Consider the following 72,089-nt stretch of genomic DNA (forward strand, 5'->3'; position numbering starts at 1 on the left):
ATATCAGCTGATGAAAATACAGCTTGTTTGGCATTTTTGCTCTGAAAGACCTGGGGAAATTTGGTCCTATCTCCTGTGCATATTCACCTGAGTTTTCAGGGAGTAGATCCATGCACTGGAGAGCAGACAAACCACATATATCTGAGCTGAGCTGTATTTTAATTAAGGAATTGAGAGCAATATTTTTGCACTGCACAGGTAGTTGGTATTCTAAATGATGTAATTAGGTGCACATACTTTGTTTGTTAAAGTGGCTCTATTAAAGTGTTATAATTAAGCAACCACCTTTTCCTGGAGCAGCTCTATTTTCTACATTGTTAAACAGCTTTCCCCCAGTACAAAACTTATCCCAGCACTCAGTTGCCCCCTGAGGCCATGTTAGAAATTGCAAATGCTCTGCTCCACCTTAACCAGGAGCTGGATGGGTCTGGCGGTGGAAACATGCCAGCTTTCAACAGAAGAGGTACCCTTTGGTGGTTATGTCTGCAGTTAATTCTTGAGACCAGAAAAAACCTTCAACCACTATTTAAATAACAGCTTTTCTCACTCTCTAGCTAAGGGCTAGGTTAAGCTGATGTTAAACACTTAAAGAGTGTATCAGGTCAAGCAGATCTCTCATGGATGTTCAAGTTTTGCTCCTCTGGTAAGCCATAGGGTAATGTGACTCAGACTTAAGGAATTTTAAAAGTCATTGGACTCTGGGAATACTTGAGCCCTTTCTCCTTCCTGTGCTTACCTGTTTGTGGAACAATGATTCAGTGTCAGTTTTAATGGGATTATAAGGGGATGAGTATACACCACATATTACTTGAAAAACAGTTTCTCTGTGTACTGTTGACTGATGTCATACATAAGATTGAAGAGTGGGAAAGAAAAACATAGCTGTGGTGGGATGACCCTAGCTAGATGCCAGGTGCCCACCAAAGCCGCTCTATCACTCCTCTTCCTCACCTGGACAGGGGAGAGAAAATATAGCAAAAGGCTCACGGGTCGAGATAAGGACAGGAAGATCACTCACCATTACCATCACGGGCAAAACAGACTCGACTTGGGGAAATTAGTTTCATTTATTACCAATCAAAATCAGATTAAGATAATGAGAAATAAAACCATATCTTAAAAACACCTTCCCCCCACCCCTCTCTTCTTCCCGGGCTCAACTTTACTCCCAACTTTCTCTACCTCCTCCCTTTGAATGACGCAGGGGGACGGGGAATGGGGGTTGTGGTCAGTTCATCACACGTTGTTTCTGCCACTCCTTCCTCCTCACACTCTTCCCCTGCTCCAGCGTGGGGTCCTTCCCACGGGAGACAGTCCTCCACGAATTTCTCCAACGTGGGTCCTTCCCACGGACTACAGTTCTTCACGATCTGCTCCAGTGTGGGTCCGTTCCACGGGGTGCAGTCCTTCAGGAACAGACTGCTCCAGTGTGGGTCCCCAAGGGGTCACAAGTGCTGCCAACAAACCTGTTTCAGCGTGGGTTCCTCTTTCCACGGGTCCAGAGGTCCTGCCAGGATCCTGCTCCAGTGTGGGCTTCCCATGGGTTCACAGCCTCCTTCAGGCATCCACCTGCTCCAGCGTGGGGTCCTCCATGGGCTGCAGGTGGATATCTGCTCCACCCTGGACCTCCATGGGCTGCAGGGACACAGCCTGCCTCACCATGGTCTTCACCAGGGGCTGCAGGGGAATCTCTGCTCCGGCGCCTGGAGCCTCTCCTCCCCCTCCTTCTTCACTGACCTTGGTGTCTGCAGAGTTGTTCCTCTCACATATTCTCACTCCTCTCTTCTCCTGCTGCTGTTATGCAGTTGTTTTTCCCCTTTCTTAAATATGTTATCCTGGAGGCGCTACCACCATCGCTGATGGGCTCGGCTTTGGCCAGCGGCGGGTCTATCTTGGAGCCGGCGGGCATTGGCTCTATCGGACATAGGTGAAGTTTCTAGCAGCTTCTCACAGAAGCCATCCCTGTAGCCTACCAACCCTACCAAAACCTTGTCACGCAAACCCAATACAATAGCTTAGAGTGACTGGACAATGGATGGCAATGGTCCATGTGCTTCCCTTCAGCTGGCTAGGCATTTTCCAGTGATGCATGTTTCTGATAAAAAAAAGGTGATTTGAACCCAGAGTGTTTCATGGACATGTCTCAGCATTGACGATCAATCAGTACCCACAGGCAGGGGTTTCGCAGCCATAGCAAGCTTGGAAGCAGGCCCCCTGCGAGGCTCTCTGGCTGTGGCTAAGGGGAAAAAAAATAAACAATACTAGCTGGTTTCATGGCTACTCAGCACTGACTAGTATAGGTGAAATGAGAATATTTTTTACAGGATGCAACAGCTGCCGGTATCCCAGCTTATGAACATTTTCCATAAAGGAAAGATATGGGAAATACCTGAACACCTGGGGCTGATAGTGGTAGGGCAGATGGACTAAGATCACCCCTACCTCATGGCTGTCAGATTATTCATATTGAAAGTTTTTCCGTTTTTCTTTTAAAATGCTTTACTTCTTTTTCATTCCAGGTACATGATTACAGCAGGGATTGCAGTCTACAATGCAAAAAGTCAGTTATTGTTGGCTCATATCTAAGACATTAGAAAACTGTACTAAGTAAAAAAGACCTTTGTAGGCATGAACACCTAATTCCTGCCTCGGCTTTTTGGGGATTCCTTCAGGATTATGTGAATAACATTTTCCAGGGTAATGTGTGTAAGAGCAGTTTGCCCTTTGACAGGCTTGGGATGAATGTAACAGCTCATGGAAAATTAGGGTTCGGCTCTGTTGTTTCCACATGTTGGGCTGAGGAGCTTGAAAGACCCACAGGGATTGTCTTTCCTCTCAGGTCTTTTTCTCTGAAAGTTGTTAACCTCACTGCTGTTAGGTTTAAGACTGATCATAGTATATGGGCTCCAGTTCAGGGGTCATTTTGTTCACCAGCGTAGGGTGGGTTGGGTGACACATCTCCCACTTTTGCTAACGCCAGGTACTGGAAAAAAGATGTAAAGCCCTACAGCTTCTGGAGCTGTCATTTGTGGTACTTCTCACAAGCAGCACATTCACTTGGAAAAATAATAATAAAAAAAAGCCAATGCCTTTCTTCTGTGCTGATGGCTCAAGCTGTTCCCTCCGAGCCTCCTGCACTGTGTTGATATGGCAACAGGCTGCCAGATTTTACATCAAGAGCAGTGCCACAGCACTTCATTGTAACAATTTATGATTGTTGATTCAAGGTATCTGGAGAACTTTCTTCAACTGCTTCCCTTACCTCTTTGGACCTTCAAGGTCAATCTATTTTTCTTCCTACAAAGCCGTCAAGTTACTTCCTTTCCTATTGTGTTCACCTCTGGAGCACTCCCTCCAGTGCAACATACACCTCTATGGAGAGGTATAGGCAATGCCTGGCTATTTTGGATATGTATTTTAGCCATGACAAGTACCTGCAATTCCTGGACCATTAAGCTGTTGGAAAGCCTAGCTCCAGTGGAAATCTGCCTGGTTTCCCACCAGCTCACAAGCTCAGGCTTCTGGTCAGTGGTCCTGAGGCAGCCCTGCCTTTCTGACAGCTTTTGAGTTTTATACTCCTATAAAATGAGACAACAGGTCTGAGGCTCCCTGGCACAGATCGGGCAAGGGGGCAGTGCAGGAGGTGCCTGTTAGCTGGGCATCTGAGCTATGTCCATGCTCGTAAGGGTCAGGGCATAGGTTTGAGCACTGTCCTGTGGTTTCCCACACCGCCTGGCTGGGTTAGCCTGGCTGCTGGCATGGTTTTGGCCAGTACTGACTACAAGTAGCAGACACTGGGTGCCGTGAGGAGAGCAACATATGCCAAGGACCCTTCCTGCCAGGCAGTCTGGATAAAGCCGCCCTGCTTTTGGGTGGAGAGGGGCTTACCACACAGGGGAGAGCTGGGCTCTGCCGTTTGGCCTCAGTGTCAGAGCACAGCCCCTGGCCTGTCCTATTTTACTAGTGCAGACAAACTAGTAGGTGACCACTAAGTGACCCAGGACAGGCTGCCCTCATGGCAGGCTGGGCTGTGCAAAGTAGTTCTGTTCAGACAGCTCAGGGCTGACTGCCTCTAGGGTGGGCTGGAGGGAGCCCCTTGGCACAGCTGGCCATCACGTGCTGCCCTCTGGCTCTGTGACTGCTGTTGTTGCTGCTATTACTATTATTGCTATTGTGACGATGATGATGATGATGACGTGTGACTTTTTGAGCTTCCAACCTCCCTAGGCTCTGATCTAACCTACCGCAGCAATGCTTTGATGGCAGGAAATTGAGGGTGCAAGCTTCATGCCCAGAGCGTGGCATCAGAGCCTGCAGGAGCGCATGAAGGTCAAGAGCAGGCTGGGGCCATGCTGGAGGGTGGCAGTGGGTGGAGAGATGCAAAGCTGGTGCAGCCACTTCCGTACTGCCTGGTGGGAGATGCTCCTGGAGCCCACTGTCGCCCGAAGCTGGGCACGGACAAACATTTATCCAGTGTGTAAGATCATCAGAGACCAGGGCTGAACTGGAGCACTGAGTTATTTGAGAGCAGAGGCACCCTCAGGATTTAAACGAGCAGTCACGAAGCCCTAGCCCTGCAACTTCTTATGTCCTCAGGGCCTTCAGTGCTGCTGCTCAGGGGTGCATTGCTGTGCTGCCTGTCCCCAGGATTTCTCCCATGTGTGCTGGTGACTTCCTTGAAGACTGACAACTGCCCTGACCTGCCTTCCAGTGGCTCCTCAGGAGTCATGGGGCTGTGAATATCAGTAACAGGGACAGCAGCAAGCAGGTATTTCTCTGTTTTCTCACTGAGACTGATGGGTGTTGCATATCTGGACCAGCATGACCTGGACAGGCTGGAGAGTTGGGCAGAGAGGAAGCTTATGAAATTCAACAAAGGCACATGTAGGGTACTGCACCTGGGGAGGAATAACCCCATGCATCAGTACAGGTTAGGGCCTGACCTGCTGGAAAGCAGCTCTGTGGAAAGGGACCTGGGAGTCCTGGTGGACAACAGGATGACCATGAGCCAGCAATGTGCCCTCGTGGCCAAGAAGGCCAATGGCATCCTGGGGTGCATCAAGAAGAGTGTGGCAAGCAGGTCGAGGGAGGTTATCCTCCCCCTCTACTCTGCCCTGCTGAGGCCGCATCTGGAGTACTGTGTCCAGTTCTGGGCTCCCCAGTTCAAGAAGGACAGGGAACTGCCAGAGAGGGTACAGCAAAGGGCTATGAAGATGGTTAGGGGACTGGCACATCTTTCTTATGAGGAAAGGCTGAGGGACTTGGGTCTTTTTAGTCTGGAGAAGAGAAGAGTGAGGGGGGATCTTCTTAATGCTTATAAATACTGAAGGGGTGGGTGCCAGGAGGATGGGGCCAGTCTTTTTTCAGTGGTGCCCAGTGACAGGGCACAAACTTGGTCATAGGAAGTTCCATCTAAACATGAGGAGGAACTTCTTTACTCTGAGGGTGGCAGAGCATGGAACAAGCTGGCCAGAGAGGTTGTGGAGTCTCCTTCTCTGGAGATATTCAAAACTCACCCGGATGCATTCCTGTGCAGTGTGGTCTAGGTGAACCTGCTCTGGTGGGGGGGTTGGACTAGATGATCTCCAGAGGTCCCTTCCAACCCCTATCATTCTGTGATTCTGTGATTCTGTGATCTGAGTACTGTGTCTTCTTGTGGGATGTCCAAAATGGCATGGCTGCACCCCTAGTCTGCAGCTCCAGTTACCAGCAGCATTTGTGAGAGTTCACAATGGGTCCTTCCTGCTCGAATGCATCCATCGTATCATGCCAATTAGCTCAGGTCAGTGTGGAAGAAATATGTGAAAAGTCACTTTTCCTAAAAGAACATAAATGTTTTCATATAATTTGAAAATTTTGAGCAATTATTTGTTTTACTTTGAGAGGTGAGGGAACAAAATTTGGGAATATAACAGGGTCATCTTGGTTCAGTGAACCGAAGCTTCAGTGATATGGTTTTTCAGGATGACTAGTTTTACAGTCCTGGTGGAATTTCTCCTTTTAATTAAAACCAAGCAATTTTCAGAACACATTACATGCATCTTGAATAAGGACTATTCCAGGAGCTTGTAAAACTTAATCTGAAATAGTTATCCTTAAGCTTAAATAAATGATCCACTGCTACAGGAAGTCAAGAGAGGGGGTAAATCTTTCCACTGTGAATCTTAAGTGCAATATCCTTGTTCCTTCTTCTAATCGATAGCAAAGACAGTTCTTGTGTTGTACACACCAGCACTTTCCAGTTGGTGCCATGCTGAATGACTAGACCTTAAAGTGGAAAAAGGAATTCAGACCTAAAAAGGCTGCACTGCTTCCTGAGATATTGTTGTCACTGTGATATTATTATCATTTAGAATAACAAAGCATGGGTAGAACAGCTGCTGTTTCCTTGCTGTTGCGATCCCCTATATATTCTCTGGTTTATACCTCTGCGAACACATCATCTTAGCATGGAAGGAGGTAGTAATTTGTACATTTATTAGTCACGCTCCTCAGCCTCATGGTTTTATTGGAGCTAAACCCATGAATTATTTCATGGTTAGCTTCATTCTCGCATTTGAAGAACTGGAGCTCATGGGAGCGTGACCCCAGAACCAATTATGAATGATAACAATGCTGCATTTCCTAGTACTATTAGTTGCTTTAGTAATATGCTTTTTCTTCAGGATTGTCTAAATAAGGATGAAAATGCATTTTTAAAAAAACATGTTGAATATGTTAGCTAAGAAGTGTTGGTATTTAGGCCAGGAAGGGATAGCTGAACCTTGTGTCATTAATTGCTTGACATGGAGTCTGGTGTTAAAAACACATCTTCAAGGAAAGGCCAGGCTCTAAGTATTGCAATGCCAATATATTTTTAAAAGATCTTAAAAGATTTTTTTAGATTTTTAAAGAGACAATATCTTCTTTTGTGATTCATGAAAGTAATATTTCTTGAAGACACCATGAAACCATCCATCCAGTCCTTAAAAGAGACATACTAGTTGCACTAGTTGCAAAACTGATATGAAGTCATGGAGCTTGCAGTCAGTTGTGCATCGAAATAGGAATAAACATACCAAGCTAACTCCTGTAACTGGTCTGCAGGGTGAAAAAGGGAAAAAGAGGTGAAATATTTTGGTTATATGCTACTCAAAGTTGACCTTTATTCCCATTACAGAAGGTAAGATCTATAGGACTCTCCTTCCCATCTTGGATCGATAGATGATGTTAAACAAGTGTGCCATCTTACACTCACTTTGAAATTCATGGGATTTCCTGAAGGAAAACTTACCCTCATTTGCTTCAAGTTGTTCCATTTTAAAGAAATGTTTTATTCTGCATTTATTTTATGGCATTCTACTGAGCAAATATAACTCAATTCCTTCTCATTGTTTTGCTGATGAGAGATTGTTACTGAAATACAAACCATCTTTTTACTGTCAGTGAATGGTTAACAGTTTTAAAAAGGACTTCTCCCAGAAACAGCTATAGTCAAAGACACAGGAATTGCTTCACTTAAGTTGAAGTAGTTGCCTCATCCACCAGAAGTACAATATAATTAGTAGACTGAATTTTTCATCTCTATCACATTGATAGTGAACTCAAAATGTATTCTTCCTGCATTTTGATTTTTTTCTATTTTGTTGTAGAAGTGAACACTCACTACTAATAAGAGGCAAGCTCTTATCATGTATATTTCTAGTTACTGAGTTTATATTTCATTACTTAAGTGTAAAGCACTTTTAAAAGATATTCTTATTTTTTAAGAATATCTGCCAGTTGCTTCTCACTCCTGTGTTAAGGATATGTATTAATCGTACCTAGGTATGATTCTGGAGAAACCTCCAGAGTTGGAAAGCCATGAGAACATCCAGACATATCATATATGGCTGTGCTTGGACACCTGAGTGGGAGTGGAGAAAGAGAAAGGATAACACACCCATCTTGTTTCATTATGTACAGATAACCACAACTCACACTTATACATATGCTTTTGCCTTTAGCTTGGTAGTCTTTTTCCCCATGCAGCTCCCTATCACTCTGCATCACATATTATGAAAGCTGCTGAAAAGCATATAGGCTGTTACAACAGCAATGTTTCCCCACCTAAGTACCATCTGCTCATAAGCACTGGAAGTTGAATCCACCAGTTGAACTGCTTGGAGAAAGCAGGAGCAAGATAAAGAAACATGATCAGAGGGGACTGCTTGATGCTTCTGCTTCTTTCTGGTCCTTTGGTGAAACCATGCAATCCTCCTGGCATAAGGAAAAGAAGAGCCTGCCTACTCTTGGCTGTTTTTGAAAAAAAATTTGGGTCTTCTTAGAAGTTACTAGAATTAAAGCAAATGCCTGAGTATCTGTTATTTCATTTTAAGAAAGAGTCTACACTGCCTGTTTACTGTGGAGAGCTTGAAGACATAAAGTGGGTATTTGATAGTGGCAGAGAGATCACTGAGACCTTCCCGTACCTGCGCATTGGCCCCATAGTTTAAGGGGAAAAAAGCAGCTCGGATGTCAACAGCAGAAGAGCTTCGCTTTGAAGAAGAGAAGAAAGCTGTCCCAGCTGGGCTGTTCACTTATGAAAGGAGGCTGCAGAAGAGAAGAGAGGGAGAAAATGAACTTGTTAGTGCAAGAGCCAGGCTTGACTCTGTGCCTTGCCATTACCTACCTCGTTTCCCTTTATCCAGTTAGCTCAGACAGAGTCAACATTTCTAACAGCAGTTGCTGCAGTGGGAGTAAGTCACTGTAAGACTGCAGCTCGTTATCTAACCTCTCCTTGTGGGAAGAATAAAATCCCTGTAGTTCAGAAGGCCACAGAGCTGAGTGTAGTACCTCGAGAGGCAATGCTGAAGTGCTCATAGGTGTGAAGACTGCAGAAGCACCATGCCTGTGCTGCGTCTGTGCTAGCTGGGCATGCTGGGAAGCTTTTATTTCAGTACTTTCAAGGCTTGTTTTGCATTATTCATCATGGCGATCTGGGAGAATGCAACCCCTTGGGAGCGATGAAGGTGTCACGTGCAGGACTCGCGTCAAGCCACTATTAGGGACAATACTCAAGGGACAAAGTATTCTTAGTGTGGTGAACTATGGATAAGAAGACTCGGTGTAAGTACAGATAGTGCTCATGAATTTAAAAAAAGCTTTGAGCTTTCACTTCAGCCAGGCAGTCTCCTGAGTGCTTATCAGCAGTAGAGTATCTCTGAAATTTAGAGAGCGAGCCTGTTCCTAGTTTCTGGACTTCAAACATGCCGAAGCAGAACATAAAATAGAACATGACCAAGCTATATGGAAAGTTAGATGTAACTGGGATTCTGCAGATAGCACAGCCACCTCATGTAAATCCTTAGAGGTCGCTCCTTTCGCAACATAGCCTGGAGAGGCTGGCCAGGGGTTTCTTTTCAGGAGCTGCTAATTAAAAGATATCCCCTATGACAGAGGAGTGGAGAAACATTTAGTCCCTCTTTCACACCCTGTTTCAGAATTGTAGCATTTTACCCTTCCACTTCACTTTCCTCATGATGTTGCTTTGGGTTTTCTTCTTGTCTGCATTCAGAGGAGGCTGTTTATTGCTTCTGTTTCTCTCTGGTCCTTTGGTGAAGTTACTCCTGCTCCAAGAAGGAGTAAAGCCTGCCATTTCTTACTCTCTGGTCACCAGTTTACAGTGCTCAGTCTTTATAAAGCTGCTAGAATCAAAGGAAACACCAGAATGTCTCTTGTTTCAGTGTAAGAAAGCGAGTTGACCGTGCCTAGCTGGTGGTAAAAGCTTGAAAACGCGAAGAACGTACATATGGTAATGGCACAAAGATCAGAAAGACTCCCCAGGCTGTTTTTTGAACCTCATTTTTTTCGTGCTAACTTCAAGATTTTGCCTGCTTGTCAGTAGCGCTATCGCCAGTATGCTAAATTTGAACGCACACCCAAACACATGCATGCATACACGGTTCTGTGGGGCTCAATTAGCCTCTTTCTTGGTGCAGGGCTGTTTAGCAATCATTCTGCTTGCTTTAAACTGCAGCTTTGCCTAATAGATGCCTGGTGATTGCTTCACAGCCAGTTAGTCCTGTCTGTGCAAAACCATGTATTTACAGGTGCTTTCTTAACTGCTTCTTTCAGTTGTCTTCTCCTTGTGAGTCCCCATCAGATTTTCCCCTGTATCAGTGCATCAGTGCGAAAAGGCTTCCTGTCACCCTCTGTGGCACCTCCAGCTCTGTGGTCTAAAACAGGCAAGGCTGTGGCTCTGGCTGTCCCAGCTTTCCCTCTCAGTGCTGTGAGCTGGATGTTTACTCTTCTGAGTAAACTGGTGATTCATATGAATGTGGGAAGAGTCACAGAGGAGTAATATGAAAATGGAGTTTTTTCCGAAGAATCTTTTGCAAGATTTTACTTTGGTTTCTTTGGAAATGTTCGATTTCCTTCTCCAAATCACAAACAGAAAGCCAGATGGGTTTAGTTTTATTTTTTTTTCCCCCAGCTAAAAATTATAGTTTCATGTGCAATTTTAGGTGAAAAGCCCCCTGCCAAGCCAAGAAAATAAAAAAATGAGCTTTTAGGCTGACCCCTCTTTCAGTATTTCTTTCCTTCACCGGCTCTCTCTTTCCCAGTGTCTCCAAGGTCTTCCTCTCCCCTCCATCTCTCTGCCCTTCCCAAGGTCCCTCACTTGCTTCCCACCTGCTTCTTCCCAGCTTTGAAAATTTCACCCCACCTTGTGGTGTTTGCCTTGTGGCAGACCTTTCTCAGTAGCTTCTCTGAGGATGTTTCTCAGCTTTCTTGAGACATCTCCAGGTCTTTCTTTAGCTTGGGTTTTGATAAACAGAACAAGAAGGTAAGTTGTCTTACATGATCATGTCTTCAAGTCACAAAGCTTGGGGACTACAGTGGACAGAGTCATTCAGGGCTGCCTTGCCCAGAAAGCTCTCATTTAGATTTCTGCTTTGCCTGTATCCTCTGCAAGACCAGAGCCTACGCCTCATGAGCAACACCCTACGCAATGAACCCCACCAGCATGCGAAGGCGGTGGACAGCAGCATGGGGACAGAGCATTGTTCTGGATACACTACCTATATACATATGTGGAGAAAGCATATGCGTGCTGGGAAAGGCTGTATTCCTCTGGGGCTGGCAGTGGCATGCTGCCCGAGCCCTCTGCCAGGGAGCCTGTGGGGGATTGCCTGCTTCTTCCTCCTCGGAGTCAGGGAGCATCTGCCACTTGCTTCAGCCCCTGGGGGCCAGGGGATGCCATCCATCTTCAGGCGGGGTGCTGAGCGCAAGTGTGCTTAGATGTGGGAGGGAGCCGCAGGGCGGTAATCGCCCATGTAGCACACGCACACAATCTGCCATCGCTTCCTCTTCTGCTCCTGTGATTTATGGCCCAGTGCACGGCTCCAGCTTCATGCCCTGAGTTTTGCAAGGCATTATTTGATTTTGCAGAGGGAAGTATATAAATTTCTTGCTGAGTTATGCACTTGGTAAGGGCTTCTCTTCTCTTTGAACAGCGTATTTATTTTGGACAGTGTTTCCTTGGGCAGTAGGCACAAGCAGAAGAGGGAACAAAACATGACTCCTGGAAATACCTTAATGGGGTGATTTTAGAAGGGCTCTCAGGGAGGAGAGGTGGAGACATGGGTGCTCCGATTGGCAATCCCTGCTGGGGTTGTGATGGGGGGGAGCTGAGCCTTGGTCTGGGAGGACAGGGAATGGGGGGACCTCTGGAGAGGAAGGGCTGGACGATGAGGGCTCTGTGTGGGAGCAAGAGAGCTTGAGCTGAGGGCAAATTCAGGCTTAGCTGCTGGTACCATGTGTGTTCCTGTTCAGGTGCACTGCATTTCCCTCTTCCTCCTGCTGAAGGTGAATGCTTCTTGCACCACTGTATTTCTATGCCAAGAAGGAGCAGCCCAGTTTGGTAAGCAGCCCAGTTTTCCCACAACAGGATGCACTTAGGCTCAAGCCATAAGCAAGTTTCTTTTTCAAAGTTAAGTATTGATAGGCATGAGCTGATATGCTTAAATTACAATAGCTCTTGTGTTATTAGTAACACGGGAAAACTGAGTCAGAAGAGTGAAATGATGCATACAAGGCATACCTCTGGTGCCTAGTGCTGGAGAGACAGAGCTCTTGTAAAATCACCTAACCACCGCCATACCATCAGAGGGCCGCTGAGCATAATGAAGGTCTATAAGTTGTCTGGATCCTGCATTTATGCATTTTAACTTCATAATAGTATTTTGGAAAGGTGTATTGCTAATGCCTCAAAGAAGCCAAGAAAGTGCACAGTTTGCCACATCGCAGGCCCAGTGCTTCGCTCGAAGTAGCACATTGTATTTTTCCTAATGTAAAGCTCTTTTTTTTGAGGAGGGGAATTTTAAACAGAGTGTAATACTGTGCCATTTACATGGGACATCAGACACGCACTGCACTGCGGCTGAAAAGGCACCCTGGTGCCTGGAGTAACACAGCCCTCGCTGCCAGTCACTGCCGGCAATTCTGCCAGGGCATTTCACTTTCAAAGAAGCCCTAAGGTAAATATAATATAATAAAAGGGGAGGCAGTGGGGACATCAGAGGAGTGCTGGGTGGGAGAGAGAGATGAAGGACTGAAATCTTCAGTGAGACACACGGACGGCAGCTCTGATTGCTCAGCCGCTGCGTGCCGCCATCCCTTGTCCCACACATACATGCAACCTTTAGCACTTGAAAAAGCACTAAAAAAATAGATACAATCCTAGTGAATTTTATCAAATGCTCGTTGTTACAGTCAGACAGGCAATTATTGTATAGGCTTAATTGTGCCTATCCAGAATGAATGGTGTGCAGCTAACGAGCCCTGCGGGTGGTGGAAGAGCCCTGTCTGCCCCTGCTGGTGGGGAGAGGAGGGGAGGGAGGGATGCAGGGGTGCAGGGGGTGCAGGGGCGCAGGGGTGCTGTGCACCCCTGGAGCCCAGTCCTCCTCCCAGGGACTTTCCCAGCAGATGTCACTGTTCACCCACCAAATAAAACCACTCCCAAGCAGTAAAGGGCGCTTGGAAAAAGCCACCGCAGGCTATTACTTAAAAATGACATACGCCGCCTCAGAAGAACATTTCCATTTGGGAATAAGACTGTGAGCAGTTTATTTTTATAAAGGTGGCAGGGGACAGAAATTTGCTGTAAACCTGGAGGAGAGCATTACTGCAGGAGCTGTGCCCGCAGCAGCCCCCCGGCCCCGCACTGCCATACCTGGCACACAGCTTTAGGGTGGGCGACGGCAGTGGATGGGCACCTCCAAGGGTGGAGGAGGCAAGCTTTAGCTGGTCCCACTAATGTTCCTGCACTGCAGAGTTTAGTAGGATTTAATCATGACTAATAATGTAGTGATTTAATCATGACACAATTTTGTGGGATTAAATCATGACTAGCCCTGCCCACGCTTTATTTATTCAATATATAGGTCTGTATGATGCTTATATAGATACAAAATTCATATTAAATATCAGAGGAGCTGAACATTTTTTCCCTCAGTACCTAAATTAGCCGTGAGCAATTAGAAACTAGGCAATTTCTACTAGAGGCAAGTCACATACTTATTGTCTTTTAGAGATTTTCAGGGCTACTCTTCAGTCTGGAGAAAGGCTATAGGAAGGCTTTGTTTTCCATGCGGTATGGCAGAGCTTCTGCTCTTAGTAAGGGCTGTGCCTGGCACGCAACTGAAGTATCTCTGCAGAGATATGCAGATACTACGATACAGAAGCTCAGACACCAGAGTGACAGGCGAGCAGAAATGCTGCACTGCACACAGGAGACAATGGGTAGCTGGGGATCTTGCTGGTCTAATGACGGGGATGTAAACAGGATAATATACGCATTCCACGTGGGACATCAGAAATGTCCATAATTGTATAGTTGCAAATTTCATCCTTAGCGATTTTGCATTTTAAACCAGGTGAGAGAGCATGCACAAAGAGAAAAGTAATCATCTTAACTGCTGGGATACCAATAGCCCGTAACATGCTGATACTGGTAGGGGCATGCAGCCCAGAGTGGGAAAGGGCAAAGCTGCGTGCTACCCTGCTTATCTCAGCCCCCCAGAGTGCAGAGCACCTGATGTTACAAAACGCCCTGAAGAAGGGCTTCTCCACCTGACAACGTGTTCATTTTTTCCATTCCAAAATCCTAGCTTTTCTTGCCAGCCTAACCTCACTCAGTTGCTCACCCCACTGACACACTTGTGCTTTCATAACCACAGCAGGCTCCGGCCGAGAAGAAGTTTAGACTGTCTCCCCTGTTGTCCTAAGGGAAATTTGTTGCTGAATCCCCCCTCTTGATCAGATCAAGTTTCCAGACTGAATTATTCATAGGCATTTAGCCTCGTGCCAGCATTGTCTTTTGGGGTGAGGAGCTCTTGTGCCATCCAGCTGGCGTTTCTAGGAAAGCAATTGCATCCCCCCTCTGCCTCTCCTCCATGGGATAAACAACCCGGGCTTCCTGGGTCTCCATTTGTTGGGCTGGCTCCGCATCGCTGTCCCTCCTGGCAGCCCTGCATGGGATCTGGGCTCTTCATGTTCCTCCTTGTGAAGGGGAGTGAGCAGAAGTGGGCTGCTGTGCTGGATGAGGCCTCACTGGCGCCCTGTACATTACTTTTACTGGGCATTTTTTATTCTGCTAAGGAGCTCATGATGGGAAAGTTTGAGCCGTCACTGATGTCTGAAAGCAAGTGCCTGTATTCAGACTGAAGGCCATTGCTAAGATACTCCTCGAGACTGCCTTGAGGAACCTCACTGGTGTTTTCCTCTTAGCCCTTACGGAGCAACTTCAGCCTCCCCTTCAAATTGGGCCTCATCTACTCAGCATGTCCTGACAATAAACTTGATTTCTGACATTGTGAAACAGCAATGAGAGAAGACTCTGTGTGGAAGATAAGATGTGCAAAACATACCACGGGTGGGCTGAACCCATTGTTATTTTTTCCGTTGTTCATGAAGCTTCAATATAAAGACAATTGGTTTAAGCAAAGAAGTCAACAGGTGCCCAAATCCTGTAGAGCTCATGTTTGCCTGTGGGACTGGGTTCCTGCCATGGGCTCTGACCTTCCCTCTAACTCATACAGCATTTCCATTAACTTCAGTGGGAGCGAGAAGAGTTTGTTAGAGAAAATATTCCAGGTGGATCATTTTAGGGCTGGGGAGGAGATGCTCGTGAGATACTGCCAAAGGGGAAGGAGCCAAAGCTGGGTGGGAGGCTGGGGCCGGCTCCTGGTGAGGTGGTGGCAGGAGGATCAGGGCGATGCCCCGGGTGGGCTTGGGGTCTGGGGTGACTCCCCTCCCACCCGTGCCTCTCTGGATAGCGGGACCACTGCTACTGCCAGCCGCATGTGGGAGTGAGGAGCCTGAGTCAGGGTACCCGTCAGCATCCCAGGTGAGCTACTTCAAAGGTCTTCTTTTAGGAAAGTGGCTGGGTATTTTTCTAAGGCTCTGGAGTGATAAGGTACTCCCTCATCGCCTGAGTCTTTCCCTGCCTGAAATCAGATTGCCACACTTGCCGGCTCTTGGCTCAGCAGAGAGCCATTATAAATTGCCCCTCATCAAATGCAAAATGCTTGTCTGGCAGAGTTAGAGAAGACATATTCTGTTCCTTGGGTTTTGCTGTGACTAAAATACACCGCAGCAAATAGATCAGCCCCCGGAGAGCACCTTGTTTGGGAGAGGAATTTATCAGTGTCGGGGGTGTAAATTAGGTGCGATGCAGACCTGGAGTAAGAGGGAAGGGGAAGCTCAGCGTCTGCACATCACACTGGTGCAGTGTGTGCTCCTCCGGCAGTGCTAGGAGGAGTTTGGCTCCCCAAAGAGGCTGGACTGTGATTTGCTATCAGGTGCTGTGGCCCTAGTGTCACTCAAAATAGAGCATCGTGAACACAGGCATTAGCAATATCATCAGATCGGGTCTAAATTGCATCGGACTAAAGGCATAGTATAGGCTTCAGCTCCAAAGTCTAGCAATTTGTAGTTAAATGTGTACTTGTGGACACTCGGCTGTGAACCAGGTGTCCAAGCCCTCTTCTACTCAGTGGAGATCAAGGGCTTCATTCAGGCCCCTCAGTACAAGTGTCTTGAGATACCTTCACTGGCAGATATGGCATGGGAAGTGGGAGACTGGGGTCATTCTGGAGCGGCACTGAAGGTGTCTCAAGTGGCCCTGGCTGGCAGTGGCACTAACCCCACCCTAACTCACATTTAGGCACCTGGATGGAGGAATCTCACCTGCAGTGTAATCAAAATAGAGTGAAATGAGGCCACTGCTGCACCTTAAAAAAACGTCTTTCTGGATACCTACTTGACTAAAGCAAGCAGTGATAGGTCGAACCATTCTGAAGTGCTGCAGGCTCTGTTAGTGGCTTAGACTGGAAGCAGTCTGTCGGCGCACGCCTGGGGCTGCTGTGCATCCTCATGCCTTTCCCTCAAAATGCCCCAAGGGAAAGGTTTTGGGACTAGGAAATTGGTGTATCTATTTAAGCTGTTATTGATGCAAAGCTTGTGCTTTGCTAAATTATATTATTATTTCGTGAAAAATGCTGCCGCCTCACAGAAAAATGCAGATTTTTGTTGTCAAAAGGCAGGTTCTAGAAAATGACAACACAGCCAAAGTGCAAGGACTTCACATGGGGCGCTGGGTTGTCTTGTGGGATGGATCATCTTAGCTGGCTGCTCACACCATAGCAGAAGCAGAAACAAGTGCCTGGATCAGTGCTGTCGTGAAACACAGCAATACTCCCAGCCAAGCTTTCAGAGAAAATCTCATGTTTTGTCTGGAAGTCAAACATTTCCATGGAAATATGCATAAACCCTTTTTATTTCTTTACATTTTGATTGAGAAAAGAGTGTGTTTTCTGGCCAGCCTTAGGGAGGACCATCCTGGGAAGGCAAGAGCTCCAGCTCAGGGGTGTTCAGCAAAGGGCAGAAGGCAGGAGCGATGGTGTGTTTCAGAGAGCAGTGGTCATCAGCATCTGACCTGGAGTTACAGGGAGGGCTTACAAACACTGGGTGGAGGGGGAAGCCCAGAGATTAGCCTTACAGGGGAGGCAAGGCAGCATCTTTTAATGGGTGGCTCTGAGCAGAGCTAAAATGAACTTATGGGGGGAGAAATAGCCTTTGAGAGGCTTGGGAAAGTGAATGATTGGATTCATGAAGCAGCTTTCTGCAAGAATATGCACAGAGTTTTTTTAAAGCTATAGGTGTGAAAGACTGAGAAAATCAAGGCAAAGCTACCAAATGAAAAAAAATAATGGCTGAACTCTTCTTGCCATTCCTCTGTGGGATCATTAATAGGATTTCTCTCCTTTTCTTTACCACCTGTCTTGATGAAATATCTGTGAAATACAGCTGAGACTACTACAGCCTCAGTCCAATGGAAATTGCCCAGGGTGTTCAGAAGTTGTTAAGAAAAAATGGATGTACAGGCAGACCATCTGATCGTGTTAGGCTTGGTTCCTTCAGTGCACAGGCTAATAGCAAACCTGTAATGTTCATGTGAATAGATGGCCCCCACTGCGCCTTCCACTGTAGTATGTCCTGCCTTGTGGATGCTGAGAAGTCAAACCAGGTCACAGTCTCTTGAGGTGATAGTTTAAAAGTCTTTTTTACAGAGGGTGTAGAGAGACAGAGGAAGGTCATGCATTGTTCAGGGCTGATTGAGGGAATTAATACGCCTTGCTCTCCTGCTGTGACTGCTGCATCACAATACGGGAAATATTTTGGTGTGGACTCCCACACCTGGGAGTCCTGGTGGACAACAGGATGACCATGAGCCAGCAATGTGCCCTTGTGGCCAAGGAGGCCAATGGCATCCTGGGGTGCATCAAGAAGAGTGTGGCAAGCAGGTCGAGGGAGGTTATCCTCCCCCTCTACTCTGCCCTGCTGAGGCCGCATCTGGAGTACTGTGTCCAGTTCTGGGCTCCCCAGTTCAAGAATGACAGGGAGCTGCTGGAGAGGGTACAGCAAAGGGCTATGAAGATGATTAGGGGACTGGAACATCTTTCTGATGAGGAAAGGCTGAGGCACTTGGGTCTTTTTAGTCTGGAGAAGAGAAGACTGAGGGGGGATCTTCTTAATGCTTATAAATACCGCAGGGGTGGGTGCCAGGAGGATGGGGCCAGTCTTTTTTCAGTGGTGCCCAGTGACAGGGCACAAACTTGGTCATAGGAAGTTCCATCTAAACATGAGGAGGAACTTCTTTACTTTGAGGGTGGCAGAGCATGGAACAAGCTGGCCAGAGAGGTTGTGGAGTCTCCTTCTCTGGAGATATTCAAAACTCACCCGGATGCATTCCTGTGCAGTGTGGTCTAGGTGAACCTGCTCTGGCGGGGGGCGGGGTTGGACTAGATGATCTCCAGAGGTCCCTTCCAGCCCCTGTCATTCTGTGATTCTGTGGTTCTATGATACTCAGTTTTAAAAGCATGTGAACCCATAAATATACCAAAATAATCAGAAATGGAAGCTTACCTAAACTACTTAAAACTGCACGGTGTTGCTACTAAAAACGTGCTTTTTAAAATTTTTCACAAAAGTCTTGCCCAGCATTTAACACCTGCAGATAGTAACAGCTGCATAATCTCAGTAATTATGCAAACAACATTCTAATGAAGCAAACTCAATTTAACTTTCCCCCATCCTTTCCCCCAGCTAGAAACTTGGTGCTAATAAAAAAGCCTATCTGTGTTTTTAAGAAGGAGAAATGTTGGCAACACCATTTAAACCAAATGAAGAAAATAGAACTGAAGATACAGCTCCACTGACTTAATAGCCTTATACCCTCCCTTCGTGCTGTTTTACTGACTGTGCGGTAAAAATCTGAGCTGACTTACTAAAAATGTGGGATTTATTAGTTTTTTTCATCCAGGGGAATCCACGCTTACACAGTTCTTCGCCACTCCATGTGAAGAATTTGATTTCGAACCACAGAAGCTGGATAATTCAGTGCATAGCAGTAGAAAAAGGTGGGATTTGACCAAGTCCCTTCAAAACTGCAAAAACATGGAATTTGCCTGAAAACCACCTACTTCCACAGACAAGGTCAAACCTTACTTTTCACTCTAGGCTCTGGAATGTAATATATATATCAGGATACACATATATCTCAGATAACAAGTTTGCTGGCAGAAAATCTAGGCTTAGCCTAATGCTTATGGGACTATTGAATCAAAAGGCTAAGCTGTTCTAGGTAACTCTTCTTCCAGAAAATGCTTTCTCACGTTCCTGCTCGTGAGGAACATCTTCCTTAACATAGGAAGTATCAGACTTGAAAACGAACTGTAAGATAGAAAAGCTTAATATTTCAAATTAGTTTCTAAACTACTTAAATAGCCCATATAGCAAAGATGTTAATGAAAAATGACTTTTCTAGCTTGGATACACTCCAGCAGAACTCGGTGAACTTTAAGAAACTGTAAATTCAGTTGTGCATGGTCCAAGCCAGAGAAAGCTGCCCTGCGACTCTTTAAAGAGTGAAAACGATTGTCTTGCTTGGTAGGTGTTGATGGCACACTGGCTGCAACCACACCCACCGTGGCCACGCGTGCAGTCTGAGGGATGGTAGGAGGACGTTGTCCTGTGTCTTCCTCTCCCAACAGTCCTGTGCCCTGGGAGGAGCTGTGTCAGAGAGGGACTGCAGAGCAGTGTCGCTCCAGCATTTAACACTGGTGGCAGAAAAGAAAGGGAGGTTCGAGATGGTCACCTTTAGGCACCTTGACCCTCTGCTGTTACATCCCAATTTGCAACACGTGCAAAAAACACACTGCTCATTCTGAGGGTTATGCATGTTGAGTCAAATCTGCATTTACTGATAGGAAGAGAAATTCTAGATTAGGTAATTCTCACCCTGCATATCCCAAAATAATATGGGCACTACTTGCCAATAGTGGCAAATTGCAGCTTCTTATTATTTCTGTTTACAGCTTGAGCTTGGTGCTTTCCAGCCAGCATGTCCTCGGCTTTGTTTTCATTTGCTTTGTTTTCTTTTGTTCACACAAATGTAAGATTTCTCCTTTGCTTAGGACAGACCCTGAATGGGTCTGTCTGATCCCATCCCTCCAAACCACTTTGTGCTTTGTCCTCCGGATTCTTTTACAGTTGAGCAGAGTGGATGTTGATACACACTGTGGGCCAGATTCTGTCATTTTTCTCAGTTAGAGGTAGTCATAATTCAAGTCTTGGTGACAGGGTGTTGCCTTACTAATGCAGGGTTGCAATATGGACTTCCAGTATTTGTTGTTCCCCATTTAGAGCTTTTACCAGTAAAAAAAATCACTCGTAGGTCCTTGTTGTCAAACACCCTCTAAATCTATGTGATGATATTTTCATTTACTTTTTATTTACTAGTTAAAAATGCCACCTTCTGTGATTTATGTCTTGCAGTGTTCACCAGCAGCCTTTAAATATATCATAGCAAAGATTTATCAACATTTTTAACAATTCTCTATCGGAAGCAAGGTTTTGTGTGAAAAATTAGGAATTACACCAATCTCTGTCACATCAGGCAACAGCCTCTCACTAATAAATTTTGCAGCCAGACATATTTACCACTTCTTTAGTTTGTAAATGATTATCATGCTTCTTAATGGGGCAGTGTTAATATAAAAAAGAAAAATAGACATAAATTGCTTTCCAGAATATGACTAAATAGGACTGAATGCTTTGTTCCAGTATCCAGGACTTTGACAGCTATTACTAGGCAGTGAATGAACATTTATTTAGCTTTGGGAGGGCTACAAAAGATAAATGGTTAAGAAGACTTTTAATGATTAGCTTCCAGTGTGCGAATGTCGTAGCAATGTAGCGTGCCCCCGGTGCAGTGCCCTCAATTTGAGCTGCTGTTTTCTCCTGTCCATCCACATGTAATTTCATTGCTCGTTGCAGAGCCCAGTATTAGCCAAGTTCAAAGGAGAGTAGCTATAATTTAAAACTCTTATGCTTTCATTTGTTAGTCATCGAGATGAAATTAAGCACAAGAAAAAAATCGCTCAGAGGACTGGCTCCGACTCTGCACACCTTGAAATTAGGTACTGGAGTGAGACAGACTTCATGGGCAGTGCCGCTGCCCTGCTAGACCATTTCTGTCATCGATGGAGAGTGATGGCAAACCCAAAAGGGAAATCAGCCAACATAAGGTCTGAACGGCTTTCAGAAGTGCCTCTCTGGTGACTACAGTGGGACCTAGGCATGCTGTGTTTCCAGCATGACTGTGCTAAGTGAGGTGAAAGCGTGCCTTTGCTTGCTTGCTTGCTTGGTTTTCAGGCCCGTTCCCTGTTCAGACTTTTTTCCTTGTTGGTATTCCACCTGGCTTCAGCTAGCCTTTGCTATTTAGAAAATGGGTCCCGTCTTTGCTAAATTTATGCTAAGACCGAAGTCCTCAGTGCTTACTACATCTGAGAGGAGAATTCCGCCCCCCCGCCCCTTTCCAGGGAAAGGTGCTGGATTTTGTCCCATCTGTGGCTTCCCAGTGCAAAATCACATCTGAGCACAAAGAGCAGTGGTAGTGCTCCTGAGGTCTTGGCCGGCAAGCTGGCTACAGCCAAAGCACAGCATCTGATTGCCTTTATAGCTCATCCAGGTCTGCAGGTGTTCATGCTTCCAGAGCACAAAAATGTATCAGTGATGGTCTGTAGGGTTTAAGCCATTCAGTATCATTTCTCCAACTGGACATTCTTTCCAAACTGAAAGTATCATCAGCTCATAATTGTTTCTGCATAAAGAAATGACGAGCAAAACAATCCACCTATATTTTTGAGTGTACTATGTGAGCCAGAAAGAATCATTATCCCACAGACTAATAAAAGATCTTTTTCAACTTCTATGTGTCCATGACAGAGGATGTGTAAATATCTCAGCTATGGAGCCTGCTCTTTATTGCCTAAATTGCAAGGGAATTAATTGGTGCTGGAAGAGTAGTCACCTATGAAGTTGGATTCGTTGTAGAGTATGGTTGTCCGTAGTAGGCTTCTTTATAGAACTAGCCGATTAGATTCTTCCAACTCTTACTGGGTCTGGCTGGGATGAAGTTAGTTTTCTTCACACCAGCCTGTATGGTGCTGGGCTTTGCATTTGTTGGCTAAAACAGTACTGATGATAAGACACCAGTGTTTTGGCTACTGCTGAGCAGTGACTGCACAGTATCAAGGCTGTCTCTCCAACCCTCTCACCCAAAAAAGGCCAGTAGGCTGCGAGTGAGCAAAAGGCTGGGAGAGACAGCTGACCAAAGGGATATTCCGTATCATATGACATTGTACTTGGCAATAAAAGCTGAGGAAAAAGGGGGAGAATGAGGACACATCATGGTTATGACACTCGTTTTCCCAAGCAATTGCTACACGTACCCGGGCCCCACTTCCCAGGGAGCGGCTGGACACCTGCCTGCTAATGGGAAGTAGCGAGTAAATTCCTCTTCTTGTTTTGCTTCCGCACACGGCTTTTGCTTTTCTTATTAAACTGTCTTTATCTCAACCCATGAGCTTTTCCATCTTATTTTCTCCCCCTGTCCTGCTGAGGAGGGGGAGTGAGAGAGGACCTGGGTGGCAGACAGCCGAGGTGAACCCGCCACCTCTTACCAGCACAGCATTCTGCCAACAGCCTCAAAAGCTTCCAGCCTTTGTCTGACTTTCTGATGGGGTGTTTGAGATTTTAACCACTGCATTGCCAGTGGTGAATTGAAAGGTTAGGTCTTACTGTAAACTACGCTGGGCCTCAGTAGGGACCATGATGACAGTGAGAGTAGTATGGGCCTTAAAAGGGATAGGGAAGAGAAGGCAAAAGCGAAGACAAAGGCTGCTTGTGACTAAAAACAACAGGGAATCAAACTGGAAGAACTTTTTCTCCTTTAAACTGATGTTAGTCACTCTGCATCTCCATCCGTGCCAGGCCCACAGCTGAAGCTGCACAGCTTGAGGGCTGTTGGCTTGCCCATCTGCCCATGCCAGCATTTGGATAGCTGGTAGGTGCCACTGTGTCAGCACTATCCTTGACCAAAATACATACTCCTTACACAGGAACCAGAAAGGAGAGGAGAGCCTCCGGGAGACGGCTGGGGGAACAGAGCCTCGAGCTGGGTCTTTTAATGACATGGTCTATGAAGAGCCTCAGAAACAAGATCATTAAACCTATTCTTGTAGGGATTTGCTGTTACATTTTTTTCCTTTCTTAGTTTTCACAGAACCTAAGTGACTCACCTGAAAATTTTCCTTCACAGCACTCGTGTTTGACATCAGAAAGCTAGTCTTTTCCTTGTCCCTTTCCAGGTGAAGGCCAGAGGTAGCTGGAATTGGGTGGGTGAACCTGTGCCCGTCAGGTTTTCCTGTTGGGCATTTCAGATGTTAGGACAAGGAACACTCAATAATGCTTAATATGCTAATAGATGCCATTCTTTTATGTTACTCGTACAGGCAGCAAGCCGTCCCTATTCATTGATGAGATTAATAAAGCTATTTAGGCATCTAAAGGTACCACCAAGTGCCTTTTGGGATTTATCAAAATTCCTGAAGAGGATGAGATCATAGGTGCCCTGCATCCAGACCGCTGCTGCAAGGGGCTGTACTGCCGGAGCTGGTCCTGAGGAAGGTCTTGGTTTGGGGCAGCCAGAGGTGCTGGCAGCCATCACTACTTGACCAAGAGCAGCGCCCGAGCGGGAGGTGAGGTTCTTCAGCACCGCAGGCAAAAGCCACACGTCCAGGCACTTGGCTCAGCTGAGGGCATTGCTGGCTGGTAGCTGTGCCCTCACAGCGGGGACCTGTGCTTCACTATGTCCTTATTTGAGTGCCGTAAGATTGGGGGTCCTGCCTGCCTCAAACACACGCCATAAACCTAGCCTGGCTCCACAGCCTAGGGCAAGGGATTCAGTGTAAGGCAAGGGTCTTCTGCTCCCTTTATTTTAATGAACTTTATGCATTTTAAGCAATGACTGCAAAAAAAATACATACAGAGCAGGGATATATATGTACAATTCTGGAGCAGGCTTATGACTTTCATGTGCAAGAGAAATGTCTAGCTGCTAGGACATGAAGTCAAACCCTCTCCTGTCCTCTCTCTTCCCGACGGAATCTTTGCTAGGCAAAGCAGAGGGTGTGGAGAGGAGAACCTTCCTTGGCACCACTGCCCCAGAGGGACCCTCCCAGGGCGATTAGGAGGTGAGAGGTGGGCTGGTTTTCCAAAAGAGGGAAAACAAACTGGGACCCCATCCCGTAGGGGGATGCTAATGTAACTACAATAAATTAGCAATATTTGTACACCTTTTAAAGCTAGCTAAGTTTTGCATTCACTCGGTTAGCTAGAAAAACTGCTTCAATTGTAAAAGCTATGGACATAAATAGAAAAACGAAAACTGGAACAAATTTTCAGACTTATGAAGCTAAAGTATCATTTTAATTTTAACAAAATTGAATTGGTGAGAAAAAGTAATATAAAAGTATAAAGCTATAGATGTTATAGGTTTGGTGAGCTATTCATATACTCTCACCTTCATTAAGCTGACCTTGAATGGTACATTCTAGCTGCTATCTCAGAAGTACTACCCTTGGGGGAGTATTTTTTCCTCCATAAAAGTACCAGTTTTCAGTGGGTTTTATACTTTTCTTCTGCCATTCTACTGACAAAGTTTGCACTGTCAGCACTTTCCTTTATCTTCGTTTGTGTGTTTTTCTGCCTTGTTATAAGCTGAATATCCATGCTTTTTAATTTCTTATAATTGTACATAAATATATTGCCTTGGTAACTGTTCCAATACTTCAATGCTTCATTAATTTAACATACACAGTTTCTGTGATTTTCAAGCTTTAAAAACTAGAAAATAATAATCTCTGTTTTTTTCCTGGGGCTTATTAACCACAAAGTCCTATGATTTCTAGAGGAAATTTCCTGTGTATCAGATGATACACGAAGTATCACATATGTAGAAGGTGTGATTTACAGTAACTCAGCTACTCCCATAGTCATAGTGATGTACTGTCAGACTTAGTGGTAAACTTGGCTTCTGCAGCTGCTAAAGACTAAATGCTCAGATGCATATCTTGCTTGCTTAAGCTGAGAAAAAAAGAACTTCTATGTTGACTGTAATTTTTTATTTCGACTGAGATTTTCATAATTTCCTTTGGACTCTGCAGTTTTACCCATCATGGTATCTGATGGATCTGACTCTGCTAAACTGCAGAGGTTATAATCCTGTAAAACAGTGTGGCCTCAGCAAAAGCTCAGTAGTGAAGGCTGGGAGAACTGGATGTTTCAGAAACAAAATGGAATTTTACTGTGTATGCTAAAAATAATGCATTGCCTGGGACAAGGACTCCCAGATAAGCTGAAGCAGCAAAGCAGAAATCTTCGTTTGGCAATCAGAGACATGAGAGTGTTTGCAGGGAAAATTCTGGTGAGAGTAGATGCTGGTTGCAATTTCTCTAGCCCCAGAGCTCCCTGATGCTTTTCTGAAGTTTCACGGTCTTTCACTGAGCTTCCCACAGGCAGAGCATCCCACAGGGTGGCCTTAAGCCTTCATGTGTAATTCCTCACCTGACATGGACCTGCTGTCTGTTTCTCAGCATCCCCTTCTCATCACACGCTTTCATTTTGTCCCTTCAGATGTCCCCAGCTTTCAACTCTGAGAACTCAGGATCATTTTGCCAGCAGAGCAAAGCCAACTTGTGTCAACCCAACTCAGTGCTGGTTCCCTCCGGTGGAGAAAATTACTTCTGTTCACATTATATACTATTTGGCCCTGGGTTTTCCTTGGGCTACATGGGGCAGCCCTGTGGCTGTGCTTGTATGGGTGTTTCCCCCCAGCCCCACTCGCAGTGTCTGTGGAAGCAGAGGCCATGCTGAAGCCCACCAGAGTGATGCTTTTAGAGCGTGAAACTGGTGCCTGTGTCTCAGGCTCTGGGGAATGGCACAAGAGTTTGTGGGTGCAAAGGCAGCTGGGGTAGTGCAAGAGGGCTGCGTGGGCTGGAGAGACCCAAACCTGGGCTTGCCTTGTCCTTTCTGTCTTTTTTCGGCAAAATCTGAGGTGCAGTATCCCTATGAGGTTACCATGGCTTTGTTTCAGGAGAAAATTATCGATTGACTCCAAAGGAATCCCTGAGAGCAAAATAATATTTGTGCCTTTGCCTCCTTCTCTGACACTGATGAAACAAACTTATCCATAATGATTTGACAGACTGATACTCACTGAGTTTCACGTAGCTGAACATCAGGAAACCAAATCTCTAACTCCAGTGAGCTGCGAACTGGACCCCAAAATACCAGTATGGAAACTGTAGTCATTGTAAATGCATTAGAGTGAGAGTTACCATAACAGGTTAGACCCAGTGCCCTGTGTATGCTCTTGCCAGTGGCCAGCAGCCGGTGCCAAGCGCAGATATAGAGGATATATGTGGTATTACCTGGCATGCTTTTCCAGCTTCACTCTGTATGTGGTTGAGGGATTTTCCTCAGTAAGTAGTTGCAGACAGACCATCATGTTTAATAGCCTTTGGTGGCAATTCATGAATTGATCTAATCCCCTTTCGAAATGATTGCTATTATTTCTGCACTTTGCATTGCCCTGTGTCACAGAGTTCAGTGACACAATTATGTGCCGGGTGAAAAAGTTCTTCGTATTCTTTGTTTTAAACCTGCTGCCATACCAGATACTTCCCACTCTTCCCAGATAAATAGCAAGTAGGGAACAGACTTTCCCTATTCATTTTTGCAGCAGCACATTGATTGTGGAGTCCTGTGTTATGTACCCCTTCAATCATACTGCTTCCAAAGTGAACTCCTAGTCTGTTTAGTCATTTCCTCATATGGAAGTCATACCATCCGGCTGTTCCCTAGGCGCTGTTTCCAATTGCATTATATTCCTTTTGAGATGGCATGACCAGAGTGGTGCACAGTATTCAATGAATATATGCTCTGGGGATTTATACAATGGCATAATAGTATATTCTGTTTTTTTTCTCTATTCTTTTGCAAGTAATTCCCCAAATGCCTTTTTTAACCATTGTTGAGCACTGAGTTAATTCCAGAGAAAAGTAACACATGGTTTCAAGATTTCTTTCCTGCCTGGTTATACCTTCTTTAGACTCCATCAGATATAGTTTAAGGTTATGTTTTTTCCCCATTCCCCATGTGCATTACTGACACTGAAATTTGCCTGTCATTATCTCCATGTTGTGTAATCCCTCTGCAGCTCCGCACCATCAGCTTGACTTCAGCTTTTCCTTGCAGTCGTGTCTGGCTGCCTGCATCACTCTGTATCCCCTGTGAACGTCGTTGCCTCAGTTACCCCCCTTTCCCTTTCCAGGTCATATACAAACATGCCATTTAATACAGGTCTATCAAATCCTTGCTGGATCCTGCTAGGAAATTCACTTCACTGTGAACTTGGATCATATTTGTGTTCTTTGTGTTGTATCTTCTCACTAGTTACTAATTCAGAACTGTGTATTCCCACGTATATATATCTTGACAACTCAGATGCTTAACAGTCTTTGGCGAGGAGCTTGTTCAAAGCCTTTTGAAAATCTAAACAGGTACACCTCCAAGATACTATCCCTTTGCTTGCATAGTAATGTCTCATTTCTTTGGTTTGAACTGAATATTTCTCATCTTAGGTGAGCTCTAGAAGGTTTCCTGTGTGCCTATGTAGGGTTTGAGGGCCGTTACTCATGTATAAATGTCAGAGAAGTTCCCCGATAAAGAGTAACTACAGCTATATGTCTATTTACTGAACAAGTTTAAGTTAACCAACATGAATCAAGTTGGCTTTGAATTTAGCTAATTGCATCAATGTAGTTTATTTGGCTAAAGGAAGAGAGCGAGCTCCCACTTCCCCTTCACTGTCTGATAATGTGTGTTTTTACGACAGACGTAGCTTCTCGATGAAGAGAGCAAGGGAAAGGATATTTCCAAGCCCTCCCGTGCCATCATACCACCAAAAAATTCACTTAGTGACAAAGGCTGCACTCGAAGAAGTGGTACCTCTGTCTGTGTGCTGGTTTTGGCTGGGATACTGTTAATTTTCTTCATAGCAGCTAGTATGGGGTATGTTTTGGACTCTGAAAACAGTGTTGGTAATATAGGGTTGTTTTCTTTATTGCTGAGCAGTGCTTACACGGAGTCAAGGCCTTTTCTGCTTCTCACACCACCCCACCAGCGAGTAGGCTGGGGGTGCACAAGGAGTTGGGAGGGGACACAGCCGGGACAGCTGACCCCAACTGACCAAAGGGATATCCCACACCATATGATGTCATGCTCAGCAATATGAAAACTGGGGAAAGAAGAAGGAAGAGGCGGACGTTCAGAGTGATGGCCTTTGTCTTCCCAAGTAACCGTTATGCGTGATGAAGCCCGGCTTTCTTGGAGATGGCTGAACACCTGCCTGCCGATGGGAAGTAGTGAATTTGTTTTGCTTTGCTTGTGTGTGTGGCTTTTGCTTTACCTATTAAACTGCCTTTATCTCGACCCACAAGTTTTCTCACTGTTACCCTTCTGATTCTCTCCTCCATCCCACCAGGGAGGAGTGAGCGAGCGGCTGGATGGGGCTGAGCTGCCGGCTGGGGTTAAACCACAACAATCTCTCAGAGAAATAAGCACCTCAAGCCCATGCCAAAGATGCCATTACGAGCAGACAAGACACAGTCCTTTCAGTTAATAAAACGGCAGATTGCAGGCGTTGGCAAACCTTGTAACAAAAGGCAATTATATAACGATTTCAGTTCCATCTTTGTCATGAAGGAATTTATAGTCCATATTAGGGACTATATTTTCATCTTTACATGTCAAAATAATGTTTGGTTTTGAAATACCTCTGTGCCACACTTTTAAAATGCCCCTCGGCCTGCCAAGAGCCAGACAGGAAGGCAATTGAAGATGACTGCTGTTACAGAGACTTCTCATTTGTTCATTGCTTCACTGTTTTTCCTATAATGCAAAAATATCATTCACTAAGAAGTAACTTCTGTAATTTTATTTAAGGACGATATGCACAAATCTTAGACGGATGTGTGTTGAAATGAATCCTAAATCAAAGCAATTATTAGGATGGACATTCATCTGAAGCAGTAGAGTTTGCCCTTCTTTACAAACAGAAGCCCTATCTTCATTTGAAACATGGCCACTCAGGATAGGGCTGGTTTTGGATCATATCTCCAGTTTTGTCTTTTATTGGTCACGTAGCTGAACCGAACAGTTAGGTAGACAGAGCAAGACAATCTTTAACTGCATGGCTGTTTTGCTTAGTCATATAAGACAGGTGATAGCCAGACATGAAAAGAAGTCTGTGCACAGTACAGTCAGCCTCAGCTCCAGGCTCTCTGCATGAAAGCTGTGGGGTGGCAAGGAGAGAGGCAGAGGCACCGCCACAGCCTGCTCCAGTGAGGAGGTGACGCTGTCTTGTTACTCTGTACCCCATTTTCCACTGCATTAGTGGACCAGATTTTCAGGCTATCAATTTGCTTTCCTAATGTCCCCTCAAAAGGCTCTATTAACTGAGACCGTGTCTTAGGGAGCTGCAGATGATAAACCAACTATTCCCAGTTCTGGTCTCTGACATACCATGTTTAAACTTACATGACACACATATAATAAAGGTAGTTATGAATATAGAAAGACGACTGAACGTTAATACTTATAATATCATGCATAAGATTTGTCAATGTTTTTCTCAGGATCTTGTAGCAGGCAGCCTGAGGCCAGGAACATGACATTTAACTTTGGCTATTGAAAAGTTTGTAGACCCACCTATGTAGAAGAAAAGAAAAGGAAAGAAGTGACTTTTTTCATCTCCTTACTGGACATGGAGCATCAAGTGGTGTCTAATGCCCAGGCCCAGGCAACAAGGAGGGAGGTTTCATAGGTGAGAAGCAAGCAAGCTTTGTACAACCTGGCTGGGGCTGGCATGGAAGAATGGTCTGAGTGCTCCCCTATGCCGCTCCATTTGCTGCCTCCCAGGGAGAGGGCAGGTGGGACGATTGAGGAAAAGATGCAAGAGGAGGCAGAAACAATCTCAAAAGAAAGAAGAATTCAATTATTTGGGAGATATTATTGTTTAACCTAGAACAAAAAAAGGTAGATGGTAGCTGCTATGGAGGAGGATGTTTAGTGTTAAATATGCCCTTGTTAAGGCAATTTATTTTATCTTTTTATAACTTTGTTCCATGATTGCATATCAATGTTTTAAAGTACATATTTTATTCTTAAATCCTGACTTGTGTTAAACCTGACTTGGTCTGCTGACTTGGAAGACACTTGGGAGGCAGCAGGGCACTCCTCTGGAGGTCTGGCATAGATAAACCCAGGGACCTGCAGCCCTGGCTAAGCATATAGGTCCTTGCGGCATTGCTCCAAAACAAGGGTTGCTCCTGCTGCCTTGAAGAGGCATGGCTCTGGGTTAAAAGTCGGAATCACAGTGGGCTGGAAAAGAAGAAATGTATTTTACAAGGAAAATTAGGAAGTTCTTTGGTAAGGAGGAAGATGCTTCAGCCCTGAAGGTCTGCAGGGAGTTAGTAATGTACCAGCAGATTCTCGTGGACTTCAAAAACTGTCTTGAGATTGCCATCTGGTCAAAAGCCCTTCGGAGGACTCTCTTCACTGATTGCCCAGGATATTTAGAAACAGAATCCTCTGTGCCAGACCTCTGAGCCTCATGAACCAGAAAATGAAGCTTTCCATGTCTGCAGTAAGCATATCAGAAATAATGTAAACTACCAGCAAAGCCACTCCTTCTCTCAAGAATTTTAGAAATAGATGGCATGGAGACACTCGCCCTTTGTATTAGTTCATTATTACATGTATTTTGGGCTACAGGAATTGCCTATAGGAAGTCATTAATTGCCAGTTGAGTCTTATAAATATTAGTCTGGGACACATTCAGCTCATGGTGGAATTTTGATCTTATTGCCAGCTGCAAAACGCACCGGTCCTGCCGATACAGTCAACCTCCACCTGTATTTGCTCCTATGGTTCTTACTTCTCATCATGTTTAGAGATTATTTTTATCACCGGCATATGTTTATGTTTCAAAGTGTTTGAAAAGATTGGTTTCATGGAGATTAGCATTATTATTAGAATAGTGCTTATTTTACTAATCTCTATTATGCAACTGTTCAGTCTTGATTATTAATAATAATTTCCTTTTGACAGAAACACTTCTACAGCAACCAATTATAGTGCTTTGTGCAAACACAGGATTATGAATTCCAGTGGGGAATAAACAACAAGAGCAGTGGAATTTTAAAAACAAAGAGCTTGTTTTCATGCAAATGCCTCAGTGCTAAAAAATGGGGAAAATGATATGCTGGAGAAGCAGAAGTTGCTTCCAATTAGAATGTTTTTCAACAATTTCCATAAAGTGCCTAAATTAAGAACTTAGCACTTGCTGGAGCGGTACATCTCATCTGGTGTTCTCCCTCCAGCAGCAGCCAATGTCAGAAACATGTAATCACAACTCCTACCCACATCCAGTTTCCCCGAAAAGACTCATTGGATGTTGGGTCTGGTCCAGTCTGCCTAATTAGGCAGTACTCCACTCATTTCCATGCAGAGTTTTCTACTGAACAGATATAGCTGAAAGAGGATGCCCTAACTTTGCAACTTGTTTCCTGGCTCTGATACTGCCTATCTTCAGCAGTGTAGCAGGATCAAATGGTGGCTTGGTTCTGCAAATACTGACATATATGGTTAATGCTATACACTTGACTAGTGTTTTTGTGTTTAACGATAAGCAGAGGACAAGGAATTTGCAGAACCTGGTACACGGTTGCTCTTTGCTCTACAAAGGGCAGTCTATCTTTGAGAGGAGAACTTTACAAACAGCTGATAAAACTTGGGCTTAAACTGGAATTCCACATATATTAGACATGTCAAAGTCTTCAGATTAGAATAAGACATACTTAAAAAATATTTAAAATTGGTTATTTAATTTTTGTTTTATCAGTCATGAAATTTGCATTTAGCATTTATGCTCCAATAGTAGGATTTTTTTCCTGAACAAATACAGCCTTGTACCCCTAATTTACAATAATGAATGGTTCAAATAATAAAATTTGCTTTCTGTCTGTGAAAACAATTCCAGCAGTAATTAACAACTCTACTAATATCTGCTTTAAATAAGCTTTATTTTGTTGATGTTATACATGATTATTTGGAATAGACATTTTATTCCCTAAGAATCAGCTTGTGCTGTGAGGGACCTTGATCACCTGACAAAAGCAGATGTGGGATTACCTCATGGTAGAAAAAAGGGAGTATAACTGTCTCTTGGGCCTGTTTGAAAGACACAGACAGTAAAATCAGAGAGTCTCCATCCTCCGAAGGTCAGCTTTGCTCTTGACATCTGGAGAGCGAGCAGGCGCTCCTCTCCAGAGATGAATTTCCCTCAATTTCAAAAAACAATTTATGGTGGTGAGGCAAAGCGAGGATGGCACAGCATATAGATGATTTCTTCTTTGGGCTGAATCTGCGCATTTCTTGTGTGGTCTAAAGCAAATGACTTAAAAAAACTGACCAAAACCCCCACTCTGGCAGGATTTGTGCGTTATGATGGGCTGTATGGGCTGCAAGTACAAGGTCCCTGGAGGGATGAGCCATGAACTGCTCAGCCAGCCCCATGAGGGCTGTGTTAGGGGAAAAGGTGTTGGTGAGGTGTGGCAGAGGCTGGCGAGAATGTGCCTGGGACCTGGCTGGCGCTGCTGGAGTGCCTTTGCTGGGGTACAGCACAGTTCAGTGCACCCCCGGGTGAGCCCGGAGAGATGAGCCTGAGACAGTGCCTGGATGCTGCTGCGCCTCAAAGCACAGGTGCTGGACCGAAAGCAGCGTCGGGAGCACGCTCAGCCAGGGAGTGTACCAGGGCTAAGGCTCCCTGAGCTTTTAAACACCGTATTGTTGTGCAGTTGTGAACCGAACAAAAATCTCATGGGTCCCATTTATCCCAAGTGTAACATGGCTGAAGTCAGTGTGCTTGACCTCTTGGTTTGATGCCCCGCAAATAGCTGTGTCACAGCTGCCTCTTAGCTGCCTGGATTTTATTAACTTTGTCAGTTTTGCTCAGCTATCCAGAGATTCAGGGAGCTTAAAAAACAGAACAACCACTCTGGCTATAAAATAACTGTGTCTTAACCTACCAGTCCTGTCCCTACAGGGGCAGACTTGGAGTTTCACAGCCACCGCTGTCTCATCAAGGGACTTCAGTAGTGATAATGGAAATACAGGGGTGTTTTCCTCCCAGAATGCCCCCGAAGGATTCCTTCACAATTGCTGTGTTTTATCCTGTTTGATAGGCTCTGATATTCTCAGCTGGGATGGGTCTGCCTTTCCCACGAGAGAGCACCTGATCCTGCTCTAGCGGAAGTCAAGGGCATTTTTGGCACTTGTTGCAATGGGAGCAGATGCTGACTCGCAGAGAGTTTTGTCTGGGGACCTCGCGGTTCAGTGGGGCTTGCTGGGGGTGCTGTGGTGCTTTGGCCTTGATGGAGTTGCTTTAGTGATGCAAATGGTCCCTTCCATTTCTTCTAGAGCAGCAGTGTCAGTAAGGTCAACTCTCATTGTTCTGGGACCTCAGGGGAGAAAACGCTGACTTAGGAGCAGGACTGGTCCCCGAGCACAGACGCTTTGGTATGATTTGCAAGCCCAGCACACATCTGCAGGTTGTGCCTTAGCAGCAAGCAGACAGTGTGGCAGAAGTATAAAGCCAAGGTTATTTTCTTTTTCTTTCTTTTTCCTCTTTTTTATTTCTTTTTTCCCCCCTTTTATTCCTATGAGTGTTTTAAAATAGGCTACTGCTCTTAAGCAGGAACCGATTTGGATTCCTTCACTGGAAGGCATTGCACTGTGAATGCGTGTAGCTACTGAGTTGGCCAATGCTTTTTTCCACCTCTGCTTGCTGTTCTGCAGTGGCCCTAGCAGTCCTGTGTCAGGCTCTTCATTAAATTCTTTTGTTTCTCCTCAAAGAAATTGCAGATTTTAACTTTTGTCTTTTATTCGTTCATTGGAAAAACCCTTGACTGCCCTAAAGCTCGGCCACCTCCTACTATTTCTGGAAGTTTCTGGCATCGTGGTTGTGGTGATGGCTTGAAAAGCGTGCTCACAGGACTAAAAGCCACCACATTTTCTTCTTCACACAAGGCTTCCATGGGAGCAGGGAAATATCTTATGTGCCAGGCATGAATCAGGCTCTCAGGAAACCCATAACTGCAGGGGAAGAGGATTCTATCAATATATTTTGACCATCCCATCTTCAGCTGCACCCACAGAGTCTAGTGGACACTGTTGTCCAGTGATGAGTAAGTCAATCACTGTCAGCCATAATGATACTAAATCTGTGTCTTTACTCAGGGTTGTGGGGTGGGGGAATCTTCTACTGCAAAATGTTTTTTATTTAGTAGCTGTTTTTGTTGGTTTTCAACACATTTTTATTATAATAATTATGCCACACTGTGGGTGGTGTTCATTTGAACTTGAAGTTTCAGCAGCAGGAAAGAGATCACATACCGGAGCTGGTCAGGAAAACTGAGACTATGAACAAAGAACTCGATATTTTCCCACTGCTGTAGCCTATTTTTTTCTGATTCTGGATTATTATTTAGTTCCTGCCCTTCCAAGTATTGCTGTCGATAATCCTACTGACCTCATCAGCAGATGTATTTTTAGATGTATTGTTTCTAGCTAGAAGGTTGCATTGGAGAGGGCTGTTAGCATGTGTTACTTTGAATTTGTGTTTTTTATGATTCAGAATATGGTTAACTGCAGTCTTCAGCGCCTTTGAGGGGGATGGCCTTGCTGCTTTTCTGTTGCTGATTTATGGACTCCCTTGACAGGTCAAAGTTATCTCTGTCAACAAAATAGTCTTGGGTTTGGTCACTTTTGATCTGGAACGTATTTGATATTGTTAATAACACTGCTAAATAAACAAAATGGTTACCCTGGCTTTGACTCCCTAAGATACAGAAGGGAAGACTGTGTGTAACATGGAAATACACATTTAGTAATTAGTATTTATTATGCAGCATCACAGAGCCATCCATCCTCAGAAAACACACAGACACTGATCAGCTGTCTCCTGGTTTGCCTGTACACTTTCTTACTTGAGTGATAATGTTACGGTACAAGAAGTGCCCGGAGAGCTGTGATGCCAGTGTGTTCCTGGACCTCATTCTTCAAATCAAAATTAATTTTGAGATATGTATGTATAGAAAGTAAAAGGTGGAAAAAGTTGAGAAACTATTATAGAGGTCTTGTTTGTTTAATACCCTTCTGCAACACGGTGGGACGGAGTGCTGATAGCTATCTGTACACCATACTCTCCCCTTTTCTGCTGACATTGCTGACTATAAAAGTGTGCCCTTAGTTTCCCACACAAATGCCACCAGGTGGCTGTATCTGTCAGCTGTAGGTTAGGAGGTGTTCCGGGTGGAGAAGAGCTCTCGGCTGCCAAGGCTGCCACTTTGAAAGAAGTGATGTCTACACGCCAGGCTCCCCTCCGGTAATGTAATTGTGGCTGCAAAGTTAATGGGATCTAGGAGTAATTTGTTTTAAACCGCCAGGAACAATGACAGGACAAAAATTGTCACAAAACCCAAAGAGAAGGACACAAAAATTGGTACCCATGATTTAGAAACTTAGGATGCTCTGGGATTTGGCCCTTCGTTGTAATTAACTTTTCTCTGACCTCTGTCCCAGGGTTATTCACTTCTGGTATTTTCAACAGTAAAATAGAGCATTTGTGTGGAAAAGGGGCCACTTCAAAATAATGAGGGGCAGACCTCAAATAATTAAATTGAATGACAAGTTACAAAGTGTGCTGGTGGATGGCTATGCAGAAACATGTGGCCAAACACCTCCCCCTCTTCCTCTTCAGCGCACAGTCCCCCTGAGCTGGGCCACCCCGTCATTGATGTTTCTGGTGTGGAATGTAATGAAAACGCATGTGCCTTTGGGCTGTGCTGTCGGACACCCCTCTCCTCTGGCTTTCCCAGGGTGTGTGAGGTTTAAAGGCGAGGAGATGGAGGATGTCTCGGCGGATGTAGTGCCATCTCCTGTTGGCTGAGCCCCGAGCCCCGAGCTCTGGGAGTGTCCCAATCTCGTCCCTGCTGGAAAAAGCTGCTCCTGGGGCAGAGCAGGGGGAAATTGTATCTGTCTCAAACAGAGAGGCATGCCCTATGCATCTGGCCCGAGTACTAGCCCCTGGCAGCCTTGAAAGGGAGGGAGGAAGCTCCCTGTGCCACCTTTGCCACCTCTGCCTTGTCAGAACTGACCTGCGCTGTGGCCAGGACACTCACCGGGCCACTGGGAAAAGTAGCATCATTTTCTGTGCAACTTCACCTCCTTCTCATCACCCCTGTCTGCTGCAGAGAGAAATTCCCTCAGCTGCTTTGTAGATGGTGTTATATATAGCCGAAACGCTTATTGCCTGTGCCTATATGGATACCTATTGTGTAGCAAAAATAAAGAGAGGAAGATAATTAATCCTGGAGCCCCAGTTCCCTCACAAAAAATCAATAAAGAGTTTTCCTTGCGATGTTTCCAGGTAAGAGAAGAGAAGACAATCTTCATTACAACTGACAGTCCTCTTCCCTGGAGCAGAAAGGTTTTCCTTTACATCTAGCAGAGAAAAGACACTGTTTTGCCCCTGCCCAATGCTGTTGCTATGGCAATTGAACTTTGCACTTATATCGGAGACAGCAAAGCCCCGGCAATACGTACAGAGCAAACACAGCAGTGAGGGGGCTCTGCTGGGGGCTGCCCAGCAGCTCAGGACTTCGCCTCACTCTTTGCCCGTCGGAAAGCTGGGTAATTTAACCTTTTAAACAATTTTGGAATGAACCTCAATTGAGTAAATTATGCTGGCTGGGAATCTTCTTGCCAGCGGGTTGTGTTTGGGCTGCTTGCCCTGGCAGCCCATCTGGGTGCGTGGGTCTGTGGGAGCTGAGCGTGCCTTTGGGGCCCCGCCAGCCCAAGCTGCCCCGACGCCCTGTGCGGCAGCGGGGCTGGCCGTGTTTGCAGCCTGCCCCCTCTCATGGCCAGACATATGAGTCATGGTTGGCCAGCTGTAGGCTTTTTAAAGCGCTCACCGTTTCCCTGGATGCCTTCGCTAGTGCCTGTATCTTCCAGAGGTGCCCTTGTAGGTGGTTTGAATCCACCCCAAGGCACCCAGGGGCCATCCCACCGTCAGTGCAGTAAAACACAGGCAATCTACCCCTACTACCTCGCTTCCCAAATGTCCCAAGCAAATGCACATTTTGGCTGAGGACTTCCGCCAGATTTGATTCCAGAATGACTTTTCATTGTTCAAACACAATTAACAAGCTAGGGAGTGTGTGTGGTGTAATGAGCACCCAGAGCTCCTTCTTGGCTCAGCTACTACTTTGTTACGAGAGCACCGCATAGGAGGGTATGACAGATTGACCTTAATCAGTGATTAGTGCCCCATGTTGCCAGGCATTGCATACATCAAGAAGGAGAGACTTGCCCTGGAGAGAAATCCCTGTTTATCAGTTTATTTCTGGCAACAAGAGAGGGCTATAATGTGGTGAGAAGTGCAGCTAACAATTGCAGAGTGCTGTGCACTCACTGGAAGAAAGGAGCTTTAGTTGTACGAAGTGTTATTCCTGTTAAAAGATAATTTTCTATGGAAAATAAAGCACCAAAGCTCAGAGAAATGTTATAGGCGAGACATTTCATTAGGAGAGGATGACTGAAATTAAATACTAATCAAGCAAGCTCTGAAGCAGCATGCTACAATCTTTAGCCTCTAGGACCTTGAAGAACTGGGTTTCTTACCATTCTACTTGAGGAAATAAAAAATAGATGATGGAAAAAGTCTTCTGCTTCAAACTACTTATCCCTAACTCTGCTAGCCTCTAATTACCCTGAGTGAGAGTCATCCCATTTAATGTCAATGTCCACATCTCATTTAGCATGTTCATTTTGGTTACTTTTTCCAGGTTCCCTTAGGAGTTAGTGGAGAGACACAGCCATCCCTTGAGAGTCATTCCTGTCATCTCGAGGAAGGCATCTAACCTCGACTTGATGAATCTGACAAGTGCCTGTTCCCCCCCTGTTTCCCAGGTGGACCTGGTGCCACAAGTGGGGATGGGCATGGTCTGAATGGGGCATTTCTGAGCTTAGATGTGACAGGTCTCACCCTCCAGGTCAGCAGAGAAGCAGTGTGGCAGGCAGACAGGCAGGGCTGAAACCCAGCCGGGATCACTGTGTTTCCCTGAAGAGGTCGGGCTTGAATGCTTGTGGTAACACAGCATGAGATAAATAAAAGGAATAAGGGGAAGCAGAGGGTGCTGAGCTCTGACTATCTGAGCCAGCCACTTATTTTTTCTACCCCAGCTCCCCCATAACACAGGAGAAAATGTTCCTTTGGTTCTTTTCCTGCCGTGTTGGTCCTGTCTAATAATGCAGTCCTTCGTTGGACACTGTCTCTTTCTGCGGGTCTCCACAAAATTTCTTCTCATCTCTGGTAGAGACTGTCACAGAGCAAATAATAAACTGGTCTGACTGTGTAATTATAACAAAATGAATCCCTCAAATGGCAGGAAGAAGTTAACATGCACAATGGCTGAAGGAAGTCTTCCCCACTCACCTTTAGCTTTCTATTTCAATCAAGCAGTCCGCACAGAAAATTTGAATTAGCTCCCACAAAATGCCACAGGAGTAGGATTGAACCAGAGGTTAGGCTTAATAAAGGACCAGTCAAGAGTCTGGCTCCTAAGGGACCTCGGTGGTACTGGCACTTGTGAACCTTTGGTGCCCTGACATCAGTGTACACAGCAGGTGAGGACGGACACGTGGACTTTATCACCAATGCAAAGTGAAGGGGCAGGCAGCTTGGTGATATATGTGCAAATGCATTGAGAGAGGGAGCATAGATTTTTAAAAAACATTTGACCCCTTGCCCCTGTTCCCGAGGCTTATGCTTCACCTTCCATCCATACACTGGTTTCCCTTCAAAATGAACATATTGTACTCTGCAGAGGCGGACAATTTGCTGAATTTCATTTCACTCCTTCAATCTGCTTAATGAATAACAATGAGTTTGAAGGTTTCACTGGATTCCAGCACTGAACTGAAATTTGCATTAACAGGTTTTCAGACCTTGCTTGATTTTGGTTCTGCCTGGATTGCCTGCCTCTTGCTTGTCCTTGCATGGCCAACTTCTATGCCAGCAAACTAAACCAGCCCCTCCATTTTCCCCTAAAAGGCAGGAACAAATAGTCCACTAGGATATTCTTCGAAGAGATTTATAATGCCAAAAGTTACTGCGTGGACAGATTTTACTCTTCTGGTAGTTAATATGACTCATTTCTGAACTGGCTAATTGCTATATGGTGGTGAATTCATCACTTCAAAACAAAAAGAGATGTGGGTGTGTTTGTATGTGTGCAGGGCATTAATGTGTACCAGCCATCAAAAAAGAGTGTATCTCCAGTCTACTACTGACTTTGACTCTTTTCCAAATTTAAGTGGAGACCCCCTGTTCTACAAATAGTTGAGGAGGCACTTAAAGCCCAGTCAAATGTTGATGGTCTTTTGGAGCCTGTCCACCGTTTGTCCTGGGCAGGTCAGCTCTGTTAGCACTGGCCAGGAAAGGGTAAAGGTCCCTGTAGAAAGGACCCAAATACATGTGGCTAGATGCTCCACTAGAGTGAAGACACAGTATTTGCAATGGAAAAGCTCACACTCTGGCAAGGCTAGTTGTGGTCATCCAGACTGAATCTGCAGTGAAGACATATGATCAGGGTAAAGGTGGAAATGGATTCTAAAATAAGCCTTCGTCCCTCATAAGTCATTCTTATGATTTCTGGTTATCCTGTCATTTAAATATGCTTAGATAATTTGGTAAGTAAAAATACAGGTATTCATAAACCTTTTTCATTTATAGATTCTAGCAAATAGACGTTTAGAACTAAATTCTTGAGTAAGTCAGGACTAGACTGCTTCAGACCTTTCCAACAGTATGGGCTGGCTACAAGACCAACTTAACCACTCATAAGGTGGAGATGGAAAGGAAGACTTCCATCCTGGGCATTTTCCATGGGGTGCAGGAAATGGGAATGTCTGAAGATTATGGGAATGCTAGCCCACCTTCACTGAAGACCCAAGCTCCTCCTAAGAGTTAATCTAAATCCTACAAAACACAAATGAATCCCACTGAACTTGAGTCCTTCAGAAATAAAATCCAATTTCTTGTGTCTTTCTCATATGTCAGAGAGACTGTAGAATTGGAAATTTTCAAAACTGTCTGGATAAGCCCTTGAAAAATGTTTTGAAGTTAATCTTGTTTGGAGCAGCAGTTTGGACTAGATGACCTCTAGAAGTCCCCTTCAAGATAAATTTCCCAGTTAATCAATCTTTCTTTGCTGGGGATTCTCCCCAGACAGCTTCCATCTTTCTTGAAACGCAGTGTACATACTCAGACATTGAACTACAGCTGGGCTTTGAACAAAAGTTATTTTGGATGCTTTATAAACCTGTTCATACATCTCAGTATTATCTTCACATAACAGTTCTGCCTTATGTTCAGCCTATGATGGATGTATCATAACCCCTACATCCTTTCCTGCACAACTTCTACTGAGTTTTTCCCCACCCAGTAGGTCTCTAGTTGATTATTTTTGTATACCTGATCTAACTTGCATTTATCTCACTGAGTTTTGTGCTATTTTTTCAGCCTACATCTTCTGTTTGTTGAGATAATTCTCAATTCTAACCCTGTCTTTTGATGTACTTTCACATCAAAGTCCCCTCAAAGCTTGGTATTTACAGATTAAATAACCAGGAGGTTATTAAACACTTCCTGATCTCTCTCTCTGTTGCACCTACTTCTTACAAATAAGCCAGAGGAAACAGGAAAGACCAAAGGAAGATATTCTTTTGCTATTGGGTACTACTTCTGAGCTACATTTTCACTGAGAAAAAGAACATCCTCAGTTACGGCCACCCGCAAACAAAGGCAGTGTCATGCTCCAGATGATGAGGCAGTTGAAATCCTACCAGGGTGAAGGTTCATATCCTGAACCAAGCCAGCTAACACACTTGAGACACACATTGCCCTGCTGAAGGGCATGGTGTGGAAGGAGCGGCATGCCAGCAGGGGGATAAGCCTGGCACTTGCAGCACAGTGCCAAGAAGAGTGCATTAACATCTTCTGTGGAGCTGCTGCCTTCCTTCAGAGAGCCATGCTGCCTACCTCCTCACGCTGCAGGCTGTCTTGACCGTCTCTGTGTCTCAGGACCATGGTTTATTGGTGCCACCACATTCCCTAAGTTTTTTATTTCACCCATGCAGAAGAGCATCTGCACAGCCGTTTCATATTAACGAGTGTGTGGTTCACAGTCAGAGGGGAAGTCTGTGCTAAGTCCTGTTTTGACTGCTCTTCTGATGCTTCTAAGAGTACCCCTGCTCTCCCTGTTTTTCAAATATTATAGAGCCCCTAAGACTGTGCAGCACATTTGTTGAGTGAGCAGAATTTGTTCCACATTGATAGCACTCTGGGAACGTAGCTCTGGAGCTAAATGCTTTTGCCGTGTGCAGATGTCAAGCCCCATAAGGCTACCATAAGCCAGATGTGCGAATGTCACCAGTTTGTTAAACTGGGGATGGGGGGAGCTTAGCTTACATTATTATCTCCAGTTTACTGAAGGTGTGAGAAGTATTTATTTATAAAGAACTTTCAATCACCACTCTTTGTTGGCTCCAGCTCTTCCCATCCGAACGGCTGGGCATAACGGGGCACAAAGTCCTGAAAGCAGATCTGTAACCTTAGCCTTGCAAGGACCCAAGGGCTGGACCACCTCGGCACAACCTCTGTATTCTCCTTTGGAGAATACAAATAAATTCACTGTAGGCTTGCATTGTGTCAGTGTGTATAGGCAGCTTTCTGTCCATGCAGTTAACTCTTCACCATTGTGGTGATGGGTCAGGAAGCAGCAGTTTACTTCCAGGATGATACTACTGGCCCTGAGCTGATTCCCTCAGTGCTGGTTGGGGGTTTCTGCACCAAACTCCCAGTTTCAAGAAAACTCTTTGTTTTCGCAGACCCATGTAAGTTCATGAAGGTAACTTTGCACAAGTGCAGCATGAAAATGAGAATGTATTGCTGGACATGGGATGGCCTGTTGAGGAGAGCAGGATGAGTATTTCTGCCCCTTGGTGTGGCTTTTCCATGAACCGGATAAGCTACCTGCGGCTGAGGGAAATCTAGATGTACAACATTACATGTTTTGTAATTAAACAATTAAATTAAACTGAAAGTTTTGCTTACAGTGCTTTGGTCCCACTGGCAGGGTCCCCATTCTCTTGCCATTTCTTCCCTCTTCCTGATCTGGACTGGAGGAAAAGCTAGGGAAGCAGTTTGTCCCAACACACCCTGTCTGCAGAGGTCTGAAAGGGCAGCTCACATCAGAGGAGGTCCTGGTGTAGACTCAGAGCCAACTTTTCCTCTGGACCCATGGACCTACTGCTTGCCCCCATGTCCTGTCTTCCCTCTGATCCTCTGCCAGGCTGTAGCTCTTCCAGCTATGCTCTTCCACTAAGCTCATTCCACTAGAGAATAACAGTCGGATCATTCCCATTCTCACAGACTCTGTTGTATTAGTAGCAATAGGCCAAATTTCAAATATCTATATAGAAGAAAGACATATAACTCCTACTTCTGCATTAGCTCAGTTCACTGTAGAAATCCGGTTTGTGTATCCAAGTACAGACTTAGATGTTCAAATAGCAGACCCCACAAAGCCTTTATGTGGAAACTGTGATGCATAAACCTACGTGACTAATGTCAGGTGTATTTTTTACTCAGAAATCACATGTTTTCTCTTAGAGATAGGAGCTCTTTGAATAACAGATAGGGTAGATTTGAGACTCAGTGTTTAAATGAGGAGATGATATGGACAAGTACAAATTCTGCTTTTCATGGCTGAGCCAGTTGCAAGGCTTTTGCTGGATGTTGCTCAGGTTAAAGTCTTCTGAGGATATCTGCACTGCTGAACTGGTGTGTACCAAAGCCTGTGTCCATACCTGCACCCTTACTGAGAACTTTTAGGGGAAGATTCAGCTCATATAACATATTCATAATTGTAGGTGTCTTCATCTGAACTAATCACTCTGGGCTCCCTTTATAATCAATGGAATGAAATAGACAATTTTAGGCTGTGACTCATCTGACATCCTAACATCTACTTTAGGATGAAGTGAATCATGCTCTAGAATTGTTCTTTTTCTTTTTTTCTTTTTTTTTTTTTTCTTTTTTGTCTTCTCAAGGCATCTAGAAATACTAAATTGGGCAGATATATGTACACAGCTCCCTCCCCTTTCGCCCTAGAATGCATCCAGATCACAAGAGCTCCTCTTAGCCTCTGAATACATAAGCTTTGCTTCAGCTTTTTCATACACCGAGTTTGTGGTCTGGTCACTGCTTTGCCATGGCTTACAATATGTTCACTAGTGAAGTCCTTCAGGAGTGATCCCACAACACTCTCTTCCTACATCTCCTCATCATCCTGCAGACGTTCCCTCCCTGCACTGACAGGGAGCTGAGCAGGACATCATAATAGCCCCTGTGCCTTGTGAATGCCTGTAGCCTGCAAGAAACACTTGTATTTGCCTCGGGCTGCCTTCTACTCCTACGTTGCTTCTACCTCCATGTTTTCGTGGTGTCCAGCTGACACCTAGTTAAGTGGCAGTTAAGCACAGTCCCAGCCTCAAGTTGAACGGGAAGAATACAGCAAACACTGTTGTTTTGGGAGAAAGAGCCATATTTCAAAGTCACTTTCTGCGTGAGACCGATCCCAAGTGATCCCTGCAGATTGCAGGAGGAGCATTCTTGTGGAGAGCTCATTTATTGGCACCTGCAATGGAGCCATTAGTGTTCCCAGCACAAGCTGAGAATCCCATTTTCTTGAACCTCACTAGAATTTGAAGTATATCTGCAATGCTCATTACCCATAGATACATTACTTCTGTAATACCATTGCCAAATTCCCCTAGCAGGGCCTCAACTGGTGGCTTGCATCACTACATCATTTATCCAGGTACCGGAGGCTAACTTGGTTCCAGATAGCAGTAAACACTTGTTTTTGTGTTGGTATGGCATTGGGGTGATAGCTGCCTGGGGCAAGCTCCTGATACAGATCCATAGGAATTTGTTCCCTCCTGCAGAAATTCTGGAGCCAGACTACGACCTCATTGTGGTGTGTGAATTTGCTTGCTCCTAAGGACCTGCTTTGCAGGTGGGGTAAAGAGGCAATCACAGCATGCATCATGCTGTGCAAATATGTGATACCCTCTGCTCTTGGAGATCCCTGAGGATCCCTGCAAGTCCTAAAGTGTTTCTTTCCCCGTCAGCATCTCTGCATGAGGGCTTCAGCTGCAACTGGGAAGCTGGGTTGTTTCACCCTGCTATGAGATGCCTATCTGAGTGGTGCAGAGGGCTGCTGAACCATCACTCTAATGTGAGGCAACAATTTCCATCTTTCAGAGCTGCAGAGAGCAGAAGGCAGTACCCATTGCTGCTGTGCCAACTGCTGAGCAAAGAGATCATCCATTATGCCTAGAAAGGCTCTGCTTTTATATCCACTGTGCAAGGGTACCTGTGGTAGCTCCCTGGACTGCGTGCTGATCCCACAAACTGGAATGTGGAGGGGTCTGTCCTGAGCAATACATCGACTCAGTCTGGATGGAAAAGGGACGATCACACAGGCTGAGCCAGAGAAATGCTGTGCTGACAGACACCCTCGCTTCCCCACATGGCAAAATTAGAAGATGCAGGAAAGCGTGGGGTGGGATGCCCCCTCCAAGAGATGTCCAAGGGACTTAGGATCACAAGGTTCATTTACCTGACTGGGATTTTTCACTCTAATATTGTGTAGGAGCTTTTGACATCTGACATCCGGCATCTTTTTCTAATCCTCCAGTCACTTTCCATATTTCTTACTACTTGTTTTTTTTTAAAAAAAAGATAGAAGCAGCTATGGTCTAAAACACTTTTGGAGAAAAGGGAAGAAATAAAAGCAGGGGACAGATTGCAATCTATTGCTAGTTTCAGGAAAAAAACAGCAGTTCTATTACTGAAAAGGAATCTGTAGTGCAATATTAAAAGATAAATTTCTTTGAGAAAGAAATTGCTCTAAGAGGGATGAATATTCTATTGCATATGTGAGATTGGTGTTCATCCAGGAGAAAAAAGGACCTTTTATAAGGTCATATGAAACATTTTCAGCAGCAGAAAATGTTACCCATTTACATGCCACAGTTTTTTCTTCTTTTAAATATTTTCTAGTGCAGAGAATGGTTTCAGGCTAAGAAAACTCATTCACTAGAATTGCTTTTCTCTTTGGTTTGCACACTATGTATAGGCAAAGGTGTAGCTCCGCTATCTGCTAAATCTGAGCAGTATTTAACGACAAAAGTAGCCCAGCTGAGACAAATAGTCTCCTTTGTGGAGGAAGAGATAATTCAGTGAAAAAGTGTCAGAGTCCTAACAAAAGGCTCAGTCCTGAAAGATGCTTAGCACTCTGGCACTGATCCAACACAGCCCCCGGTTTGAAAACTACGGACCTAACCATGTCTGTACTGTCAAGCACTTAATTTCACGACGCAAGAGCAAGACACCCCAGATCCTGCAGCATACAGGCTCAAACAAGAAGAAGAAATAACCTGAGCACAGCTTCTGGGCACGACAGTGGTTTATGAAATGCTAAGACAGTTGGTGAGGTAAAAGGGTTGACCTCAAGAGGTACCCAATCTATGTGCAATTGGTGTGTGAGCCAGACAGTTTTTTAATAGGTAATGACTGGTGAGATAGCTCTATTCCAACCAGCTGGTATCCTGTTCTTCATCTTTACATATAGTCTGCAAGCTATTAAAGTTAATCCTATTATACATGTTACATGGAAGATTTGGGAGCCAAAAAGATTGCTTGGCACTTGCTGTAAATTCTCTTTCCCTTTTTTTGGGTGGGAGAGTCAGGATATTCCTTATCTTCTTTGAAACATTAACACCCTGAAGTTTTCATATTCTTGCAGATTCTGGAATTTTTCTTTCTGACTTCAGTGTATTAGACACTATGTCTTGAATTCCCTGCCAGATTTGAAAACGATGACAACAACAACAATGATATTTGAAATCCAAAAGATTATTTTTTTGAGGATACTTCTCACTGTCTATTTCTGGAACTTTTAAATTCTCTGATTTTTTAAATTAATTCTTGTCTCAGCAAAACCAGAATGATAACTGCAAAGAATTATAAGACTACCCCATATCCACAAAAGTCTATCTGAATTTCTCAATTTCATTGGCCATTTAAATAAGCTGCTTTTAGTGACGATTGACTACTTACTGCTTTACGAATATTAAAAAATGGCCATTTTGGGTCAGACCTTCATGGACAGCAATTATTCCCCAAGAATGGCTAATCCTGGATGCCTTGGGAAGAGGACCAGCACATATTGGACATGTTATCTGATCTCCAGCCACTCATAGTTGAGGGGCTTCTCACAGGGATGCATCCCGGCATGGTTTCTTGGCCACCAACCCTCTGAGGAGGACGTGGCTCAGGACTGCCCTCAGCCTAGCAATCCTCCAAAAAGCTTGTACCAGAAGTTTTCTGGAGGACTCTTCCATCTAATTTGTCTTCGAAAAGTAGTATCCTTTCCAAAATGAAAGGCAGGAGTCATTGCATGATGTGGATCATAACAGATGCACATTTCTTGGTTTCTCTGGGGCAGTGACACTGGAGAAAAATGGACAGGATTAAACTGGGGTTTTGTTTCTTGCTACACATCTGTCTGTCAGCCAATGAGTCATGAGCTCATCAAAAGCTGAGGGGATGTGGTGGCTGGAGCTGCTTTTGAGACACCCTTTTCCCATGCTCAGGATTGACAAAAGAAGCTAATAATTGTCTCTGTGCTGAGCCATCAGCATGCACATGGATGTCCTGCACCCCTTTTCCCCCAGGAGCCGGGGCAATAGCTCCTGGCCAGCTCCATGTCTGGTGCTGCACGTGCAGGAGGATGCATTGGCTGCTGAAGCATTGTTTTCCTCCTGAACATTGTCAAGCTTTTTGGGGGAAGGCAAGGGGCACATGGAAATATCCCATGATCTGTGGGCTGCCAGCTGGACCACTGTGAATAGAGGCTGATATTGCCCCATGAGCACAGCCAGAAAGAGACCATCCTTCCTTCTGTGGAAAACAGCAGAATGATAATTCTCTTGTTTCCTAATAAGGAGATTTTACAGAGAATTTTAGTTCAGCCAATTTTTGTTGCACATTGCTTTTTAATTGTTTTCGTCTCTTAATTAAGTTCATCTGCCAGAATTTACCCAGAGAACTGTATCTAAGAGCTCTCTTGCTGACTGCAAACACTCATCTTTGGGAACATTTGTTCCCAAATTTTTGGTTTTGCTCAGTTTGGATTTGTTGATCAGAGTTGTCAAAGGTTTAGGACAGGACTTCTGGTTCATTTAAGGAAGGCTTTGAAATATGTAACTGGCAAAGTTTAAGTTTGGGTAATTATATTAGAGACTCCCACACACCCCGCCCCTTCCAAAAACCGAAAAGCACTACAACAACAGATCAGAGGTGGATACATGTTTGCTGAGCTTCATAATAACTACCTTAGTGAACCTGAACCCAAATTCCATAACTAGAGATGATTCATTGTCTCGCAACAGAGTCATCCAAAACTTGGCTTTGTATGGTTGCAAGGGAAAATTCCACAGCTTTGACATCTCTCTGATTTTGTTGTGCTTACACAGTTAATTTTTAAAAGGCAAAACAGATGCTACTTTGAGAAAACCTATGTAAAGAAATTAAAGGAAAAAAAGATGATTGCTGACGGAACTAGAACAAAAGGAACAGTATACAGAAACAATTTTTTTGCACTTTTTATACACTGCAAGTATGTAACAGCTAACATTTCTCTCATCAGAAGAAATACAGAAATAAGAATGGTCCCTTACACCAGTAAGTCTTTTTTTTTTTCTCTTTAGAAAAGTTTTGAGAAACCACATTGGTAACTTCAGTTTCAAGTGGTTGGTCTTGCTTAGATTTTGGAAAAGAGAGTCTTCTATGTAAAACCTCCCCCAACACCTGCCCCCAAATTATATTTAGTGTTTAAACATATGCTGTTGTGAGATATAGCGCATGTGCTCCTGCCCTGGTATTTCAGTATTCATACTGATCACCTCTCATTTTCTTTTTCCTGGGTCATGAAGAATTATCTGCACCTGTCTGGCTTCAGAAGAACTGCTGTCATTACTTATAAAATGTCCACATCGTCCTTATATTTACCTCTACAAATTATAGGTAATGGAAACCCAACATGAGGGACAACAAGGCAATTGCTACATTGCAGTTTCTCCGTCCGTGCCTATCAGGAGCAGCCTGCTCCTGGAACACCGAGTCCAAATTCCCATTAAACGCTTCCAATAAATACATAAATGGTTCCAGACATCCGGGGTAGTGAAACATCTCTAATCCTGAGCAGCTGGGAGACAATTCCCCAGGAATCCTAAATAAATCTTCCCCAAATCACAAGACACGGTCAATATCCCACTGCGGTCCGGTCTTGAAGCACCTAACCAGCGGACTGGAGCTCTCCAAGGTTTGCAGTGTCCATGGAACAAGAGGAAGCAGCACGGTCAGGGAGATGGATTGCTGCATGCATTTTCCAGCCACGTTGTGCTGGAGAAGCCTCTTCACCTCCTTGTGCATCTGCTTAGCCTTATGAATCCTGTGGGAATCGTGGACATAAGGACTGTCTATGTATTTGCACAGTGCTTAGTGAAATGGGTGGCCCTTTTTGATGTTAAATTGTGGTAGGCAACAGGGTCGGGAGAGAATAAAGAAGAGAAGCTACCAGTAGGTGATGGCTAAGGAGGAGTTCAGTTCCCATCTGGACATTCCCAACTAACCCATATAAACTGAAACAGGTTTTTAATGTGTACGTAAATTCCTAGGCGATCAGTCAAGCAAGCGGCCTCATAGTTAAAGACAAAGGGCCAAGTGCAATCCTGCAATAAGCAGGCAGGTTGGCAGCCAGAAAAAAATAAGAAAAGAAAAAGGCAGATGTATCCATTTACAAGGACTGAATTTGCCCTACAGAATGAAAGGGGTTGCTAGTCTGTGGCAAATGACACTGTCCTTGTACCTTCAGCAACCACAGTCCCAATAAGCCTCTGAAGTCCAGAAAATGAAAAAAGTGTCAGACATGCTCTTTTTAGAAGATTGTTTTTCCCATCGATCTTTTATGTAGAGGGAAACTGATTCTGTCCCATCTCAATCTTAGAGTTTGTTACATGATTTGCCATTTTTCTAGTGTTCACTGAACAGAATAATAGTTTGCTTTTTGCTTCACCTTGGAGCGAAACACTGAAACGTAGAATTATTGCCACCAAACAGATGGGGATATTTTTCATGAAGATGAAAAAGCAAAGACCTAATAAATGAAGAACATTCGCAAAGAGAAGGTTAAAGCAGGCTCTGATGCACTGTGTTTGGCATTACTATTTTAGTAATATAGGTGGTTTTACAAACTATTATTTTTTTATGTTTCAACTGCTGCAAAGCCTCTGAAGGGAAGGGTGGATGGTGTTCATTGTTTGCCACAAAGGACCTACCTGATGTGGGTGCAGTCTGGTCACAAACCTGGCCACACTCCAGCATTCCAGGTCTCTCGCAGCTCTGTTTTGGCCAAAGGGGTGCAGTACTGCCAGCTTTTCTCTGTGGTTTCAGCACCCCCTTCCTTGGGGGTCTGTCCATGCTGGGACCATCTGGTCCATGCCAGTAACTGTCCTGAGACAGTGAGCAGCCAGCTCAGGGGTCTGGTCTCTGGCTTGGCTTTCCCCCTTCTCTCTATATGTTAAGATATGCTGGTGGATAACATCACATGGTGTTTGTGATCAGTGGCTGCAACTAGTGCGAGAAAATCAGGATGAGGGGTAGAGAGGTGCGGTCCCCGGACAGCCCATGTAATACAGCTGCACCAGGGTATACCCTGGGTGCCTGCTTAGCTGTTCCCTCCTAACTTCGTTGCTTGACATATCATTTATGGAAATGGATAATCTGATTCTCTGTGGTGACACAGCCTCTGCTACATAAATTAGCCATTTTTTGTTCAGTGTCTTTTTGGCTGAGCAAAGAGTCTCAACAAAGGAAACTGAATTATTGTTTTATGTGTGTGGTGGGTTTTTTTAAAAGCTGAAAGCATATTTTATTCCTTCAATTTCTAGTCAGCTGAAAGTTTTCTTTCAAAGTTAATATATAGGCAAAGTTGTACCCTGAGACCAAATATGAAGAATTTGAGACCCAGCAGAGAGTTTATCATAAAGTCAGCAGCCTGTGAAAGCCAATGCTCCTAATAGAAATTTATAGATTTTAAATCCAGAAAGGACACTGTGAATGTGTAATATGACCTCTTGTGTAACATAATCCATAGATTTTTACTTAAAAATTCTCACCCACCTTAACTAAACCAAATTATTTTGAAAAGAAAGCTGGTCTCACTTCAACAACTCAAGATTTAAAGACATATTCTGGTATTTGGTTTCTTTCCAATGGGTAATTACTTTCACTGTTACAAAGTTTTGCCCACTTCTATCGTGAGTTTGTCATAACTGTAATACACATCTGTCTGCTCTGGAAAGAGTGTTCTCACATCCAAGTTCTTCTCACAAACAATCAGCTCACACCCATAAACAAATAATTCCCTCCACTTATCCTGTAGACTAACCAGAACGAGGTCCCTCCTGTTTGATGGAAGAGCTGGATTTTACAAACATTGAATCATTCTTGTTGCTGTGTGGTGGGTTTTTTTAAATTGTTTATCAGCTGGTGTATCAGCATCTTGTTCACTTACAGAGAAAGTGTTCTCTCCTCTTTTGCTTCAAATGTTCAAAAAGTATGTAGAGCATGTTTTGTGGGCCCATCCATGCTTGAGAATACTGATGTTGGCTAACAGATCTGCTTCATTTCACCAAGACCTTTTCTATTTTTGCTTGCACAGGACTAAGTCCCTCAGTCAGTGAAAATTTGGGGTGGGAAAATAATAAAGCAAAGACATGCAGGGCCACATGCAAGGAAGGGCCTTTCCTTTATGGTCACTGGAGCTATCTGTAACCCATATGAGTTATTTGGGTTTGCACAGTGCTTTTTTTTTTAATACATCTTCATGTCCTGGTTTCACAAGCAGGTGAAAGTTGTCATTGGATTTGGAGGGAAGAATTCATGGATATTTTCACTGTATTTTAGGGCTCGTATGTCAAAGTTAGGTGGCAGAACTTGAAGGGACTCCATGTTACCTACCCCTGTAGCCAACTTAAAAGCAACAGAAGACACAGACTGGTTTCTTTATGGATGTACATTACTTTTGGCAAGTGACAGATTGCAGAGCTACTTGCCATGGAATAGATGGTCCCAAATGAAAACACCACTCTCCAGCTAGGAAAAATCATATCAACTAGCTGATCTGAAATTTGCTATATAAAACTGATTTGAACAAAACAACAGATTTAAGCAGCTTCAGATTTTGTGGATATTTGGATCAAATTTGAAATTTGCAGTCAAGGCCTCCCGCTGGTGACAAAAAAGGTTGCAGAAATGTTTGATCCTCAGCACAGGCTTAGGTGTTACAGTCAAGTGAATAAATGTTGTGTTTCAGAGGATGCATGTTGCAAAGGTGCTGAGAGTTGATTTCTGTGTAAACTGTAACAAACCCTTTCTAAAGAGAAAGGAGCAGCAGCATTTGTTTCTGTCCATCTATTGAAACATATCCTGAAAAGGAAAGTTCAGCAAGGTGCAAGCACTTGTCATTCTGTGTTATATCCCATCCCACATTTCCAGGTGGTTACACTGGGAAAGCAAATTAGGGAAGACAGTCCAATACAAATGAGATTGGAGTGAAGAGGAGCAGAAATCACAGTCCTGTCAGCACTTTGTGGAAACCAGCAGAAACTTCAAGCAGTCCAGAGTTTTCCCTTTAGTGGTCGATCAAGAAGCATTCTTTACATTATTGCTTTAGCTTTTCTACTCTCTCACCCTTTCTCCATCTCCTTGCTAGCCTTTGAAACTTGTTGCTGGTATGTGGGGAAAGGGTAGCCCCCAGTAACTAGCAGCGTTGATCTGCATCGTCTCTGAGCACACTTCACCTTTCTAAAGGAACAGGCTTCCTCCAGCTTTTCTTTTTAGACTTTGGTGATACTTTTTCTTGTGATTGTATGTATCATTTTATACTGTTAATGAGTGATAACCAAATGTCATTTAGCTCTACAGCACCTTTACAGAATGTTATGTTTTTATACTAGATTGTCACATTGTTATCGGGGATTGGCAGACTATTACTCCACTAGAAATCTCAGTGACTTCATTTGGACCACTGGTAGACTGGCCCCACTGACAGCTCAGCCTTCTCCTTGTTCCTGGTAAGGCAGTTTTAGAATGAATGAGGACCCTTTGATCTCCAGCATCTCACTCTTGGTAAAACAGCAATGTCACCAAACCTGGCAGGATGAGGGTTTGAGCTTTCAGTGGAGTGTTAAGCAGCCCATTGTTTCACATTTCCTACTTGGTTCCTTTAAAAATTCCATTTGATCTAACTCCACTGCTAGTAGTCCAGAAATAAAGCAATTCCTTGGGGCATGAATGCTATTCAGACAAAATAACACCAATATTTTTCTGCTTTCCCTCCCTGGTATCCAGCATTGTTGCCAGCTCATTTTTCCTCAAAGAGGAAATAAGCCATTTCTGGAATTCAGATTTTCCTGACTTCTTGGAAACAGGGAGTATCAAGTGTTCTGAATATTGTTTCCCTTTGAAATATTCTTAAAATAGTCTTTAAAATATCTGCCACTTTTGAAAGGTTTAGGTTCCCTGGGGGTGTAATTCTGCTGACATTGATGGCATCTGCCAGCAGAAACTCTGGTTCTGCAATTTCTTCTGTGAGCTGCATTGCCCTTTGTTTGGTAAGGAAAGCTGCCTGAAGTAGTCCAAACCCAGCCATGAGTGTCTTTTCCTGTGCTTTTCTCAGTCTGTGCCCAGCATTCAGGCAGATATGATGCTTATCTGACAGGGGTTGAGCTACTCTGGGTAGCTGGTTCATCACTCACAGAGGAGGGAGAGGGCAGTCCTCAAAAATATTGGGTATGGAAAAAGACAAGTATTTGATAATTCTCCTATGGAATCAGTCCTCCCAAGAAAACGACTATAAATCAAAAAGCAAAGCTCTCTCACATTACCAGAAGAGAGGTAAAAGGCTCATAATTCTTACTGAACAAATCACATGCAAGTGAGTCATTCATAATTGCTTTATAAAAATAGTGAATAAATGCTGTCTTATTCTGTACTTGATTAAGCACATGTATAACTTTAGTCAAAAGAACCTGTCTTGTGAGCACAAAGTTGCGGGAATAAGGCTCAGTAAGAACAGCACGTTGTGGAAAATACCAATCCCACAGCCAAAAATGTCTTTGGGAGATGCAGTTCTCTTTCAAAGCATATCTGCTGCAGGAAGATGTGCTTCTGTGCTGAGAAAGAGCATGTGCTTGTGATTTTAGTCTATCTTTGTGTAAATGAAACTGGCTCCCAAGTAAGCATGGCAGAGGCAGGGATTTCATCTGTCTAAAAATGAATTTCTTCATACATTTGTTGTTTATCTACCTGGATACTAGATGGGAACGATGGGTCAATTGTGTTTTCTCTTTGACTAGTTACATTTTTGCTCACAATACTTTTTTCTACCTGCAGTGAAGGTATCAGCTAAACTCTGAATACAAAATAAAACCAAGCCAAACAGTCAGATACAATGCCCTAGAGAGGGAAAACCTGTGCCATGCTAAAGTTTCACAATTTCATTTTTTTAAGGGAAGTGCTATCAGTTTTTTTGCCAGGACAGTTCACCATCTCTAAAGCCAAATTCAGTCCAAGGAATAATTTTCTTTTTCACACACACATGTAAAATTCAACATGAATGTACGATTTTGGCTTGAAAAATAGTTTCTTTGACAGGTATTGCCTGAGAGAGCCAAGCAGTCTTCAGTCCACCCACCTACAGCTCTCCTACTGACAGGTGAGCAAATTCAGCACTCCCCCGATCAATATTTCGAGAGGCTGCATGTGAAAAGAAAGCCTCGGAAAGCTCTTGCAAAGTGCAGTATGGGGTGTTAACGTGGAGGGTTAGCAAGTCCATAGGCACAGTCCTGATGGGGACTGCCTCTCAGCCCTGCCTTGGAAAGGCTGAATAGTCCTGTATCACCTATGTGTCATTGATTGATAGGTTCCCCCCTCCGGACCCCTGCAGGTGGAGGTCTGCCTGATGCATTTATGCACTGCAGCCCTGTTGGCTGTCAGGATCCCTGTCGGGATCCAAACTTGGACACATAAATTTATGTGCCCACAAGCAGGTGCCTCCTGCAAGGGTGGCAGCTCAGCTCCCCTTGTTGGCAATGGGGATCTCCTCAAGGCAGTCTGAGGGCTGTCCAGAGCACCCTAAAAAAGACGTCTACATCTGATCAGTGCAACTGCTTTTCAGACCTATATGAAAACACCTGAATTTAAGTATCTTAATCTGTGAGGTGTGTCCCAGCTGTGGTGGGTCTGTAGAGGGAATGCTGCTGCTACCACTCCTCCTGCTCCCAGTGCAGGGACACCAGGGCTGCCCCTTCCCAAAGAGCTGGTGCAGGTCTCTCCCCCCTCAGAGGGAAGGAGATGTTCGAGCTATCTGTGCTCTTGTGCTGCTGGTGTCTTTCACCCCAAAGTGCCTCTGACTACTTTTCCAACATACAAATTCGGACATCAAGAGGGTACTCAAAGCTATTTCTTACAAGTAGGCACACAGAAAAGTGCAGACGCCTTGTTGTTGCTTTTAGGATGAGAAGCAAATGATGAGTGAATGCAATATTCAAAATACTAGAGATTCATACATTTAAGGGTATTAAAGGTATTTTTCTGTAAATTCTTTGCTCAAGAACATTAGGCCCAGGATTAGCTCACCTAGCTCTTGGGGATATCTAAAATGAGTGAACCTCCTAGGCCAGATCTGGTAAAACAAACTGCTTTTCCAGGCCTGGTAGGTGTATTTAGGACCATGGCAGTACTGGTACCAGGCAGAAATTCAATTTCCTCACCTGCCACCAGCGCTGTCATGACATGGTCTGGCTAGTCTTCTGGGTCTCCCTCGGCCGCTATGCCATGTCCTAAGTAGATGCGGGCAATCCTCCTCTGCTCTGGGGCTCAAAGAAAACTCCAGCTGCTCTGACAGCTCCCCTGAGGGTGTCAGACTTGTGGGGAATAATTGGAGGAGTAATTAATTGCGTTTGCTGCCAAGGGAAGTGTTGTGCACATCAGCCGCCTGGAAGGGCTGGACCATGGTCCTGGACCCCATGCGTCCGGCTGAGTGGGATGGCATTCTTCTCCCGGTTTGCTTCTGCTGACAGGATCAAGCTGGGATCTGGGCCTCCTCCTGGCACTGGGCACCGTGGCAGCTCTGATTAATGCTGTTGTCACCTCCTGCATTGATTCTTTCAGCTCTCCTTGTCCCCTTCTCCTGCTTGGCCTACTTCAGGAGATGGCTGCTCAGCAAGAAAGCCTCCATCTCTCTCACACGAACAACGTGACCTACCCAGCCATGGTCTGCTCCACAGAGCGGATGTGTTTTGTGCCTGGTCTGAGGTGGGGTGAAGTCGCATGCAGTGTTTTGCCACGTGTTTCGCCACGTGTTTCATCCTTGGGCAGGGCAGGGCTGTTTTACTGCTCTGCTGGGCACCCATCCCACATGGCTTATGGATAGTTCACCCACCATGGGCACCACGGTTGGTTGGCGTTCCTGGAGTGACCACTCACCTCCAGAAATGACGCTCACTACTTTCTAAAAATGGCTATTATTTCCTTAAATATCATAGACTGAATACTAAAGCCCCCGTGGCCTTTCAGCACAGGGTGCAACAGGGGTCCACATTCCTGGTATGGCACCGTGCAGCTCCAAGAAGTTGTACAGAAAGGGGTGAAGGGTTTGAATAGGCTGAGAGGAGGGTAGTCACCACACATCCACCCCCTCCAGCTCCCAAAGTGGCGATGGTCCAGCTCTGCCTTTAGTTATGCAGGTGACTAAATCGGGATGCAGCTGTTAAATATTGGGAAACTGTGATACATGTTTGCCTGTTGTTAAGTGTCTTTTTTTATAAATGGTCCAAGACGGAATCCTGACGTTGCTCGCTGTGGCAGGAAGATGACAAAGGTAGACAGGCAGCTAACAGCCTTGGGCAGATCTGAGCCAGGCCCAGCATGCTCCCCCATTCTCCCCTGCCCAGGGAGAAGACATTTCCACATGTGATGCTGTCTCCATCCTGGGGTCTGTGGCACAGGCTGGCAGCAGCAGTACACCAGCCCAGGACTCGTCTGAACATGCACTGCTGGCCTATGATAAAGATGTCACAGGAATGTCTTAAGCTGTACCGGGTAATGAGACCAAGTGTGCTAACGAGAGAACAAACCCACGTGTCAACAACAGGCACAGTTTGTGTGCACATTGCATCCCTACAAGTTCTACCAGTGTAGGTGTACTCCCCTGTAAAATTGTCTTCTTTGTTGGTCCAGGGACAAAAGAGAAGTTCTTACAGTAGCCCAAACATGCCGATTTGATTAAAGGTATAACATGGTTTTAGTATAAACTGTAGCCTTAAAGTAAAAGAGTGATTTTTCACCACTGGATGGCAGAATCTTCCTCTGGTCTAACGGTATAATAGCAGAACGATTTGCTAAAATTAAAGCGAAATTGGAACTGTCATAATCAATCCGGAGTCTGATCAAAGTGGAAGGATCAACTAGAAATGTAATTGCAGAGGCAAAAATTATATTTTTTAGAAACTCCTTTCTGACTATCACATCTGACCTTTTAATATCTGTCCTGTTCACATGAATTACAGGGCACTTGTTCTTCTGCAGATTTGTCAGTGTCCCCCAACATTGCTCACCTTGTCAATGCGATGCTTATGTCTACCCTGAGTATTTTTTCTCTTGAATCCCATATTGTGTCATGACTAAACGTTTGAATTACAGAAATCAGCACAGACTTGGGAGATATGTTTAGAAAGATGCTGTAGCTGGCAATATTGTAATCTCTTAAAAATACAAACGTAAGAGTAGGTACAGGTTCTAAAGCTCAAGTAATAGAGTGCTTGGGCCAGCAACGGCAATGTTTTAAAAGAAAAATATATATTTAATTTCTATTGAGAGGATGTGGTAGTTTTAAATCATTGTTGGAACTTTTCAGGATTTACTTTTAAATAGACAAAAATAAATATCTAGATCCACCATTTCTTCTTTTACTTAGAGTATACACTGAGCAGCTTCACTGGACTGTGCATAAGCAAAAGGAGAATAAGGAAATGAGCTAAGACTTCACCACTGCCAAGTGGGAAGACAAACTTTGTCCTTAACCTCAGAAGGCTTGGTGTTAGTTTCTATCAAGCACAGACTATTAGTTTCTGTTAGCAAAGACTATTAAGTAATTCTGAGTATTGTTTAGAATTTAAAACTCTGATTCTTTCCTAAGACCTGCTTCCATGGGGTTGTATATCCATGTGAAGTGTTGGTGAAGGTTTTCACAGAGGTTTGAGTAACATTCAAAATGAAACAAATCTCATAACACTTGGCAATCATTGTTTTAAGAGCACATTTTTAAAGTGTTCGAACCAAAAACTTTCACCAAAATTATTTATATGGAAAACAAGAAGTTTGCAGATAGATCAGAGAGGACAAAAACAAAGGTCTGACATAAACAAAGTTGTTTCAGTGCATGAAACATCCAGTTTTTCATATCTTTGACTTCTGCAGCATCCTGTGGCAATGAGTTCAATGACTTCATTATATACTTTGTACAGACTATGTCTTTAGAAGTCTTTGTTCACATTATTTTTACCCTCCCTTTCCAGGTCATTCATGAACGTCTAAGCTACACCTTTATGTTGAAGTGATTTTAGCTTAAAAGAGCCAAAATAGCATTTAGACCCGTAGGAACTGAAATATGTTTTGAGTCACTATTTCAGAAACAAAATATATAGGCTCATCCAGAAAAAAGTAAAAGAGAAAGCAAACAGGGCAGTATGAATGCAAACAAAACAAAAGCCCTCTAGACATCTCCGGAGGGGTGGGGGATACCACTTGTGTTGCAATCAACCAGGGATCTTCCCGGGTCTTGCAGGTGCCATGCTGGAGCAGCGTTTCAGCAGTCAGAGGCAGCTTGCATGGGCAAACCCCAGTGAGCGGCAGGGAAGCTGCCTATTCTCCCCCTCTGGCAACTACCACTTGGCTCAGGATTACAGCTTGCCTTGATTAAAATGATCACTGTGGATCACCTAGGATCCGGCCCCACCGTCCCTCTGTGCCGAGCAGCTCTACTGGTGTGTTCTCCAAAGAGCATCTTAACCCTGAAAACTGGAGAGCTGCATTTCCTCTGCACAGTGCTTGTCAAGGTGTGCCAAAGGGTATGAGGGCCTTGAGAACATCTGGATTAGAATTAAACAGGAATTTACAGTAACTAGACTTACGTGACTTGAGCAACAAATTTACTGCTGTTAAAGCCAGATGAGTTTACCCAGATAACCCTCTGTGTTTTCTTTTGTCCTGAATAAAATGTAGCTTTGTAATTTATATTGGAGAGCACTGGGAAAGCTTCTTTTACACTTGAGAGCTAATTGCAGGTCCAATAAAAGACTTCATCTGCACCATGACATTACCCGGCAGCGTTACTGTTTGCCTGCATGCTGGGCTTGGTGGAGAGACACAGGATCCTAGCTGCTGATTAAGAAATGCAAACCCAGATTCAGGGCAAATAAACCATCAGTCATGATGGTTTAAAATATCCTACTAAAGGCATAGTGAAAGTACATAAAGAGTTTGCAGCATGGCCTGTAGTTTATTTTTCTAAAGGCCTCCTCGTTGAGCAGAGGCATGTCAGGATAAATTCCCGAGTCAGCTGGACTCAACGCTTGCATGCCACTGATATTTTTCACCATATTTTTCAGTCTCTCTTCTCTTTGGGAGCAGGACAGGGGCAGCCAGCCTGTACACTCACTCAGAGTGGCTGCTGGAAGTGGGTTTCCCTACCCACGACCTGATGGGCATGTAAGGGTCTCTACCACCCTCCCTGTGAGACCTTGCAAAGGGCAGGCAGTGCCTCTTCTGTTCCCTGTTTTCTCACAGAAACCACTGTCTGCTCAGTCCCTTGGCCTTTTATTTTTTTTCCTTTGTGTGCTCACCCCAGGGATGGTACAGAGCATCATCTACACAGGTGGGAATTCCTTGAGGTCTCCTCTTATGACTAATATCTACAGTAGTATTAATACTGATGTCTTACACTTGCCACATCTCTGTTGTCTTGCAGTTAGATGTCATTTTTGATGAACAGCAGGCAACGTTTTTCCTCCTTTAATGCATGGGGTACTGCTAACAGAATATGAGACTTTGGGTGGCTCATTTTGAGGGCAGGTCTTGTGTTGACACCACACAGCCCTCAGCTGCCATGTCCTCATCCACAGCATCATGGATTAGCTTTGGAAAGAGTCAATGGACTAATTTGGCATGTCAAAGCTAATGTTGCGAAATCCTTGGGTATATCAACGTTTCAAAGCACAGTCATAAATGTCAGCAGCTTCAGCGGTGGAATGAGTTACAGCAAAATTATGGCTTAACCTGTCATGAAGAGTAGCCTCCGAAAAATTAGTAATCTTGCCTATGTTTTGCAATGTATGTCTTTGGTGGAGGTCACATTGGGAAGTGTTTAACAGAAAAAATGGTATACAACCTGGTGCTTATAAAGTAATCCTTGTGCTTTCAACATTCATTTATTTTTCCCATTTGCTGTCTTTCCTTCTGCAAGGTTATCCCTGCTGTATGAACGTCCCTGTGATATGCTGCTGTCTTTCAGCGTTAATGTCACAGACATGGGGCTTTGTCTCCTGTGATTCTGTTCCTGTCTGCAAAACAACCCAGCTAACCTCCAAAAAGCACAAAAAGCCCTTGGTCCTCCCTTTATCAGGATCACCCAATCCATTAATGACAGGCTAATTGAAAAGCCTTCACTTATGGCCTAATGGCCTAACCCTGCTCAGTAAGGTCAGGATTAACTGAGCTCCTCAGGGCTAATTCCTTTCCTCTGGCAAAAGGACTTGTGAGAGGGGATTCCAGCTTGATGTCTCAGATGTGGGGGAAAAGCCCCAATGCTTATCTCCAACGGGGTTTTCCTCCAACAGTTCAAGTTCTTCTCAAGTCCCTTCTAAAGGCTTAAGTGGCCCCTTTGTTCTTCTGCCAGCTCTCTTCATAAATGCAGACCATCACCTCAGGACTCTAAATTGTCTGGTTTGCCAAGGTGGAAATCTGCTTCTGCTTCAGAAAATGGGGTATTATTTGCAGAAAAATTTGGGAATGGATGGGAGGTGCCATCTTTGTGACTCACTCTCTCAGGCAAAATGCAAAGTAGGGTAAGGATTGTATAGCAGCAACGGGAAATAAATAGGTATCTGTTTTGCATAGCTGTTATCCAGGCAGACAGAGCTAAAGCAGACATATTCAGTGAAAGGTCTCCTCTTTTGCCTCATTGCTGGGTGCAAAAATCACTGCTCCAAGCTCAAGCAGACAGGATTTGACATGCAGCATGAAGTCTGCTGGTGGGGTTTGGCCAGGATAAATGAGGAGACATGTACAAGGACCAAAGTGGGTTTGTGCTGAAAGGAGCACCTGCAGTTCTTGTGGAAGAAAACTACAGGGAGGTCTCTGCAAATCTAGCTTTTTTATTTTTTGTAAGAAAATAGAAAATTTTCATGGCGGGGAAGTGAAACTCCCCCAGTCTCCCCAGAAATGGTGGCTCACACTCCTCCAGAGGTTCTTATTCCCGTGACGGTCTTTGGAGGGTAATGAGGTGATCTGTGGAGGACTCTTTCAGCTATTAGTCTTCCCGGGACTGAGTGGTACTGCAGAGAATTAAAGCTCCCAGAAGACAACGGCCATTCCCATGGCCTCAATGCATTTTATTTCTGTAGGTGGAAGAAAGGCTCCAGCAGAATTATTCACCCTCCCCCTGCCCCCCATAACTTCCTTCATCACTGCTCTATAAATTAAAGCTTGCAAGGATTTTTCTCCCAAGCTGCCTTTCAGGGCAAGTGCAAAACTCATTAAATAAAAACAAATGTTCAACCCTTCCCTGTTATTTCCCTCCCCAGTCGGCCTCTTTAAAAAAGAAAAAGTCATAACACTGAAATGGAAAAAGGTAGGAGTTTCCTGTTCTGCTAACTCAAGAGAAAGGCCAAGCTGAGCCCTGGTGCAAGCAGTGGGACCAGTCATCCTTCGACTGAGAATGACCGAGAAGGGAGAAGCAGTCTTGGAACTGGGTGCGGGGTTGCTGAGCCCCAGGGATAGCTGCTGGACAACAGGGAATGAAGCATGTGTCTCCTCTTTGGAGCACAGTCCCAGGCCACCTCTGGGTGCAGGCCTGTGTGCGGGCAGCGAGTCCATCAGCAGTTTGAGGAAAGGCTCGAGCTGGCCATTTACTGACTGTAGATGCACTCAGGGTGGCTCCAGCCACGGTGCAATGAAGAGAACCGCCATGGAGATACGTCAGCTTCACAGAAAGACAGTGAAGGAGTTTGCCTCCGTGGAGATTAGATGGAGGTGTGAGCAGCAAAACTGCCTAAGGGCTTTGGAGGGGGTAAAATGTCCATGTGATGCCAAAGACTGCTCTCTACTTGAGCTCTGCCGCTGTGAAAACACAATGCCATTGAACAAAATACAGTGGAAAGCACAGTTTCCTAGATATTTTAGGGGGACTTTAGTGTGGTCCATGGGTGCCTGAAACAGTGATATTTCTGAATGGTAAGTTGCCAGCAGTGTTCTGAACGGGTTTGGTAGGAACACCAGAGTCCATGTGGCAGTTTTCCTTTGCCCTGGTATGAACTAATGTCTTCATAACTCTCTGTCAGTGAACTGTATTAACTGCAGTTCAGAGTAATCAGTCTCTCTTGGGAAGTTACCATTTGACTTTCGCACTTGCCCTTACTAAGTAATACTATAAATCTTTGAATTGTCTGGCTGCATTTGATCTAGCTGCAAGCCTGTTGAATACTTAGTAACTGGAGTGGAGGACAGAGGGAGAAAAGTACCTCTTTGCTGTGCTAGAGTCATTCAGAGTGCTGAAAAAAGAGAGATGGGTATGGCTCGCCTTCCTAATGAAGTGAGTTCAGTTTGCACCATTACAATTTGTGTTATCACACTTCAGAGCTGGGGAGGAATGATTATTTTCTTAAGTGTATGTTGTTTGGGAGAGTGAAAAGGTATGTTTAGTTGAATCCTAAAATTGCTCTTTAGACTAAGATCCTGTCAACAGCAGAACTCACAGGTTGTTTGTAAATGGCACTTTGATGCACTATAAAACAAAATATTTGAACAAGACAGATTTGGGGGGGGGGGGGGGGGATACACTGCCTGCAGGTGGAGCACCGAGGGCAGAACACGGGGAACCAGGTTTGTCCCTGGGTGCTAGGGTGTGCTATGCTTGCAGCATAAAACCTCCAACATGCATAAGCCTGGGCGATGGCAATCCAGAAAAGCTTTGGACTTCTCAAGAGTGGCATTTATCTCATTAAGTTCAGATCTTGCACAGTCATCTGGAGTCCCTTCAGAGGCTAACGAACAGACTCAGCTCATTGCATGTCCACCAAAATGTGAAGCTGACCCTGCTTTTCATTCCTAGTTATCTGAGTGCTGCTGTATGTGTTGCACCTTCATGCATGCCAAGGGCACTTTACCGTCCCCTCCACATTCGTTACCTATGTTGTTGTGATATTGTGAAGTGGGAGGACAGACCCAAATCCTGTATCAGGCTTAGCATGGGCTGTAAGTAGCATTTAGAACAGATATCCTTCAGCGGGCAGCTCTCTTGTGGTGGATCAGGCATTACTAAGGGGTATTAGGTGCAGGATAGCAAGATGGGCTGTGGAAGGTGCTTTACTGAGAGGCAGCTTGATCTGTTGAAGGTACATTGGCCTTATTACACCATGGCAACATCACAGAGACCACTTTGCTCTGAAATCTGTTCAGAAAAATGAGAGTGGTAGCTGTGCCAAGCAATACATAAAAAAAGAAAGAGGGGATTATACTCAATATTTGCAAGGCTATCAGCCACATCCCTCAGCAATCATATCTATTAACATGACTACTATCGATAATGTACCCTTCAGTTCCGAGCTTCCTTAATTTGAGCATTCATGGTAATCGGGTACCAGCTGAAAGGCTTCTGAATTTTTTTTTCCTGAATATTACTAGATAAAATTATTGTCAATGATGAGAAATTGTTGAAAAATGCCTTCCTCTGGGAATTTAATGTTGGCATCCTTTTTTGTTAATATTTGGTATGCTATGAATCTCTACAACAAGAGCAGAAATGGGAGAAAAATGCGTCCTTGAGCGCACATTCGGTGCTCAAATTCAGCTGCAGCACCAGATTTGAATGAGACAGCAAAGTAGGACAATCACCTTTTACTCCTGAATGCTCTTGAGGTCAAAAGGGAGAAAATGCACCATTCAGCTATAGAGATTTCCAGTTTCTGAGGCAATCACTTATTTTTTGCTGTTATCAGCTACTTGTACTACCGTATGTTATAAAAAACGACTCCCCAACCCTTTATATCATTGTATTGTGCTTGTTTATGCAGTTCCGCTGAGGCACTTACAAAACAACCAGAGGAAGTTTAAAACTAAGCTTTCTATAATATTACACATAGCTGACATGTGTGAGTGTATGTGTTTATGTGTGAATACATATACATTTCTCTGGAGGTTGATATAGTCAGGGATCCTTGGTTACATTTATATATGGCCTAAGTAGAATAGTGTATCTTACTATTAAAAAAGGCAACCTTGTGGGTTTATACATATATATATATATATCACACAGAGAAAAATAGAAATATACTTCTGTGAAAGGGAGAAAAAGACAATGTTTATTCCTGGATTTGAGATTAAATCATGTATCAAGGGCTCTGCTTCACCCATGCAATGCAATGGTGGGATCCTTACCTAAGGCACTCTTGCATGACTCAAGCCTTCTGCAACCTAGAAATGCTCAGAGGGAGACTGCATGCTCAGTCTATCCCCTTGTCAGAGATGTGTCCATGAAGGTGTGTTATGCAGTGTAGCCTTCTGGCTACCTGCACCTAAAATGTACATTGTACGTAGATCAATAAGTACCCCAGAAGTAGGAAGGGGTATATGCCTTGTGACTAGCTTTCTAGTCCTTATGGGAAACATTATTCCCAGCTTAAAATATACTAGGGTTTAGTGGCCTTGAGTTTCTTTTGGGAAGAAGAAGGCTTTCAATCTTCAGAAAGGAGGGTCGATGGGAAAACAAGTTTGGTTTGCATTTTTTGGATAAAAAAATTGTCATTTCTATTATGTGCCAGGACAACATTAACCCCTTCCCATTTTTTGCGAGTGGTAGGGAAAGCATATTTTGTGTTAAACACACTTTAGTTAAACACACTTTAACTATCTTTACGCTTTGATGTGCGTGAGACCCAGCACACCGAATGAATGCATTTGGTGAAAACAAGGGTCAGGAAGGCCAGATGCTGGATTACCGAGGGAAATGAAAGCACTTCTCTCACCTGGAGTAAAATCAGAGGTGCAAGTTACAAAGTGTACTGCCTGCTTTTCTCCAATATGTGGGACTCACCTCTGGGGCTGCTCAGCGGGATGCAACATGGGACATTGCGGGAGGGAAGGTGTTGCAATGATCGTTATGAAAAGTGAAGGAAAGGCAAAGAGCAGGCATTGTGGTGCACTTTCTATCTGTCTGCTTCGGCTAGTTCACTCTGCCATTAGGAAGTGGTCCCTGCTTCCCATATTTGCAGCAGAGCACTCCCCCAGTGTAAAACAATCCAGGGGACGCAACCTCCGGCCCAGCTAGCAGGATCAGCTCACCAGCCAGTGCCAGCATATGAAGATATAATGCCAGGAGGAGGTTGCATGAGAAGTACTAATTCCCTTTAACAGTCAAAAGTAGAGGCACAAGCATCAGTTTGATTTGATGTATTTTCTTTAGTAGTGAAGCAGGTCATCTTGGATCCGCTCCAGACAGGCTTATTCTTGGCTTGTAATAGAGTGAATAAATATCACTCCTTGCTTGTAAGGCCGGGTCCAAGTAGGTGACTTTCCCCTGGGGAAGCTCTGTCAACCCCTCTTCAGCTCTGCCATGTTCCTATGATTAGGCTGAGTGCACTATATAGTAATAACCCTCTTCAGTATTTTGAAAATCTGTATTAAAGCCAGCAAACAGGGGCTAGCGTGACAGTATGGATGGATGGACAGCCTGGGTCTGGTGACAGCAGCAACATCAACAACAGTGGCAGGGTATCATCTCTTGGCAAAGGCTACGGCAGGCAGAAAACATGAATGAGTTCAAGGAAGCTTAAAAAACCTGTCCCTGGAGGTTGTTGTTGCAGCTCAAGTCCTCACATCTGTAACCATGGGCCATGTAACCAAGCTGTGGGAGTGATCACCCTCTAAAGAAGCTGCTGCTCACCTGCTCGCCTGGGGTGACTGCTCCCTTAAGCCTGTGCTGGGGCTGCCTCTGCCTAGAAATGTCCCTTGTGTGTAACTGACCACAGAGGCTGTTATCAACAGCTATGTAACTTGCTAATGAACTCTGCACCGGTAAAGCAGCAGAGCTCCTCCTGTGGTGGTGTAGCAGTGCCGGTAGGAAAAAGTCCTCGTGCTGGAGTTCATTTTTGTTTGGTGTAAAAAATCCCTAAGCTGCTGTTGGATGGAGGGATGTATAGCAGCAACACTGCTATACTGCTGCTCCGGCTTAACTCTGTCAGCCACGAGAAAAGTACATTACATCTCCTGTGCAACCACTAGTTGCACTGGCAAAGCTTTCACGTGCCAGGCACCAGGGGAAAACTGTGAAGGCCACCAATTGCAGAGCTGTCAGACCCCATGCACGGCTCTCCTCTGCATGGTCACCATGTGCTTGCATTGCTTGGGCTGGGGCCAAGCAAAGCTGCAAGGGAAGAGCTGCTGCCACCACTTATGGCTGCATGAATTCCCCTGCCTGCTACCTGTCACCACGGCAAGGGTGGCTGCACCTATCACATTCTGACGTTAATTAGAGACTCTTGTGCACATACTCCTGGGACAGTAGTTGCAAAACTGGTTATATTTTGAAATTAGCCTTGTGGAGAAGGAGCAGGCACTTCAGTTCTCCTTTCATCATTTGTTCCCCTCCTCGTGTTAACAGGCCAAAAAAAAAAGAAAAAGTAAGGTGGAAACAATAAGCAAAATGAAAGAACCTAAAAATCCATCCTTTGCTCTCAGAACAGTTCTGCAGCATGAATGCAAAAAAGCCACTAAAATGCCCAATGCTGCAGGTGAAGGTCCTCACTATGAGGGTGTTGCAGCCAAGCGCACTCCCTGCAACGCAAGTGGGAGGAACTGCTCGAGCCACTTGTGCGGTGACAGCGAGCGCAGTGCCACAGCACATTTGCCGCAGGAGTAATACTCTCACTATTGTGTTTTACAAGGCAATGAAGCACTTCCCAAGAGGGTAAACTGCAGGGTCAACGCCCACATTGTGGCTTCTGGCCGGAGAGCTGTGTTCTTGCTGGTATTAACTACAACCACGTGGGACCAGGGTAAAGTATGGCAGCCATTCCACTGGGGCACTTGCGGCTACCTCAAAAAAAATGGGCATTTCTGACTGTCTTTTTTCCAAGCCTATCGCAGGTGTGTGATACACACAAGAGTTCAGATGCTCCAGTATAGACACGCTGACCTCTGCAATTCCCAAGCACAGACAAATTGCTCTGGACTGTTGGGCCTTGCGTTATCAACTTCTTAAATGAAGGGAAAAATCTGTAGAAAATACAGAGTTTTCCTCAAAGCCTCACTTTATCCTTCTGCAAGACCAGTGGAGATGTCTTCTATAAGGAAGGGAGAAGTGACTACCTCTTTTCAACAGCTATACCGCCTGACAACAGCCAAAGACACCTCTGTTGGAAATAGTTGCATGGAGCAATTCGCACATCCAAGAGCAGGTGGGAGCCAAACCGCTGCTGTGGTGGTCTCCTGGGGGTGCAGCATTTTCCTTGAGAGCCCTTCAAGGACTCTTGATAGCCCCCTGGGGCAGAGCCTGAAAGCATCTCACAGCCAGCCCAAGGGACATCCTCCAGCCTCAGAGCAAAGCCTCTGACCGTCTTGTTTCCCTAACGAGGAAACCCTATCCAGGAAAAGCTCTGATCTCACTCTGGGGAGTAATACTCATCTTGGAGACCTTGCTACAAAGGATGAAAAACTCTGTATGGGACTGGGATGGGAGCACTTGTAATAAGAAACACAGGTCCTATCGAGCAAGTGCCTTAGGTCTGCTTTTGGTTGCTCAGGCAGGAGGTCCAGCCAGCAGAGTACTGGAGGCTGGACATTTGCAGCCCTTCAAGAAACTCCCAGGGCTGGGAGCCTATGTCCTGACCACCCATGCTCGCCCTTCAACAGAGGGCTGCTTTCTCATGTCTCCTCTTGTCTGCCTTATAGATTATGGCACAACGAAAGCTGCAGTGAATTAAAATCTATCTAACATAGCTTGGTCTGCAAACAGGGCAGGCTGGGGAGGTCTGGCTGGTCCCCAGAGCATAACATGATATTCAGGTCCAGTTTCAATTATTTTTAACCTGCAAGAGCAAGTTTCTCTAGCTGAACCATGTAAAATGTCTCTGAATTACGCGTACAAACCAAATAGGTACCAAAAGGAATTCATGCTGGGCTTTTACACAAAAGCTTTCTGCTGCTGATTGCTAAAGGCAATCATCTCTCCAGCTTTGCAGGACTTGTAACCTCAAAGCTCAAAAATCCCTCCTCTTAGTCATATTTTTGTCCCTGAAAGAGTTCGTTACTGAAATCCAGTATCCTGCTTTTTACCTTTTACCGGCAAAAGTCTGTGATTTCAGACCGCAGCTGGTAGCCCTTGTAGTTCTCAGGGCTCAGCCCCTTTCTTCTCCTTTCTTTTGTGTACATGTTTCTTCCAGTTTACCAGCTCCATCAAAAAAATAGATGGCTGTTATGTTATGCTCCATGCTGAGTTAAATGTTACTAACAGTATTAAAGGATTGCTATAGAACAAAATGACCCCTGGGTGAAAATATGGTAGTTAAACGCAGAAAACGTGGGTCTCTCCACGCAGTCAAAACACAATTTAAAGCAGTCGGGTTTCAAAAGTGCTTTAATTGGGCAAACATAATGCACGTTTTTATTATCAACATATATCTAGATCAATAGTGCTCTTTGAAATCACACGGGGTCTCTGTTGGAAGAGGGCTGTAATGAAAATTACTCTGTCTAGTATTTCACATTGGGCTTTGTTTGCTCTCTAACGGAGAGGGAGGTTAGAGAAATGCTGATGCTGAGGGTACTGGGCTACTTCTGAAAGTCCTTCAGCTTTTCTTTGGTGTTTGCTGGCCCAGGGATATAAGGCAATGGAAGTCAGGCACAGCATTTGCTTCAGGTCTTGCTAAGTCTCAAGACACAGGATTATAAAGTCAAGATGTTATTGAGACCTAAAAGCAGGCTACTTTTGAAAATAACTTTTATTAATGATTATTTTTTTCTCTCCTTGGGATGCTTGCACTTGGATTCATGGTACCACGATATCAACTTTTCAGAAAGAAAAAAATGGAAGGAAGTGTTTAACCATGTAAACTTTTAAGATTTTTTTTTTTGGGGGGGGGGAGGGTTCTTCTGACAGATGTGCATGGTTTGCAAAAATCTTGTAGGAACATGTGGATATTGGAAAAAACCCATGCCATTTCCAACTGTTAATGTCCCATCTGCATCCCTAATACTCCAGACCCTCTGCAGTTTCTTATGTCATCTCAGTCTTGATGTGCCTTTTTATATTATTGCCCCCGCAGGGATGAAAACAAGCCCCACTGATAAATAACTGTATGTAGCACAAAAGTGCAGTTTCTGGACCAACCTCCCCATCTGTACCTTGGGCCAAGGGCCAGCTGCTGGGAGACAGGACAATTCCCCGAAGGACCCTGATTTATTGGTTTTCTATACACCTGCATGCAATCAGTTGCAGAATTTCCTTGTCACAGTGGTGCCAGTGCACACATTGTCAAATAATTTGAAGGATGGATAATAACTTCCAAACTGCGTTTTTAAGGGAAGTACATATGTTTTGCAACGCCTGCTAAGCAGTTGTAGAGGAGTAGCATGGAAATCAGCATCCCCCTGCCCCCACTGAGCCTAGCAAATGCTATTCAGAGCAGTTTGTTTTAATTTTAATGGAGAGAATTGCTTTAAAAGCTTATACTCTGTAGTATTATGAAACGTATGCCCCGAAAGGCATTTTATTTAATCTGTTTTCTTGTTTTGTGTAGCATTTAATGCAAAAGGAAAAAAAGAAGGAAAAAAGGAAATGCGGGGTTTTTCAGTGTCCTCTCCTTAGCAGCTTTTTGAGGACAGCTGATATGCAAAAGCAAGGGACATGGTATTGACACTGTGGTAGAGATGGCAAAGGGTGGATGCTCTTGGGATGAGCAAGGATGAAACACAAAGGTGAGGAGCCAAGCTCTGCCCACCTCCACACTGGGAAGGGGAATTTGTGCTGCCACTTAACACGAACAACAAAGGGGTCGAGCTTTTTGGTGTTTCACAAGCACTCCAGCCATTTCAGGGTGTAGCAACAACCTTACAGGGAAATTGCTACCTGGTACCGCTGACAGCAGCAATATGGTTAGAGCTGGGTCTCCTCACACCTAAGTGATGGGCTCAGTCCAAAACCTCAACCGGAAAGTTCCGAAACTTGGAAAAAATCTGCTTTTTTAGCTCAAACTTTTCAGCGCAGGATTGTTTCTATTCCTAACCTACCTGCAGAATAAATGGCTCAATAAGCCTGTTCGGTACTGCTTAGTGAGAAGAAATACAGGGCAATTTCTGCCAGAAAGAGAGGGTCATTTTGGGGAGTGAGGTGCTGGCCTGCAGAAAGCACGGCTTCCTTTCTTGGTTCAGCTGCAGGCTTTCTGTGGGGCGTACGGCCCCTGGCCTCGTCCTCGACTTCTGCCATGGGCTGAACAGAGACAGTCGCATTTGCACAGTGCACTGGGGAGCACCCTCAGCCCCTGCATTCAGACACAGCTGCTGAAACATTGCTGGGGGATGTTTTGGGGTTTAAAAAACCCTTGCCATCAGGAAGGGCAGCTCCATTTTCCCACCTTTTGCCAGCAAAAAGACAGTGATTCCCAGAATCGCTCCGATGGGACCCTGAGTGATTCCTGGTGCCGAGGCAGCCCTGCCTGGGGCAGCGAGGTCCCCGTTCCCGCTGGAGGGTGGTAGGCACAGGCTGCAGCGCAGGCAGCTGGGTCGACGCTGCGGGGAAGCCAAATACCTTGGGAAGCTTCAGAAATACTGTAAGAAAGAGACAGGGTTAATTTTCCTCTTTCTTCTCCCTGTGCTTTCCTCTAGACTTTTTCCAAAGGCAGAGTGTAAAATTTCTCACAGTCCATATCGATACCAAGGATGCATCTCATCACTGTCTCTAGATGCACTTAATCCCTCCAGTAATCTTTATAGCTAGACGAAGATGAATTAAGTCTGGACGCAAAAAGAAAATGCATTAAATAAAGGCAGAGAGATTTGGGATTGTTTCGCCTGGAGAAGAGAAGGCTCTGGGGAGACCTCATTGCGGCCTTTCAGTACTTAAAGGTGGCTTATAAGAAAGATGGGGACAAACGTTTTACAAGGGTCTGTAGCGATAAGAAAAGGAGTAATGGTTTTAAACGAAAAGAAGGTAGATTCAGACTAGATATAAGGAAGAAATTCTTTACTGTGAGGGTGGTGAAACACTGGAACAGGTTGCCCAGAGAGGTGGTGGATGCCCCATCCCTGGAAACATTCGAGGTCAGGCTGGATGGGGCTCTGAGCAACCTGATGTGGTTGAAGATGTCCCTGCTCATTGCAGGGTATGTTGGACTAGATGACCTTTAAAGGTCCCTTTCAACCCAAACCATTCTGTGATTCTATGATTCTATAATTCAGGAAGGAAAATACATTAAAGACCTGTCAGTGGAGACCTTCCCAGGGCAAGATTGGGAGGGTGTGGTGGTGAAGGAATATGAAGAGGGAAAAGGCTGTATGCAGTTTCTGGGCAAGTATTACATGGCAAAAATTTCCCATGCCATCGTCGGTCTCCTCAGCTGCCCGCTCTTTGCCAAGGCATGACCCAAGCCTCCAGGGCAGGACTAACCTGGGAGAAACCCAGGGGGCCAGCAGGTTCCCCACCGCTGGCCTTATCTTCATCCAAACCAAGTAGTTCTCCATCTTGAAAAAGCACACAAAAATGAGATTCCAAACTTCTGCTGACCCCCAGGTCTTTAAGGCAAGTTTGTGGTTGTGCAAGCAGGCACAAGTCCAGGCCCTTGGATGTTGCTGGTCACTGCAGGACTTTCCCTCGGGCGCAGAGCCGACACCCTCCCAGGTTTCCTAACATGGGCAGTGCTTTTTCAGCGGGACAACCTGGTGCATTGCCTGCCCTTCCAGACTCCCCAAAGCTGTGCCGAGTCTCAGGCTGCTACTCACGTGGAAAAAAAGCAATACAATGTGATACTCAGCTGGTGTAGATGGTTTTTTGAGGCAATTCAGGTTCAGGAGAATGGGAAGAAAAAGACTTCTCAGTCTGGACGTGGGAGTCCTGGCACCCCTCACCCCCCAGCTGCTTGGGGTGGGCACAGACCCAGGAACGAGATTTTTTTAGTGAGGTTCTCCAAGGCTGCGCAACGTCTCTGCTCTTATGACCCACAGTGACTTTGCAGGGGCAAAGATAAGGGACTTTGCCTCCCTCCTGCAGTCCTGGAGCCGTGTCTGGCTCCCCACAGGACAGCAGCCCTTCTCAGCCCGTCCAGGCATCCCACCCTCCCGGCAAGGGGAATTCCTGGCTGTATTGTGTCACCAGCATACTGTAAAAAAAAAAAAAAAAAAGAAAAGCAAAAAGCAGTATTTCCTATAGATTTCCCCAGTTGAATGACGTAGTTGTGATCAAAATACCCGAGGCAACATTTTCTGAGCTTCCAGTAAGCGCGTGGGCTAATTAAAG

The sequence above is a fragment of the Gavia stellata genome, chromosome 1 (genome assembly GCF_030936135.1).
Source record: "Gavia stellata isolate bGavSte3 chromosome 1, bGavSte3.hap2, whole genome shotgun sequence".
Taxonomy (NCBI): Eukaryota; Metazoa; Chordata; class Aves; order Gaviiformes; family Gaviidae; genus Gavia; species Gavia stellata.